Source organism: Phyllostomus hastatus, unplaced genomic scaffold (assembly GCF_019186645.2).
Source record: "Phyllostomus hastatus isolate PE091 unplaced genomic scaffold, TTU_PhHast_1.1 phas_scaffold_21, whole genome shotgun sequence".
Taxonomy (NCBI): domain Eukaryota; kingdom Metazoa; phylum Chordata; class Mammalia; order Chiroptera; family Phyllostomidae; genus Phyllostomus; species Phyllostomus hastatus.
In genome coordinates, this window is record NW_025334017.1 from 24,588,532 (window position 1) to 24,658,327 (window position 69,796).

A 69,796-nucleotide genomic window follows, 5' to 3' on the forward strand; every position below is an offset into this window, starting at 1 on the left:
AAAATGGTAGTCACTTTGGAAGACAGTTTGGTAGTTTCTTATAGAATTAAATATACTGTTACCATAGGATCCAGCAATAGTACTCCTTGGTATTTACCCCCAAAAGTTGAGAATTTATGTCCACACAAAACCTACACACAGATGTTTACAGTAGTTTCATTCATAATTTCCAAAACCTGGGCTAACCAAGATGTCCTTTGGTCGGGGGGAGCGGGGTTGCATAAACAGTGGTACACCCAGACAAGGGAATAGTTTTCAGAGCTGAAAGGAAATGAGCTATCAAGCCATGCGAAGAAACGGAAGAATATTACTAAGCGAAAGAGGCCAGCCTGAAAAGGCTACATCTGTATGATTCCAACTTTATGACATTCTGGAAAAGACAAAACTAGGGAGACAGTAGAAAGCTCTGTTTGTTAGGTGTTAGGAGGGCAGGAGAGATGACTAAGCTGAGCACATGAGCTTGTGGGTGTCATAGTTGGTACTGAAAACTAGGTTAACTTTTAAAGCAGTTCAACTTTCTATTATGATTTTGAATCAATAAAACTGTAGGACCTGCCCAGGCTGGAATTCTATTGCCACCTATGCATGGAGTTCATGACCAGATTCCTGGAATTAACACAAGCTTTTTTTTAGTAGGGTTATCCAGGAAGTTACTTAGTTTCCAGCTCTGATCACTTAGGCAATTGACTTTACAAAACAAATCGGCCCTGTTTAAAAATCTTGGCTCCTGAGATATAGAAGCAACCCAAGTGCCCATCAATCGAAGAGTGGATCAAAACAGTTGTGGAATATCATATATAGAATGGAATATTACTGCCATAAAAGGAATGAAATCTTATCATTTGTAACAGCATGGATGGACCTAGAAGGTATTATGTTAAGTGAAGTCAGCCAGAGAAAGTCAGGTATCATATGACTTCACTTATGTGTGCAATCTAAAGAACAAAATACACACAAAACCCAGAAACAAAGAGAACAGACTGATGGCTTGCCAGAGGAAAGAAGGGTTGGCGGACAGAGTGAAAAAAGTGAAGGGATTAAGATGTACAAATTAGTAGTTACAAAACAGTCATGGGGATACGGCGTAGGGAATACAGTGAATAATACTGTAATAACCATGTACAGTGCCAGGTGTGCACTGGAAATACTGGGGGGAGATGACTTGGTAAAGTATATGATCGTCTACCCACTAAGCCATATACGCCTTCAGTTAATATAATACTGAATGTCAACTGTAATTGAAAAATTAAAATTTTAAAAAAGTCTTAGCTTCTGAAATCCAAAATGAAGTACTTTTTTAAAAGGCGTGCTTTATTTGGGGCATCGCCAAGAGCTTCCACAAGTGCTGCTAGGCTGAACCCCTCTGGACGGCACAGCGAGTTGGGACGCAGCCGGGTGGTTCAGGTGCCGCAACGGACGGCCAGGAGCCAGGGGCACCCCGACACCGCTCACCCCGGCCCAGCCCTGGCCCGCCCAGAGCCCGGCCGGCCGGCGGGGTGCGGGCGGAGCTCGGGCGGAGGGCCAGGCCCGACAGCGCCGCCGCCGCCGCCGCCGCCGCCGCCACGAGCCCGGACCTGCCCGCCGGCCCGGTGGCGCAGTCTCGCGGGATCGCTCAGCTCTCGCTCCCCGTGCGGCTCCGGGGCGGCTGGCGTCCGGGACCAGCCCGGAGCGGGCTCCGGTCGCGGGTGTCCGGCGGGCTGGACGGGGACGGGGACGGGGAGGAAGAGCTGCCTTCGACCCTCGCCCGAGGTGAGGCTCCGTGGACGCGCACCGGGGCGGGCGGAGGTGGGGGCGGCCGCGGGCGGCGAGTCCCGGGCGGCCGGGGTGGTCGGGGCGCGCCCCCAGCGGCGCGGGGAGGAGCGGGGGCGCGCGCGGAGCGGCAGGTGCGGGGAGGACAGCGCCGAGGCGGGCGGCGGGACGGTACGCGCGGGCGAAGTTTTCGAGGAAGTCGGGGCCAGCTCCTGGAAGGCGACGCCGAGTCGGCGCGGGCCCGGGGACGCCGCGCCTGGCTGCAGGCCGGGGGCAGGTGCCCGGGCGCGGGCCCTGGGAGCTGGGGCTCGGGCGTGTGTTTCGGCGGGGGGCGGGGTGGGGGGGGGGGATGCGGTCAGTCGTGCCCCGGGGCCCGCAGTCTCCCTCCCAGAGACTTGCCGTCGCCCTCCGGGACCAGAGCTGCCCATTTCCCCTCTCCCTGGGACCACTGCTCCCCAGCTCATGAAAGCTAGTTTCGCTCCTCCGCAGGTAGGAGTCCTGGGAGTCGCCCTTTAAAAAAAAAAAAACGAAAAAGCATTAGACCCTTGGACCACTGCCACAAAAACTGCCTCTTAGTCTTTAAAGAATTCACTTAAGAACCCATTAGGTCTTCAAGATTTTCCCCGGGACCCAGTGTTCTTATACATGCTAAGGTGTCCAGCAGAGTCTTAAGAGTTTATTGTTCTGTAAACCCTTTTTAACTTGTTCCTCACGCCCTGCATTACTTTTTTCTCCATCTCACTCATCCAGTGCTCCCTTTTAGCCTGTGTTCCGTGCTGCACAGACCTTCTGTCATTTATTCCCTACAGATGAGATTTCCTCTGCAAATGATAACAGTCTGGGCCCAGGCAGGTGGAAGAGTATCTCTCTAGGATGGAATTTGCCGTCGTTTTTCCAGTGTTGGTGACCTATGGTGCAAGTCTTAGCTCTGCACTTGAACTTCCTCGTATGAATTTGTGACAAATGTTGCTGAAAACTGCCTCTTGGTTGTTTTTACAGTAATTGACCCGGAGCTCATTTTCAGGAAAAGAACTTCTTTTAAAATGGTGAAATAATGAGATGAGAAGTTTGAACATTTTACCTTCGGGTGGAAATCTGACAATGCAAAGAGCAATTTAATCCAAGCCATGTGGTAAAAGCAGGAACTTGAAGAAAATGGAAATGTTTCCATTTCTGTGGACATGTGCTTTTCTACCCCTCATCAGAGGGCACAGCCTTTTCACCTGTGAGCCAGTCGTCGTCCCCAGATGTATGAAAATGACCTACAACATGACGTTTTTCCCCAATCTGATGGGTCATTATGACCAGAACACTGCCGCTGTGGAAATGGAGGTGAGTAGTTCTTTTATGCCTGTATCGAAAACTATTTTATGCTCCGTTCTGGAATCAATGATAAGTGTGACTTTCTTTAAAGACAGTAAGGGATTCTTTCAGTTGTGTAGAAGTCATATTTCGAATAAATCTTTTTGAAAATTAAATCCCACTAAGAATTTGTTTTGTATACACTTGTGGCCCTGTTTAGCGGATTTGCTTAATGCAGTGTTTGTTTTATATTTGGTTGTTAATGATTTTGAAATATCTTGTACCTGGCAAATATTTTGTTTTCCTGAATCAATTGTGGCAGTTCCTCTAATAATGCAAATTCCGAATTTTTCCTAATTCATTGGACATACAATCTGTATTGTCTAGACGACATACTGTCTTTTGCTGTGTGTAAAGTGCACTTTTTTTGCCCAAATTTTTGAGGGAAAAATAAGCATGCGCATTATACATGGGCAGTACCTGAAATACCTTGTGTCTGTTTTTGTGATTATTTGGTACATAAAATTTCTTATACCATAATATGTTCAAAAATAAATGCTAAAATTCCTTTATAATACAAAAAATAAGTATCTAAATATAAATAAATAAATTGAATTAAAAAATTAAAATGAAAGATTTTTTTCCTGAAAGGTTGGGCCAAAAACATGGCTGTACATTATAAGTGGGAGCACATTATATACAGCAAAATCCAGTATATTTTCCTTGTTTTTAATTTTTAAGTATATTTTATTGATTATGCTATTATAGTTGTCCCATGTTTTTTCTCTCCTTTATCCCCACTCTGCACCTTCCCTCCCTCCAGCATTCCCCTCCCCTTAGTTCATGTCCATGGATCATATATACAAGTTCTTTGGCTTCTACATCTCCTATTCGTAACCTCAACCTGTCTATTTTGTACCTACCATTTATGTTTCTATTCCCTGTACCTTTTCCCCCATTCTCCCTACCGTCCCTGCTGATAACTGTCCATGTGATCTCCACTTCTGTGGTTCTGTTCCTGTTCTAGTTGTTTGCTTAGTTTGTTTTGTTTTTGTTTTTTAGGTTCAGTTGTTGATAGTTGTGAATTTGTTGTCATTTTACTGTTCAGAGTTTTGGCCTTCTTTTTCTTAGTTAAGTCCCTTTAACAATTCATGTAATAAGGGCTTGGTGATGATGAATTCCTTTAACTTTACATTGTCTGGGAAGCACTTTATCTGCCCTTCCATTCTAAATGATAGCTTTGCTAGATAAAGTAATCTTGGATGTAGGTCTTTGCCTTTCATGACTTTGAATACTTCTTTCCAGCTCCTTCTTGCCTGCAAGGTTTCTTTTGAGAAATCAGCTGATAGTCTTATGGAAACTCCTTTGTAGTTAACTGTCTCCTTTTCTGTTGCTGCTTTTAAGATTCTCTCCTTATCTTTAATCTTGGGGTAATCTAATTACATTGTGCCTTGGTTTGTGCTTCCTTGGGTCTAACTTCTTTGGGACTTTCTGAGCTTCCTGGACTTCCTGGAAGTCTTTTTTCTTTGCCAGATTGGGGAAGTTCTCCTTCATTATGTTTTCAAATATGTTTTCAATTTCTTGCCCTCCCTCTTCTCCCTTTGGCACCCCTATGATTTGGTTGTTGGATTGTTTAATGTCCCAGAGTTTCCTAAGCCTCTCCTCATTTTTATGAAATCTTCTTTCTTCATTCTGTTCTGGTTGAATGTTTATTTCTTCCTTCTGTTCTAAATCATTGATCTGAGTCCCGGTTTCCTTCCCTTCACTGTTGGTTCCCTGTGTATTTTCTTTACTTCACTTGTATAGCCTTCACTTTTTCCTCTATTTTGCATCCGTACTCAATCATTTCTGTGAGCATCCTGATTACCAGAGTTTTGAACTGGACATCTGATAGGTTGTCTATCTTCTTATTGCTTAGTTCTTTTTCTGGAGCTTTGAACTGTTCTTTCATTTGGGCCATATTTCTTTGGGCGTACCTGTTACATTGTAAGGGGCGGAGCTTTAAGTATTCACCAGGTCCGGGCAACCCACTTTGCTGCATTGTACTGCTGTATGTGGGGGAGGGGTCGGAGAGGAAACAAAAATATGGTATATTTCCATAAGTGGTTGTAATGTTCACTTGGCACAGTTTTCTGAAGTAAATCAATTATTGGAAGATTTGGGGGTTGTAGGTAGTGTTTTGCTAAAAAGTGACCTTTTGGTGGGGCATGTAAATATTCTTTATAAGATACTTTTTAAAAGAAACCACATATGGACTGGGGAACAGAGTGACACCAAAGATTGCCTTAGGTACCTTAGTTATCTGCCTCTGGTGCAGAGACACGCAGATTGCTAGGGTGGTGTGGGAAGGAAGAGTTCCCTGTGGAGACAGGAACCTGTCCTCCTGTACAGATCTGTTAGGCTGCTAAGTCTCATGAAGGAAAGAAGACAGTGTTCTTGTAGTTTTCCTCCAGCAAAACTGTCCAAGAATGGTAAAGGTTTTTCTCCCCTCAGATTGTTGCTAAGAAATGAAACCTCTATAATTTTAATATAGACACTACTTAAAAAACTAATTAGACTTGATTTTGCAGCTTCAAAAGTCTTCCATTGTTGTTTGGTTGAATAGTTGTTGGACTACCTCACTGTAGACTCATGTATAAAATAGGAGGGCTTTTAATTACTAAGCTGTTGTACTTTAAAGGGGCATTACAAATTATATTGTTATCTTTCCGTGGTCTTTCAAACCAGTGCAAGAGGTCATTTTGAACATTGAACAGATGATGCAGTGAGACTTTTATTGATTACTCAGAACAATTTTGATTTTTTAATCTGATTAAAATAAAATATGTAGTGGGGATACCAACAAGGAATAATTATATCATTCATTGATAGTTTCTCTAATGATAATATATGTTTTATAAGTCATGTTTTGTAGTGTTCTTAATTTTTTAAAAAATCTGGTTCCTTTTCTGTATACTAGTTACATACATTTTTAAGTTTGAATGCCAACATCAACCTTATAAATATAGATCATTTAGGGCTCCTAGGGGAGAGATGCATCCTGTTAATAAATGCCTATAATTATAAGATGGTAAGAACTAGTTTTTGTTCTACACATGTCTTTTTAAAACGAATTGTTTCTGTGTAAAATATTACTCATTTTTATTTACCTAGCTTCTTTTCCAGGTAGTTTTGTGTCTGGACATTATCAAGAAGGCATTTTTGTTCTTACCTCCTTTATGTAAGGATATCTTCATTATATATTCTTCCTTGTACACTAAGCTTCCTTATAGCTTTTACTATTAAGTTTTATTGAATAAGTCATACTTCAGAAGGTCTAAGGATATAAAAAAAGAAAGCCGTACAGCATTCACTTAAGTCTACAAAGAAGAAAGGGAGATGGGAAGGCATAATGTCAGCCTGAGAGGGACTTTAAATCCCTGTGTCTGATTCTTTTTGGTCCATGGAATTGTGCTTTTCTTTTTGCCCCATCCTTATTTATCCTTAGCCAGTGGCATTCTCTTTTAGTTCTTGTATTGAATGTCCAGAATTCTTTTTTGTTAAAGATTTTATTTATTTATTTTTTGACAGAGGGATAGGGAGGGAGAAAGACAAGGAGAGAAACATCGATACGAGAGAGAAACATCAATTTGTCGCCTCTCGCAGGCACACCATCCAGGGACGGAATCAGCACCTAGGTAGGGATGTGCCCTCTCCAGAAATCATCCCACAGCCTTTCACTCTGCAGAACAATGCCCAGGCGAACCACACCAGTCAGGGCTGAATGTCCAACATTCTCTAATTTGAGAGTTCTAAGTGACCATAAGTGTCATGTAGAGCTTCTTAACCTCTTTTGTGCCATTAACCCTTCTCAGAATAAGAGTATGTTTTAAAGTTTAGATGAAATGAGTAGGAGTACAAAGGAAACCAATTACGTTGAAATATACTTCTATTCATAGCCCAGGCTAAGAACACCTGAACCCTTTGTTTTATAGGTGAAGAAACTGAAGCCCAAAGAAGCTCCCATTCAAAGGTCCGAGCACTGCTTGACACTCTTTGTGAACATGGACCACAGTGGCTTCTTTACCTAGGGCTTATTCACCCTCTGTCCCTTGACCTTGGGGAATAAAAAGAAAACATTTCCTAGGATTCAGAATATGATGTGTTCCTTTAGTCTTTGCTGCTTCTTTGCAAATTTAGACAAAAGTTAAACTGAGAGGGTATTTTTTTTACCTTTATGTGGCTCTACCATTTTCCCTCTCATCTGTGCTACGCATACAAAGTCTCCTTAGAACTTTTCAATCAAAAATAAAATCATGCCCTGGCTGGTGTGGGTCAATGGATTGAGCACTTGCCTATGAACCAAAGGGTTGCTGGCTTGATTCCCGGTCGGGACACATGCCTGGATTGCAGGCCAGGCCCCTGGTGGTGGGCATGTGAGGGGCAACCACACTTTGATGTTTCTCTACCTCCCTTTCTAACTCCCTTCTCCTCTGACTAAAAATAAATAAATAAAATCTTTAAAAAAAATAAATAAATAAAATAAAATCGTTAGCCTTCAGTTGCTCCTCTCTGTGGGACCAAAGTGATTTTACTAGAATGCAGATCCACGCAGTCCACTTCGGGATTAAATTCTTCGCTGTTTTCCTAAAGCTGAAACAGTAAAGACCCGACTCTAACATAGCATCCACATGATTCTTCACGCAGGAAGAGTCTCCTCCCACCCAGTGCACACATGTGACTCTCCTCCCTCCCAGTGCACACACTCTGCTTCAGCCAAAGCGGCCGGTTTGCTGAGCTCAAATCTGTGTTATTCTCTCTCACTTCTGTGCCTTTGCACATAGTTTGATCTCCACAGCCTCCCTACCTACCCATATTCACCTGCTCAGCTTCTTCCGGGCTCAGTGAAAGCAGTAACTCTGTGCTTAGTGAGGCCTTCTTTCACCTTTCTCCCACGCTTATTTAATCAGCTCACTCTTTACACTCTGTAGTGCTTAGTACAGGATTGGGCACAGGTAGGTTTACAGTTCATATGGCAAATAATACAATAATAAGTAATAATACAAGAAAAAACTGTTTTACATACTCACAACTGTAAACCTACATTTGTTCAACCCAGTATATACAACTGTTCTTATTCTTAGCACACTGTGTTGCAATTATTTACATGGCTCTCTCACTAGATTGCGAACTACAGGTGGGTTTTTTCACTTCTATCCCTGATGCCCAGCACAGTGCCTCTGAGCACAGTAGATGCTCAGTGGAGGCTGAGCATCTACTGAGCATCTAAAGAAAAAGGTGCTGTTTCCTGTCCTAATGAACCAGCAAAAAGAACAGCTCAGACCCTCACCTCCCACCTTCGTCTTCTGCGGTGTCTGAGTAAGACGCATTCTAGCATGTTTAGGTGGTACATATCGCCCACTTTCTGCCTGAGCCGAGTTCTAATAAAATATAGTAGTTGGCATCCTCTGTTCTTTTCAATATTAGCTTGTCACTTGTATGTTAGAATTTATTTAAACAATTTCATTTTTAACCATTTACATTTATTTTTATGGAGTGAGAGAATTCATCTTTTGATTGGACCATTGTATTATAAACTATATGTCAGATTTTTTCAAACATTGTATTTTAGTACGTAAGTTTATAGTCCAGACAACTACTAAATTATTAACTACATATACTTTGATTTTCCCTTTTTTAAAAAGTGTTTTATAGCTTCTCTAAAGAATAGAGTGGGTTTTACATCCCCGACCCTACAGCCTTTGGCTTCTGCTGGTCCCTGTTGAATGTCCAGTGCTCACTCTGAATCAGTGTTGGGATGAGGGGCTGAAGAAATATCTGATGTCGTGCTTTCTCAGCTTCCAGGAATTTTGTATTATTCAAGAGATCTCTCTCCTCTTTTATGCCTCAGCTTTCATCTTGTGCGATGGGTGGCTCTCCCGGTTTACAGACCTCACAGCTCTTACGGTCATTGCCGATCGATGATCGTATGAGGAGGTTTAGAACAGCAGTTCTCACAGTTTAGTTCTGTAGACCAGCCACTTGAGAACTTGTTAGAAATGCAAGCTTGTGGGCTCCATCCCAACCTAGAGAATGATGACCTATGAAGATAGAGCCCAAGGAACTGTAGTTTAACAAGTTGTGCAAGTGTTTCTTATGAATGTTGATTTTTGAGACCCACTTGTTTTGAGCAGGGAATGCAAACTTCTTCCATAAAGACCCAAATAATAAATATTTTGGCTTTGCAAACCATACAGTCTCTGTCACAGTTATTCAGCTCTGCAATGGCAGCAAAAAGCAGCCATAGACAATATATAAACAAATAAGTATAGGTGTGTTTCAATAAAACTTTATTTACAAAAATAGGCAGTAGGCCATTTGAGAAGGGGTTGTTTTTGTTCTTTGTTTTTTGGCTCATGGGCTGTAGTTTGCTGAACCCGGGTTTAAAGTACTTGCAAGTATTCTTAAGTATTACACATGTATAACATATATAAATAAACATTGTGCATTCTTATTAATGTTACATGAGTTATATTATTTACACAGAATTTTTTTTAAGATTTTATTTCTTTTTCTTTTTTTTTTTAGAGAGAGAGAAGGAGGTAAGAAAGAGAGTGAAAGAAACATCAGTGTGTGGTTGCCTCCTACCCCCACCCCCACCGGGGACCCAGCTAGCAACCCAGGCATGTGCCCTGGACTGGGAATCGAACCAGTGACCCTTTGGCTCTCAGGCCTGAGCTCAATCCACTGAGCTATTACCAGCCAGGGCAGAAAATTTTTAAGTCAAATTTATCACAAACCAAAAGACTTTGGGGGATATCCTGGTTTTTCAGTTTTGTTTCAAAGATTGCTTGAAATCAAGGACTGTAGGTTTTTTCCTTATTTTATTAATCAAAGCTAAATTAATTTGTATTACAAAGAGTTAATTTACAGTTCTGAACAGCAGCTTGGCTTCTCAGAAGGACGTTGTGCGGTCTAATTTTCCCAGATGCAAGAACAAAGGGATGTGGGGTTTCCATTGTGTGCCTTTTTGTTTCATTTCTGGAGTGGTGTTTCTCCGATTGTTGGGTAGATGTCCCCTGAGAGGCTGATTTCATCCAAAAAGAGCTGAGGCTGATCTAGGGAAAATGGAAAGAGGAATATTTGTTTTTCTTTTTGAATTGCCTTCAATGAGCTCTAGGCAAAAGCAAAGTCACGTATTATGTTTGGAACAGCATGTGGCCATTCCGCTTTTGAAAAGTCTGAAGGGAAGTGAGCCAAAGGGAAAAAAAACCCAACCCCTTTCCTTTCCACCTGTTAATATGCACTACTAAAATGTTTCTATTCAATTAAAAAGAAAGGGATGGAGAAACACTGCATAAACAAACTTAAGAAAAATCTGTTTCTATTGGGCAATGGTTTTTAAACATTTTCATTTTTCTGCTTGTAGAAGAGTCTAGTGGACCCCTTCCTTTCCTCCTTCTCTACTCTTATACTCCCCGCCCCAACACACACACACACACACACACACATGCGCGCGTGCAAGAACATGGTTAGTGTGACGGGCCTCTTTATTTTCAGGGAGGGTGTCCTGAAAATAACTAACTATTCTGAAAGTAAGCTATTGAGTCATTCAAAATGAAATAGATGTTGAGCCCTGACCCATGTGGCTAGGTGGGTTGGGCATTGTCCTGCAGGCTGAAAGGTCGTTGGTTCGATTCCCAGTCAGGGAATCACTTCCAAACACTTTCTATTTTCATTACAATCACTAGAAATTATCTTTCTTTTTGATGCCATTTTACAGTAAGAAATGAAGCTTTTGAGAGTTACTTTGAGAGTACTTTGAGAGATACTTTGAGAGTTACATAGTAACTTTTGAGAGTTACTGTGTATGCCACCATGAGTAGAACATGTAAATCCTGCAGTGAGAATATGATGCTTTGCCGTTTCTTGGCCTTCACTGGTCACCAGTGCAGTTGTCTGTTTCCGTGTTTCAGTGGGGTTCTGATTCATGCTTCAGAAAGGTGACAAGTGTTTGTATATCTTGTGCCTTTAGTCCTAAAGGAGGCAAGGCACAGCCAAGACACTGCTGCAGAAACATTTCGCTTAGGGTTGGCTTTATATATTTTTAAAACATCAAAATAACTTGCTTCTTTTGATCACTGTCTATTAGAATTCTAACCTAGACTTTTTCTCAGGGTCTTACGTTGCTGCACACCGCAGGCCCATGTTGTGGTTCCTGCATTATCACGTCATTGAAGCAGGGGGGCTGGCTGGTGTGCTGCAAGGGAAGGGTGGTCGTGTGGCAGAAGTGGGCAGTCTGAGACTGTGAGGCATGTGCTTGCACTTCTTCCCCGTGCCTTCGGTCCTGCTCAGGCCACTGAGGATGGAATGTTGTTTGAGGACACCTGATGTCATAAGTAGGAGAGTTTGATAATGCCCCATTCATGAGAGTAGCTTGGGTTGATTACTCTAGGTGTCCCCTAATTGTGCCCAGTGGGTACCAGGTAGTGTTAGCAAAACCAAGGTGAATGGTCCCTTTTATTTGTGTAGGGTTAATCCCACTGGCCTCCTCAGCTCTATGCCATAAATATAATGGGCCAGTATAACGGCCTGTTAAACAGTGATATCAGCAGAGCCTCTGATGATGAAATTGAGGCACAGAGCTGAAGAGCTGACAAAATATTTACTGCTTTCAGCCCCAGATAGGCTTGAAAACCGGTTCAAGAATTCCACTTACTGAGGTCACTTATGACCCATTCTGTATGTGATTGCTGCACCTGTCAGCAATTCTGAGTGTAAGATCAAGGCCATAGGAAATATCACAATGAGCCAAGTTAGTAAGCCTTTTCATCTCAAAGTTTGGTTTCTGAGAATGATACTGAGGACATTTTGTGGAACAGCATAAAAGATTCCAATCAAGATTTTTACTTCAAAAGATTAGGGAAATATGCTCATTTGGTTTATGTTTTTAACCTGTTAGGATGAGTTCAGTAATAGGCTGACTAGCCATTATTTAAAGTGCTATTTGTTCTAAAATTATTTGTTCCAGAATTACCTGCTTCAGGAGTACACACAACATCTGGAACATTCTAAACATGACTTCTGACTGTTTGTCCTTTTATGAACATTTGTTTTTCAAACTGAAGAGTTTTGTGTTATGTAGGAGATTCCCAAGCCTCTCTTGGTGTGTTTTCCCCCTTCATCCCTGTTGGCATTTGTGACTGCCTTGTGCTGGGGGGAGGGTGATTTTCAGGGAGTTTGGGTGACAGCATAGTGCCAGGGTTGGAGAGGACAGGCTGTGGGTTCACATCCAGTTTGCCACTGACGACACATGTGAGTCTATGCAAGTTGCCTCACCTGTTAGAGTCGCAGTGTCCTTGTTTACGAGGTGAGGATAAGAACACCTCTCTTACCTGACTTTTGTACGAAGAATCGGTATATGAAAAAGCACAGCACCTAGCTCATGGTAGGTGTTGAATAAATCAAACCTCTGATTTATTATCAGGAGCTATAGTATTGGTAAAAGTAGCGGTGGGTCTGGGCACTTAAATTTTAATTCAGACTATATTTGGGGAACTGCCTTTCCTCACTGTAATTTGAGGGTTTGGGCGAGGTCATTGGCTACAAACTGGGATCTCAGGAGGTGCTACGAGGTCACTGGGGGGCAGTGAGGGTGTCTCAGAGGGAGGGCTTCCTCTTCAGCCCCAGCAGCTGTGCTTTTATTTACTCAGCATATCAGGCTCTTTGTGACCTCTTTATTTAAAGAACAGTTCCCTTGGCAAAACACACACACACACTCACACACACACACACAGTCTTTGAAAATAATAGACTTTAAAGTCCCTTCAGATCCCATCCAAGTCTGTAATTCTTCATGTCTGTTGCTTTGTAACAGAACTTGAAAGTTAATGGATTGACCTGAAGACATTTTGTTTGTCCTGTACAGTATTTTAAATGTTTACATTAAAGTGACAAGATTTCTGTTTGACAACATATCTTGTGAGCTTCTAGTCTTAAAAAAAACAAAGCCAAAAACCCAGTTGCTTATGATGAAGACTGGATGAAATGGCTCATTACCCACAGATTTTTTCCTGGTAGCTTTTGGGGGGATTTCAGGGTATGACAAAACAAAATATAAATGTTGTGATTTGGAAAAAATAAAAATAAAATGACAAAATAAAAAATTTTGGAGATTTCACATAAGAATCCAGATTTTGTGTTCTTTGAAAATTGATATATTTGACAGTTCTGGAACCACATTCCCAAATAGCATCTGATGGAGCTGAGTAGCGGCTGCCACCCAGCTGCTCCCTGTCGTCCTGTACCCCCGTGAATTCACCGGCCTGGCCTCTGAGATTATTCAGTTTTCAACATCTGATTGATCCTCTGCACACTGCATGAATCTCAACATTGTTGAATTAACCAGTGTGGGCACTTTGGAAGAATTAAACAAAGGATGTCACTTGCCATGTTTGCCCTGTAAGAAAATTATTTTAATACAGCAAAACTACGTGTGTTACCTTTATTTTGCCTGCCCTTTAACTGGACAATAACAGTTCTTAAGTGCTGACCACGAGTTTATCATAGCTATTGAGAACTGGCTTCTGACTCAGAATATTAAACACAGTGTGTTTTAATTATTTCTAATATAGGATCTAATTACCAGACACACAAAAATTTTAGAAACTAGGCTTATTTGGGACAGTCAACAAAGAAAATGCTACCAGTTTCCCACGCCTCCCCTTCTCTACCTCGGTCCCAGGTGGGGACACTCACACGGTCCGGCACTCTCCCCCTCGGGAGAGAGGACACTGAGAAAGTGCTCTGCCGTTGGCTCTGCAGCAGGCCCCTGTTAGGTGGCAAAGGTCAGGTCTCAGCATTGCTCAGATAAGGGAGAGATGTGATAGTGCAGCCGCGGTGGCAGGTCCGTCTGCTCCGTCACTGTGACCCATCAGGGCAGGGCAAACTCTCCCCTGGTCCAGTGTCCCCAAAAGGCGTTTTCCTCTCATTGTTGGATGTGGATGCTGGTAGGTGCCCTTTAAATCAGACCCGTTAGTCACATCTCACATTTACTTACGTTTTGTCTGCTTGACCTTACATTCACTGAGAAACGTGCATTGACTGAAATCCCCTATGCTGATCATGGAACCGCCCATTTCTCCTTATAGTTTTGTTCCTTTTACTTAATAGGTTTTGTACTATTTTATTAGTGGTGTAGGGTGCTCAGCAGTGCATTTTAAAGTACATTTGTTGAAGTTTAGTCAGAATCTGAATGTTTTATGGAAGGAGATATGTAGTTGGTTATACAGTTAAAAGTGGAAGTGCTTATTCCTTTTTCATCTTTCAAAAATTTTGTAAAGTTTATAGTTCACTAAAAGACATTTTCCTGTTTGTGTGTGTGCAGCTATAGATTTTATTTTATTTATTTATAAACTTTCTCATTTCAATGGCATTTGGAAAGGAAGGAGATGTTAATAGGTGAGTTCAGTGCATTCCCCTTGAATCAGAATTTTCATCTCTTTCTCTACATGTTCTCTTTAGGTAATGTAATAAAATATTTCAGTGGCCATTTTTCTAATGGTGACTTCCAAATCCTTAACCTAAGTCTTTCACCTGCATAGCTGTCCTTATTAACTGCCCACTAGTGGCTGTGCACACTCAGATGGCCTGTGGGCACTTCGCACTGTCCATCAGCAGGCGAAGGGGTAAACAGATTATGGTAGAGCCGCACAATGGAATGCTACTCAGCAACTAAAAAGGATGAACTCTTGGTACAAGGAACAACATGGTGAATCTCAAAATAATGATGCTAAGTGAAAGAAGCCAGACAAAAAGAGCGTATACTATATGGTTCTATTTATGTAAAATCCTAGAAAATATCACTCTATAGTGATCTCAGGGCTAGTGGTTGCCAGACGTGGGGGATTCCTGGCGTGGGGGGAGGTGTGAGAGGAGAGGTCAAAGGGAGGGATTGTAAAGGGGCGAGAAACAACTTTTGTGGTGACGGATTTATTTATTACCTTGGTTGTGATAATGCTTCAAAACCCATCAGAGTGTGCACTTTATAAATGTTCAGTTTCTCATATACCATTTATACTTGAGTAAAGCTGAAAAAGCTCTCAATGTTAAAGGCTTTTAACAGAAAAACAGCAGTCCCTACCCACCTGTCTCCACTCTCACTGAAGTCTTTCCCCAAAAAGAAGCCACTTGGAACTCCTTCAGGTGTTCTCTGATATGTAGGCTATACAGCAACAAATATTAATGTCTTGAATAGCAGTTTTGTTCAACATCATTTCATTGTAATGTCAATGAGATGTTGTAGTACCCTATTCTTGTTTATATCAATTAGCCTATGGTAGAAATTGATTTTACATCATTTTACTTATAGTCTATCAACAATGTTAGCTGAGCACTTACTGTATTCTAACTAATATGCTTACTCTGTCATTTATTCATCAGTTCGGAACTTTAGGTAGTATCTGTTTATTCTTTTATATTGTGGTAGTTGATAATTGATTTTTCTTACACCACCACTTTTACTTCTCCTCCCAACCTCCTAATACAATTTTTGGTTAAATGAATAGTCAGTGCCAACATTATTAGGAATATTAAATACTGTATTCTACAGAGATAAGTAGCATAGTCTACTTAATTTCTTTAATACCTTATGCCCCATAGTTATTGCAGTAATGCATGTTTCCCCATTTGCTTTGTTTTCTATGTAGCTATTACTAATTTTTTTCAGAAAAAAATCTCCCAACAGACTTATTAGACATCTAGCAGCAATCTTCTCAAATGCTCAGAATACATAATCTGGCATTCTAATTCTTCACTTCCATCCTCTGGAGACCTTTCTCCTTAAGCTGTCTGTCCCATCAATGCACTCTGACTGCTTTCCTAACTAATACGTAGATACCATGCTGAAGCTTCCTCCTGCCATTCTCCCGTGTTGGATTAACTAATTCCTGAGTCCTGTGTCATTTTTCTTTCTGTTTTATTCATATAGTTTTTCACTTTGTTTCAGACATACTACATCCTACAGTGGCCTCCTTTAAAGTTAAAAGTGATTCTTTAAAGTTAAAATTTACTCTTTACAGGGCCAAAATGGTCATTATTTTGCCCTTACCTGGATGTTTAGTTGGGTGTAGAATTCTGGGTTGAAAGCAGTATTCCTTCAGAATATTAGTTATTTCCTCATGTCTTCTAGCATCTGATATTATCAAATATTCAGAATTTAATTCTTTTGCATGTAATCTGTTTATTTCTCTCTCTGGAAACATTTATTATTTCTTTAACATCATTCTCTAAAACTTTTTATGGATAAGCTTTATTGTTGCTCATTCATTGTTCTGGATAGTCATTCAGTTTTTCAATAAATTTCTGTATAAATGCCCTAGTCAGTATGATTCACCTGATTGAAGCATCATCCTGTAAACCAAAGGTTGCGTATTCTATTCCCCCTTAGAGCACATGCCTAAGTTGTAGGTTCAGTCCCTGTTTGGGATACATACGAAAGGCAACCAGTTGATGTTTCTCTTTGACATTGATGTTTCTCTCCGACTCTCTCTTCCTCTCATCACCTTTTTCAAAAATAAGCATGTCCTCAGATGAGGATTAAAAATGATAAATAAATAAATAAATAAATATGTGTATACACACACAGTGTTCTAGACACTGGGATGTAACTGAGAAAAAAAGGAAAAATTCGTCCCTCATGGAATTTATATTCCAGTGGTGAAGGCAGAAATTAAGAAATAAACTAGCATTTAATGAAATGTCAGATGGTGATAAATACAAAATGGTGTAATGGAACAGAGGATGACAGGATAATTTTTTATACAGAGTGGCCAGGGAATGACTCTGAGGTGACAGTTCAGCAGAGACCCGAACAAATGAGGACACAAGCTGTGTGACTATCTGGTGGAAGAGTGTTCTAGGTAAACAGAACAGTAAATGCAAAGACTCTGAGACAGAAATATACCTGGAATGATGAGAAGCAAAAGCCCATTTGGTGGCAGTGGAGCGAATAAGAGAAAGAATGGTAGGAAGTGAAATTGGAGACACAGCCAGGGGTCAGGGAGTGTAAGGCCTTGCAGGACTTGGTAAGGACTTGGGAATTTATTCTCTTGGAGTCTTTTGAACAATGTAAGTCTTCTAAAACTTAACATTTTCAACAATCACTTTGGTGGGAGTGTGGATTGGTATGAAAATTGACTAAGATTAGCAAGAGTAGGAAGTAGTAAGACTTGTTAGAAGGTTTCAGTAGTCTATGTAAAAGATGTGGTGGCTCAGACTGGATAGAAAGAGAGGGAAATAGTCAGACCTGAAACAGCTCTTGAAGAAAGAACAAACAGGATTTGCTGGTGGATTGGATATAGGTTAAGAGAGAGAGAAAACAATGAATCTTTAGATTCTCGGCCTGAGCAGTTTGGTGAACAGTGGGCGGTACCACCGTGCTGAGATGGGGAAGACTGAGGGAGTGTTTGGGGGATAGCGTGCAGTGGGACTGAGTTGTGATTTGGACGTGGTTTTGAGATGCATGATGACAGTGAATGGAACTGTCCAGGAGGCAGGTGGTCATTAACATGCAGGGTTGGCAGGAGAGTTGGGTGCCAGAGGTAAATTTGGGAATCTTTCATGTATAGTTGGTATTTAATACCGTGGTTCTGGATGAGTTTCCCCTGAGAAGTGAGAAGAGGTCTGAGGATTGAGCTCTGGGGCACTTCATTATTTAGAACTGGGACATGGAAGAGGGTCAGAAAGGGAAAGCCAGCCTGGCTGGGTAGCTCAGTTGGTTAGAGCATTCTCCCCATATGCCAAAGATGCAGGTTCCCTCCCTGATCAGGGTACATACAAGAATCGACCAGTAAATGCATCAATGAGTGGAGCACCAAATCTATGTCTCTGTGTTTCTCTGTCTCTCTCTTTCCCTCCCCCTCTCCCCACTCTTTGTCTTCTTTGTCTTTCTCTCTCAAATCAGTTTTGAAAGAAAGAAAAGGACCAGCCAGTGAGACAGGTAGAAACCCAGGGGAACTGGCATTCTAGAGGCCAAGTTAAAAAAGCACTCACATCTCAGAAGGAGGGCAGTCCACTATGTCAAATGGTGTTCAGATTTGAGTAGGATGACGACTCAGAATTGACCATTGGGTTTGACAATGAGGAGGTTATTTTGACTCTGAAAGTAGTTTTCATTGGACTGTGGGGGATGAACCTGATTGGAGAGTAGGCTCAAGAGGGAATGGGAACAGTTGAATTGGAGAAAGTGAGCATACACAACTATTTTAAGGAGTTTTTTATGAAGGGGAATAAGAAAATGGAACAACAGCTGGATGGGGATTGGAATGTAGAGTCAAGAAGAGGTATTGTTTTGTGGATTTTCTTTTTTAGCGGTGGGAGGTAATAGAGCAAGTTCGTCTGAGGGAGGAATCACTGTAGTGTAGATGGGGGGTAATTATTGCCAGAGTAGCAGACAATTGCAGAAACAAAGTCCTTACTAGTCAAGTGGCAGAATCCAGTGTCCAGGTGGCCTTGGCTGATTCGGAGTTCAGACTGTTCACCCGCTGCGGAGAATGTGGATTAAGTTGCAGGTATGTTGGTACATTTAGAGGATGAGGAAATTATTCTGGTTGTTTCTGTTTTCTCAGTGAACTAGGAACAAAGTCATCAACTACTGCGGTATGGAATTGAGGGTCTGAAAAGAGAGGAGAAGGTGAGAGAGATCTCTTTAAAAGAGAGTTCACTGAAGCTTTAGCCCAGAAAGGTTTTAGTAGCAGAATTGCAAAGTGTGGTGGCGGCTTTCCATTTTGAAGACTAGCATCCTCCTGTTCTGAGAATGTTCTTATTCTGTGTTTGATTATCACCCCCCCCCACTTCCATTTTCCCTGTTATTTCTTTCTGCAGCTCGTTTAGTTAGATGCCGCACACTCGGACCCATCCCCTGATTAAGAGGGTTTTCTCTCTGATTGTCCATCTCCTCCCTCAGCTTTGTCTTCTGATCCTTCTATAGAGTTCTTTATTTCAGTGGTCTTATCATTTTAATTTTCCATAGCATCCTGTACTTTTTTAATGAATGTAATAGCTTTTCATTTAAAATATTAACATTTTTGTTTATTTTGTAATTTATTTTGTTTTTTTCTGTCCCCTGCATAATCTCTTTCCTCCAAATTTCCTTTTACCCGCTTGCTTGTTTTGGTCTCTGTCTCTCACAAGGCTTCTTCAAATGCCTGATGATGCCTGGCTGCCCACTTGTATTTGTGTGCATTGAAAAGCTCCATGTGCCCTAATGGGGCTTGTTACTGGGGGGCTTCATGGTAAGATGAACTCAGATGTTTTCATTGTCAATATGTAGAGGTTTTTTCCTCCAAGATGTAAGTTTTTTAAAAAATTGGGGAGGGTGGTGTATGCCTATCTACCAACCTGTCGGGAACAGGGCAGGACAAGGGTGAGGGCTTCCCGTTTCCCTGGACAGACAGTCACTCAGGTCAGTGTCTTTTCACTCTGTGCTGGGTCTTTGCCTGGGTTGGCGTCGGGTCGCTCGAGTGCAAGAACATCTGCAGCTCTGTGTCTCCTGGGAACAACCCTGGTGGAATGTGGTGGGCGTCCGGCTGCCTGGGGTGCGGGGAGTAACGTGGAGGAGAACTGACTGTCAGCATTCCTTCGGTTTCAGCCTTGCCTGCTACTTTGTGCCTGGAAGAGCTGAGACTCTCATATTCTCTAGGGAAAATCAGTTTATTCTCGTATGAATCCCTCCACTCGTACTTTGTAATCCACTCCCATGTCCATTGAAGTCACCTCTCACTTCTCTAATAGCTTTCTGTCATTCAGAGTTTGGGGACTTTCTCTTTAGATGTCTTTGTTGTTTGGAAAACTCAAATTTAGTGATGTAGTCTTTCCTGTTCACTTACTAATGGGAGTTGTCATTTTAGTGAGGAAACAAGGGAAAGAAGATACACGCGTGTGGTCAACATATGTTTATCCGGGACCCTTTGCTCTAAAGTATCCTCTACACCCCTATGCTCTAAAGTAGAAACATTGCAATAAGTTTTATTGAATGCTTACACATATTACACATATTAATCTCATAAGATTCACACAATCTTATGAGACAGTTACTGTTATTGTTGCCATTTTACAGATGAAGAAACTAAAACGCATGAGTTAAGTAACTTGCCAGAGATACACAGCCAGTAAGTGTGGGCCCAGGATTCACACTCAGCTGTCAGGATGTAAAGTCACTTCCTGCTTAAAGCTCTCCAATAATATCCCGTTTCTTTACTTTAAAATCCATGCAACTTAACACGTCATCTCTGTTCTCCATGATCAGGTCCAGCATACTCCAGTCTCATCTCTCTCCCCAGTAGCTCCTTGATGCCACCTCTTTGACCTTGTATTCTAGGCACACTGAACTTCTTACCCTGAATGCACCATGGTGTTGGGGTCATCACAGCTTTTTCATGCTGCTCCCTCCACCCCCTAAACTGCTTTATTCTCTGGAGTACTCAGTACAGTGTTGGGGTATTGGATATTTCAGCATCTACTTGTAAATTGAACATTTGTATGATTTATTTCACTTAGCAATCAACTCATGCTTTTGATCTGTTTTGATTTAGCGTGTCTTCTTGAAAAATTATTAATTGAATAAAATACTATTGCATATGTGTGAAGGTTCCTAAGTCTACCAGATGAAACAAAATGATCTCAAAATTTGATTGTGTTGAGAGTGACAGTTAAAGATTGTCTTGGAGTATAAGTGAAAATGTATATACTTTAAAAGTAAATGAATTAACTTTTCCATTTGTTATTAAAATGTTTTCTAACCATATCCTGCTATTTTTCTTAATAGCACTTTCTTCCTCTTGCAAATCTGGAATGTTCACCAAACGTTGAAACTTTCCTTTGCAAAGCTTTTGTACCAACCTGCACAGAGCAAATTCATGTGGCTCCACCTTGCCGTAAATTTTGTGAGAAGGTATATTCTGATTGCAAAAAATTAATAGACACTTTTGGGATCCAGTGGCCTGAGGAACTTAAATGTGACAGGTAAGTTATGTTTTCAATTGAAAGCTACTCATGATAATGGTATTTTAATATTGCTGTTAGCTTTCTGGAATGTTAGTGACAGGCTTTCATTATTTGATTCAGCACATGTTTATTACACCTTAATACCCACCAGGCACTGTGGTGATAAGTGTTGCAGGCATAGTGATGAGCAAAAACAGACTTAGTTCTTATTCTTAGGGGGCACGTACAGTGGGCTGGAAGGAAAGAAGAGTAATCAAATAATTATACAAAGAAATGCAAATTTACAACTGTGGCAGAGACAGCAAAGGAGAGGTGGATAGTTCTTTGAGAACATGTAATGGTGCCTTTGACCTTACCTGGGGGGAAATGAACCTTACCGATTCACTGACCTTTTTGCACATTAGCTTTGATTAAGTACTTTTGTCTCTTTTTCTCTGGATATTGGTAGCTTGTAATTTGAAATATTCTACTGATACAATGAGAACTCACATAATAAATCTGGGAAGGAAGCTGTCTCTTTGTTTCTTTGTCTGTAAACTGAAGAAACTTTGTAGGATTCATACATTTCTAGCACACTCATAATCATGTTCATGAGCAATTGAGTAATGCAGGTGATCCTTGAACAGTGCAGGGGTCAGGGGCGCTGACCTCCTATGCAGTCGAAAACCCGCGCATAGCTTTCAACTTCCCAAAAACTTAACTACTGATAGCCTACTGTTGACCAGAAGCCTCCCCAATAATATAAACAATCAGTTAACAGATATTTTGTGTGTTATATGTATTATATGTTGTATTCTTACATTAAAGCAAGCTAAAGATGTTATTAAGAGAAAAATCTTCTGACATAGAGACTTTACACCAACCAGGAACCATGAAGAAAAATACTAATTGTAGCATTATTCTTAATTTTTTAATGGGAAAAAGTCTGAAAGTCTGTTGTAAAAATGATGAGTAACTGATGATGTACTTACGTGCAGGCATGCTGCCGTACAATTGAAAAACTGAATGCAGTTGACTCACATCTGTCAATATGGGTAAACCTAAAAATTGTAGTGTTAAGTAAAACAGGAAGTTAGAGTATGGTATATACAGCATGATGTCATTTGTATAAAGTTCAAAACCTGTGAAGCAACTATATAACAGTCTAGTTAGAAAATAACATTGTAAGAACACTAAAAGAAAATGCATGAGGACAATAAAAACTGAACTTGTGGCAATAAATGTTTCTGGGGAGAGAAAGGAGAATAAAACCAGAAACAGGCCCTGATTTTTTCTGTAATGTTATATTGCCTTATTTTAAAAGATATATAGCAAAACTGACATAATATTAATTTTTGAAAAAGCTGGTGGAGACTATGTTCTTTTTACAGGCATCCATTTTATTATTTTCTAGTCTTATCTAAGCACATTTATTTATTTTTTTTAAAGAATTTATTTATTTATTTTTAGAGAGGGGAAGGGAGGGAGAAAGGGAGAGAAACATCAGTGTGTGGTTGCCACCCACACACCCACTGCCAGGGACCTGGCCCGAAACCGAGTCATGTGCCCTGACTGGGCATCAAACCGGAGACCCTTTGGTTCTTGGGCTGGTACTCTCTCCACTGAGCCACACTAGCCAGGACATTATCTAAAAGCACATTTAAAATTCTTTCTCATTAAAATCCCTACAAATTTTTAAACCATATAGATCTTTCAGAATAATACTGGAACACAGACATTCAACTCAGTGCTCAAGTTCTGCACAAACAAATACTCGTGGGTATCACTCAGGAACACCTGCAAACGGAGGCAAACAGCCAAACCAAAACGAGATGGTGGTGTAAGGCGAGTCCTCAGGCTACCTCTCAGGGGTCTTCTTGCCCTTCTTTAATAACTTAGAGATCACTTGAACTTTACCTTACTAACCCAGGGAAGGATTTTATTTCAGGTATCACCTTAGTTATGTGGTTTATTTACTTTGCTCAATGGACATTAGGTAATAAATATTAATTTTCCTAAGACTTGTATTTCATATGCTTATAAATAGACAAGCCAGTACTTCTTTTTCTCTGGAAGACAAAATGAGATAAATTTTCTTTAAATATTTAGTCTTGAGAGCAAACATTATTTTAAAATAATTGATTGATTTCTAAGTAAGGGAATATTTATGTTCACTTGCCTTGCATGTAATATATATGAGGTCTATCCAGAAAGTACCCAGCCATGCAATATAAAAAATAGAGACATTTATTGAAGAAGATACAAGAAACAAGAGACATTGTACATGGGACAATGTTGCCTCAGTCTTTTTCAATGTAGGCACCTTGGGACCTCACATAGTTCTCCCAGTCACCATCAGCTGCCCCGTTGTATTTTCCTGAATCTCATGTATGGTCTGAAATCTCTTCCCTTTCAAAGGTGATTTTAGTTTTGGGAAAAGCCAGAAGTCACAGGGCACCAACTCTGGGCTGTAGAGGGGCTGAGTCACCTGGGAGATTTGATGTTTGCCAGACAACTCTGCACAAGACGTGATGTATGAGCGGGTGTGTTATCATGATGAAGCTGCCAATCACCAGTTGCCCCTAGCTGTGGCCTTCTGAATCATCAGAATAGTTTCTATGGAGGAATATTCAAGCTTAATGCAAAATTTGACGCAGATTTGTTGCTCTACTGTCTTAGTCATTTTGAGTGTGAGGGCCACACAGCACACATGCTCACTCAGCAGCATCTGCCACCCCCACTGACTAGTAGTACAGTAAAGTGGTCATTGTTCGCACATGCTCATTCCAGTCCACTCTCCTTGGCTGCCAAGTTACATCAATGCCATGCAAACCATTCTCATTATTAACAACAGCTGAACTTTTTCTGGACAGACCTTGTATGTTGGTGTGTTACGGCCTCATTAACAACCACAAATTTTTAGCCAACTCCAAAACTTTCTACCCAACTCTAACCTGTAATCTGTGTAGATAGGTTTGTGTGTCTGCCTATCAGTTATGAATACATAGGGAAATATTTTGTAGTCAGAAAGCATAGCATTAAAAATAGTGACTCAATAAAAATGTTGACCTTATATATTTAATTTTTATAACCTTTTACAGATTACAGTACTGTGATGAGACTTTTCCTGTAACTCTTCAGCCACACACAGACTTTCTTGACCCTCAGAAGAAAATAGAACAAGTCCAAAGAGACATTGGAATTTGGTGTCCAAGGCATCTTAAGACTTCTGGGGGACAAGGCTACAAGTTTCTGGGAATTGACCAGTGCGCACCTCCATGCCCCAACATGTATTTTAAAAGCGATGAGTTAGAGTTTGCAAAAAGTTTCATCGGAATAGTTTCAATATTTTGTCTTTGTGCAACTCTGTTTACATTCCTTACATTCTTAATTGACGTTAGAAGATTCAGATACCCAGAGAGACCAATTATATACTACTCTGTCTGTTACAGCATTGTATCTCTTATGTATTTTATTGGATTCTTGCTAGGCAATAGCACAGCCTGCAATAAGGCAGACGAGAAGCTGGAAGTTGGAGAAACAGTTGTCCTGGGCTCTCAAAATAAGGCTTGCACCATTTTATTTATGTTTTTGTATTTTTTCACCATGGCGGGCACTGTGTGGTGGGTGATCCTTACCATTACGTGGTTCTTAGCTGCCGGGAGAAAGTGGAGTTGCGAAGCCATTGAACAGAAAGCAGTGTGGTTTCATGCTGTTGCGTGGGGAATACCAGGTTTTCTGACTGTTATGCTCCTTGCTATGAACAAAGTTGAGGGAGACAACATTAGTGGAGTTTGCTTTGTGGGCCTTTATGACCTGAACGCTTCTCGCTACTTTGTACTCTTGCCACTGTGCCTCTGCGTGTTTGTTGGGCTGTCTCTTCTTTTGGCTGGCATTATTTCCCTAAATCATGTTCGACAAGTTATACAACACGATGGCCGTAACCAAGAGAAACTAAAGAAATTTATGATTCGAATTGGAGTTTTCAGCGGCCTGTACCTCGTGCCATTGGTGACACTTCTTGGATGTTACGTTTATGAGCAGGTGAACAGGACCGCCTGGGAGATGGGCTGGGTCTCGGACCACTGCCGTCAATACCACATCCCATGTCCTTATCAGGTAAAACGCTATCGTTTTCATTGTTTTGTGATTTAACTTTAACTTAGATGTTTCCTAGACATATGCTCGAATTAGTTTTGAATAAATTAAGATTTCATATGAGAGTGCATCAGTTGCAACTGGGATAAGCGTGGTAAGGTTTTTAGTTTGTTACAATAGTAAAGTACCTCCTTTAGCTATTCTTTTAAAAATGACTTGGGGTTATGAGGACAGATTAATAGTAATGAAGAAAAGAGTCAGAACAGGTCTTAGCATAGGGAGAAAAAGAAAAGTATTGTAACTTCTGAATTGGGAGTTGTTTTAAATTCTTCAGTTAATAGGGGAAGACGTTATTTAGGTATTTTTAATTTTATCACATTATCTTACACTTTTTTACAGAGCAATCGCTTATAAAAACAGACCTGATTTTTGCCTAAACCATCCTGTCATTTCTTAACTGAAAAAAGTACAGTTGAAACAAAATGTGTTTCATATGATCCTGATTTTTATGATCAGTATAAAGGTTGTGATTTTAAGATTAAAACAACAAATTTCTGAAAATAGAAAAGTTTTAAAAGCATTTTAGAGCTTTTAATAGAATTTTTTAATTGACAATATATTTTTGAATATTTAGACATAATATATAAATTACATTGATTGTAGGTACTATCATCATACTGTATCAAATCAAGCCATGTGTGGGCTGAATTATTTTACATAGTAATTTATATTCTAGAAAGTTACTACATTTTAACACAGTGGGGCCTATTTTATGTACTGATGGGTGGGAATAATAGTTTTACTTGCCTTACTACCCATAGTCTATTACCAATAGGCTGCTTTTTCTATATATTTAAATAAGAGAGCTAAAGTATGTCTTAAAGTAGTTCTAAAATATTAAATGTTTCCTATTTTCAGTGTTTTTGGCAAAGTGGGAGGAAAATACAACTATTATATACTACAAAAAAACTTAAGATCTATGATTTTTCAAGATTACATTTTTAGTAAAGAAAAAAACTATAAAGTATTAGAAGATAAAATGAGAAAATTCTAAACTTAAAGTGGAGTAGGACTTTATAAGTGTGGTATAAATTCAGGAACTATAAAAGAAAAGATTGTTAAATTTGACTAAAAAAATCTTCGCATGGCAAAAACCCCATGATAACCAAAGTCAGAGAACCAGCTGGGGAAGTTTATTGATGCATCACATCATAGTTGAAGGGCGTTCTTCCTTAAGTTAAACACAGTTCCTGTAGATCAATAAGAAAAAACCCCACAATCTGATATAAAAATGAGCAAAAATATGAAGAGGGTTCATGGAAAAGGACCCTCTTAAATGTGCAAAATGTTATAAAAGAAATGCAAATTAAAATTAGAATACAATTATATGTCTACTTATGACATGGCAAACATCTGAAGGTTTTGTATTCACTGCAAAGGTGAAACTGTGGCAAAATACACATTTGTTGTTACTTCGTGAGCTCAGTCTTCTGTGGAAAGCAGTTTGACAGTATCTGTCATTTAAAATGTACACACTCCTAGATTTGGCTCTCATGAGAACTTACTGACAAGTCTCACAAATGTGAGTGATTGCATACAAACAGAGACAGTCGCTGGGATGTTATTTGCGATGGCAACAGATTGGAAATAACCTAAATATCCACTAATAAGGGTACTTGAATAAATTATGCTTCACCTAAAAAATAAAAAATAATAATAGGTAAAAAGTAATATATGAAAGTTTATACTTGAAGAAAGTATTATTAATTTTTATGAAATTGCCACATTTTCACTTTCATGATATTTATTTTGCTCTAGTCAGGTTTTCATAACATAAACACCAGTATTGTGTAAAGATTCTAAAAGAGTGTGTTGTTATAATGAGTTTAAATGTGGTTTTTTTGTGGTAAAGTAAAGGAAATAGATGAATATTTAGAGGCATGTCTTTAGCAATTATACTTCTGGGGAAAAAAGGTCAGGAAATCAAGCCAAAAGTAGGAAGGACATCCTTCCTAAGTGTATTTAAGTGTTTTTCCATTTCTAGTTATATGTTACGACACATGTGAGATTGTTTGTTCAGAACTTAGGTAAATAATGTATCACACTTAAGGCACTGCTCATTATATAATACATGGCATCAAATATTTTGTAATAAAACAGACTGAATATATTTTTTGTCCACATTGTGCATTGACTATATAGACTTCATTTAGAATGTATCACTAAAATTTTTATTATTCACTATTTTTTACAGGTAAAAACAAAAACTCGACCAGAATTAGCCTTATTTATGATAAAATACCTGATGACATTAATTGTTGGTATCTCTGCCGTCTTCTGGGTTGGAAGCAAAAAGACGTGCACAGAATGGGCTGGGTTTTTTAAGCGAAACCGCAAGAAAGAGTAAGAACCTGTTGAATTATCTCACATTGTTTTAAAAATAAATAGCTCTAATACCAAGGAACTATTTAAAAATCGTTACTGTCCTGGAGCTTTATTATAGCAACTGTTGTTCAAGTTTTGAAATCTTCACGGAGAGAGATGCTTTACTTTGGCATTCATTACAATAGTCTTAGACATATACTATTCTATTGAAATATGAATGAAAGATGTATAAAATGTGTATTTTCTTTCCATGGCTTATAATATATCCAGTGTTATTACTGCTTTCATTGGAGTCATTATTTTGGGTGTAGCACTTTAAATAATTTTACCCTTTTTGTCCATGATAAAGGATTAAGTAGGATCAAATATATGTAAGGAAATCTATGAAGTATGATTCAAATGTGATGTGTCATAATCATTACAAATTTAAATTTTATTACACACAATATTGAGTTATAATTTCACTTATTTACCTTGCCTAAGATGGTAAAAGTTCAAACCTAAGGAATATTCTGTAACAACGTAGTAGATTTACAGTTATGAGCACATAGCTCACTTTCATTCTTTCATCCATTGCATACTGTGTACTGTCACCAGTGTACAATGGAGCTTTTTAAACTCTTTCTAATTGCTTTGATGAAAGAATTTTGTATGGTAAAAGCTTCGGAATTGTAGACTTTTTCACAAATAAGTTTTTGAAATCTGAAGAATTGCACTTAACTGGACTTTAATTTTTTCCACTATTATACGTCCATTCCATCTTTATATACCCACCCTAACTTCAGTGTAACTCGCTCTCTCTAATGTTAGAAAGAAAACAATTGGATTTAAGCAAAGACCACTAGTCACACTCTGTGTCCTCTCTCTTCCGGTTTACCTTTATTTCCATGTGCTTACACGTGGTACTCGTTCCGTCAGTCCTCCGCCGCAGGCAGGGAGCGTTTCCTTGCCCTCGCCCTCTGATTTTGCCCGTGTGATTCCTGACCAGTCTACTACTTACGCTGACACAGGCAACCAGCGGTTGTCATAAAGACTTCACTTTATGACAGCGTGCTTATATCTCATAGTATTTATGATCCCGGATTTTGTAAATATTATAATATCTTAAAATTTTTAACTTTATTGAATTAGGATTGTTAGCATAGCTATGTGATAGGCTTTATGACTTCTGCCACAACACTTAACATTTACAAGTAAATCCTTTCCTTGGATTTTCTTACAGTCCAATCAGTGAAAGTCGAAGAGTACTACAGGAGTCATGTGAGTTTTTCTTGAAGCACAACTCTAAAGTTAAACACAAAAAGAAGCACTACAAACCAAGTTCACATAAGCTGAAGGTCATTTCCAAATCCATGGGAACCAGCACAGGAACGTCACCAAATCATGGCACTTCTACGGTAGCAATCACCAGCCACGATTACGTAGGACAAGAAACTCTGACCGAAATTCAGACCTCTCCAGAAACATCGGTGAGGGACGTGAGAGAAGACAGAGCGAGCACTCCCAAACCGAGGGGACAGGACTGCACGGGACCTGCCTCCCCAGCAGCGTCCAGCTCCAAGCTCTGCGGGGAGCAGGCCGACAGGAAGGGCCGGCCGGGCACCGTGAATGACAAGAGTGAAAGTGTGAGGAGTGAAGGAAGGTGAGCGTTGGTGTTGTTGTCTTAAATCATGACTATTCTGAATACTGCAGTGTAATTTTTTTAAAGATTTTACTTATTTGATTTTTATACAGAAGGGAATGGAAATAGAAAAAGAGGGAGAGAAACATCCATGTGTGGTTGCCTCTCGTGCACCTCCTACTGGGGACCTGGCCTGCAACCCAGGTGTGTGCCCTGACTGGAATGGAACCAGTGACCCTTTGGTTTGCAGGCCAGCACTCAATCCACTGAGCCACACCAGTCAGAGCTGCATTATAATTGTTTATTAAAGCGTAACATGTTTGGAAAGAAGGCATTCTACAAGATGACATGTTTATACACCTAACCCAAGGAAGTTTGGGTTCAAGAAGTTGAAGTTCAGCCTGTAAATATACTATTTTGTAGTTTAAGTCTTAGCATTGAGAAGAGCCCTCATGTATGTTGTTCAAATAGAACAGTAATGTTCATTTATATGGTAATTGTTACGAGTTGCATGTATATTTAGATAGATGTTTAAGATGCATCAGACATACAGGCTAAGTTTTACTAAGGTTGACCTGCATTTTAGTTGTAATTCCAGTTTGGTCCTGGGAGGAGGTGAATGTAACTTCCACCTACTCTGCTGTCATCTTCAGGCTAAGTTTTAATTAGTACTGTCTCATAGCCCTGGCTCATGTGGCTCAGTGTGTTGAGTGCTGACTTGTGAACCAAAAGGTCACTGGTTTGATTCCTGGTCAGGGCATATGCCTAGTATGGAGGTAGCCAGTTGATGTTTCTCTCACACATCAATGTTTCTTTCCCTCTCTTCCCCTGTCTCTAGAAGATAAATAACATCTTTAAAAAAATTAGTACTGCATTAAAATAGTGTCTAAAAGGTACTTGTCAGTTTAGACAAAGATGATTTTAAGATGTTTTTATTTTCTGAGCAGGCAAGGATATCGACATTATCTTTATATAGTCACAGGTGACACAGACACAGGTAAACATGAAATTGGCCAGAATGCTGACAATTGCTTGAAGGTGTCAAGGTTGTCTTATATCATCCTCCCAAAGGAGGCCAAGTGCACCTTCGCTGTGTTCCTCCAGCAGCTTTTGCACACCTGGATTGTAATTAGATACGTGTTTTTGTACGCTCCTTAAAGGCAGAGTTGAGGTTTTACTTATCTTTGTATCCCCAACTGCTTACATAGTGTCTGATCCATAGCAGGAAACCAGTAAAATGTTTGCCAACCCCCGGGCAGGAATGCTCTTATTAATTGTATTCCCCATGAGATACCACACTCGGCCTGTGCATGGGTGGTGCCTGACAGTTTCCAAAGTTAGCAAAAATCATTTGAAAATGAAGTATTTGCATTTTGAGTTGTTAGAGCAGACCTAGAGTTTTAGTTAATTATCCTATGTTAAAAGTGGACACTGGTTGGAAGTAAAACTCATGGAAAGTGAGTAGCAGTTTTAAGGACATCTGGCCTCCCATTCGTGCTTGGTATGTGTGTATGTCAACTTTCGTTCTTTTACCAGGGTGACTCCAAAAAGCGATGCTCCCGACACTGGCCTGGTGCAGAGCAGCAGCTTGCAGGCCCCCAGTTCTTCAGAGCCAAGCAGCCTGAAAGGCTCCACATCACTGCTTGTTCACTCGGCTTCAGGAGTTAGAAAAGAGCAGGGCGCTGGCAGTCACTCAGATACTTGAAAACTAGGTTATCTCATTTCTTAGAAGGAGGTTTGCGTTACACTGGAAGTGAGCAGTACACTGTCTTACAGGAATCACTGTAATTTTCTTCTTTTGTACTTAAAGCTACATCGCCTGCTGTTACACTGGAAACAATAGATGCTGAGAATAATATAACCCATTTCACACAATATGCCTGAAAACCAGAAATGTGCAGGTTAATAATATTTTTTAAATTGCCTGGGAGGAAGGGGGGAGAAGAGTCTTCCTTCTTTTATTTATGAAGATTCTATTCTTTTTAAAAGTATTTTAAGGTATACTATGTTATTTCCCATTTATGATATAAAATCAAGATTTTTTTGCTGAAGTATTAAAAACTTATCTTTGTATCTTTTTTATATATTTGAAAATAAGTTTATATGTATTTGAACTTTTATTAGAAATTCTGGAAAATTTCAAATATTTTAATATGTTATTCTGATATTTTATTTTCACACTATTTTGGTAGCTTTTACACTGAATTTCTAAGAAAATTGAAAAATAGTATTCTTTTGTGGGATAAAAAAATAGTTGGCTATTACAATAATTCAACTAAAAAAGTCCACTTACTTTACCTTATCATCTTCAATGTGTGAATTTTATAAAGTCTTATTATTTTAGGATTTTTACAGCTCTATTGTGCAACTGAAATAAGGTGCTTTTTGATCGAGTATCTAATGTCCACTGTATTATGTTGCTTGCTGATCCTTCTGCATTTTAGAAATAAAATGCCCCAAAGGATTAGTAGATGAAATGTTATTCTTTTGTAAATTAAGCCAAGGGCAATCAATTTTCTTGTTTTTTAATGTTTCATGACCACCCAATATTGTATTATTATGACCATTTACAATTGCCTATACTTTTGTTTTAACTTCTGTTTTTTTTTAACATTTAGAACACTCCAAATGCTTTGTATCTGTGCAATATCTTTCTCAGATATTATGTAGAAATCATTTCAGCAGCTAAATAGGATTTTTCTGAACATTAAAAAGTGTGTTAGCAATATTAGTGCCAATTAAATGGAAAAAATGTAGTCCTGATAAAATAAAATGTCTTTCATATAATATACTTTTAAAATACTAAAGAATTTTCTCAGTTTTGTTCCCAAGTAAGCATTATTCCTTGAACAGGTTTTCTGATGCTCTTGGTTTTTTCTCTCTTTAGCATTCTGTTAAAGCATAAAAATAAAATTATCATACACTGTATGGAAAAATGTAAATATTAACTTTTCCACATTTGTTAAGTTTATATACAATTTGTTTTATGTGATCTTTTCAGTAATAAAATTTTCTTTACATAAGAGATTGTGGAATATTCTGTGTTATGTATTGTGTTCCTGGCCCAGGAAGTGGCGTAATTTTTCAGATCAATGGCTCCATGACAAATAAGCCAGAAGCTTCTTTTTATTTTATTTTATTTTTTAATATTTTTTATTTTTCAATTACAGTTCACATACAATATCATTAGTTTCAGGTATACAACATAGTGATTAGACATTTATATATCTTATGATCACTTCAATAAATCTAGTACCCATTTGACACCTCATAGAGTTATTAATTGTTGTTGACTACATTCCCTCTGCTATATTTTACATCCCCATGACTGCTTTGCAGCTATCAGTTTGTACTTCTTAATCCCTTCGCTTTTTTCTCCCAACCCCCCTCTTGTGTGTCAGCCATCCATTTGTTCACTATATCTATGAGTTGGCTTCTTTTTACTGTTTATTTTGCTTTTTAGATTACACACACAAGTGAAATCATTTGTCTTTCTCTGCCCAAGGTGAGTGCTGCAAGTGAAATTTTGTGTTGGCCCTTTAAGAGGGTACTCCTGTCTCCAGCAGATTGCCGTCTATCTCCCAGGCAGACAGAACTCCCACTGGTTTTCACAGCCATGTATTATGCGGGTGCCTCTTCCTGGCTCTGGTGCTTCGAGCTGGGGAGCACCAGAGGTCGAGACCCCATGATTCTCAGGGGGAACCTTTGCAGCTGAGATACCCTCCAGAATTTCAGCCATCACCCATGAGACTGGGGCTGGCCATTTTCATGTCTCTGCCTTTCCTACCAGTCTTGATGTGGCTTCTTCTGTAAATCTTTGGTTATAAGACTTCGGATCAGCTAGTCTTCAATTGGTTATTTAGGTTGATTGTTCTATGTTTTAGTTGTGATTCCAGGTAGTCCTGGGAGGAGGTGAGTGTAACATCCACCTACTCTGCTACTCTTTTGGATCCTCCTCTTATTTATTTTAATGAAAATGCTTACAGTACATAACCATTAAAAACGATGTTAACATTTGATGTAAGGTAAACATTTTAACAAGTTAATAAAGAATTCTATTTTAGTTTTTGAAAGTTAGCAGTAGGTGTTGAATTCTATCAATTATGTATCTTTTTGCTTATCAGTATTAGCCAAGGTTGGCTTACTGGTGTAACAAACAATCCTCAAAATCCTTAGTAGCCTAAATAACTATCAAGTGACAGTGAAGTGCAAGTGTTCTTGAAGTAACCTTTCAAGTAATTATTTGAAGGACCCACCATTTCCATCTTGTAACTCTTCCATCTGTTAGGGCTTCAGATTCCTCTGCAGAATTCTCTGGACCCAGCCTGCAGGTGGAAGAAGAGACAGTAATTTCATGGGTCAGAGGGGGAAATGGCACATATAATTTCTAGGTACGTTCCCTTTGCCTGAATCCAAACACAGATCCATACCGAATTGCAAGAAAGGCTAAGAAATGTAATCGAGGTGTGTGCCTTGGAGGGAGATGAAATGGGCTTAGTGAGCAATTGGCCAGCAATGTTTCCATCTACAAATGGGATATAGTCAATACATTTTCAAATCTAATGCCATTCTTTAACTCATTGAATAATTCAAAATGATCATGGTGTATCATTTAATATATTGCTTGATTTGATTTCTTATATATTTAGAATAAAAATTTGCATCTATGTCCACCTATATTCTAAAGCACAGGTGGCAAACACAAGGCCTGTGGGCCGGATCTGGCCCTCCACCTTGTTTTACCTGGTCTAGCACCTTGTTCCTACCCAGCGGCAATGCTGATCTCCTTGCCCCTAGTTAAGGAGGAGTTACATCTATACAGTCCTAAAATTACATTCAGCCCTTTGAAGGCAACCTCGAGGCTGATGTGGCCCCCGGTGAAAATGAGTTTGACACCCCTGTGAAATGATTTCTCAATCATGGGCATAATATTTACCATCAGTAAGCTTGAATTTTAGAAGTGTTCATTTTTAATAGCACACTTCAAAAATACCATTGAATTGAAAAGAAAGCAGCAGTTTCTCTTTTTCATGGGGTCATAATCTCTGATGCAAAAAAAAATCTGCTATTTCAGAGGCAGTGGCTGACATTAATTTCTATAAGAATTTCACAGCATTTTTAACCAAGAAATTTGACCTAAATTACATATTTACATTTATAATAACAAGGCTGGCATCAGCATTATGCAGCTAAAATGAACAGCAGTAAAGATGGGACAAAACAGCATTTCAGTTTGGAAGTTGGCCACAAACCCTCTATAGAATTTTATGGAATGCCTTCTTTCAAAAAGACTCAGTACATCCATTGGGACCCATTACTGCCATGCTATTCATGGTACCAAAGAACTGTTCCCTAGGCCTTCCTCGAAAAACTAGACAAAAAACACCTTGCAATTGCCACCCATCATCAAAATCACAATTCTAGTTCTTCCTTACTCTCATCGTCTCCGAAATGTACCACTGGGGGGGTGTTCCCAGCTACCACTGGTGGGTGTTTCCAGCTACCGCTGCTGGAAAGTTGTAACATTGCCAAGGCAGACACTGCTACTCTCAGGAAATGAAGTATATAATTTTTAATAACCACAAGAAGCCCTGCTGTTTCTCTTCTGCATGGAAAGCATAATCGTTAATACCTCACTGCCCATAGCACAAATCAAAGACTTAAAATTACAGATGCTGAAGGTTTTAACAGAAGCCACTGTGATCCGTCATGTGCAAAAGAATCAAATGTCATTAACTCACAATGGCGCTGTGTCACCAAAGAAAAAAGAGAGGAAAAGCTTAAAAGGCTAATCCAAAAATTACCCAAAGACATTGGGACCCAGCACTCAACAGTAATGCAAAGCCCGTCATGGCCATTCCTAGAGGACCAGAAGAAACAAAATGGAGTGGGAAGAGAAGAAGTGCGAGAAAATTAAAGGAAGGAAGGACTGGACACGGTAAATCCTAATTAGAAATGAAAATAAATGAGCCCTGACTGGTGTGGTTCAGTGAGCAGGGCGTTGTCCCACAAGCCGAGCCAAAAGGCCACCATTCCATTCCGGGTCAGGGCACAGGACGGGGTTGCGGGGCCAGGTCCCCAGCTGGGGGCGTGTGTGAGAGGCAACTGATTGATGGTTTGCTCCCTCTCTTTTCCCTCCCTTTCCCTCTCCCTAAAAAAATAAATAAATAAGATCTTTTTTAAAAAATAGAAATGAAAATAAATGAGAAAACGACTACTGAAATGAACAAATTTGAGCAGGCATATCTGTGGTTTTTATTTTCCATCTTTAAAAGGAAAAAGGGAGAATCAGGAAAAACTTCTAAAGATGGGTTTTCAAATTTTCCACCACAAAAGGAGGGGATGAGAGAGGGTGAGCATACTTACGCTTTAATAGAAACATGTTAGAGAAAGGTTTTCAAATAAATCATTTTCCGAATACATGCCATCATTCACCTTCATTAACATTAAACACATTTATTTTCTACTGGGTTTTGACACACCTAAAAGCAAGGACTCTAGTAAACCCTGTGTTTAATACCTGTTCATAAGTATACAATTATATTTAAAATATAGTGAGAAGAGAGGAACAAAATCTAGAGATTAGATAAAAAGATTTTCCTAAACTCAGAACAAAATAAAATATATTAATATCTTCCCCCTCTTATTTTCCAGACTGCTAACTCAAATAAAACTGTCTGGTTTGTGGATTAATTTCCTCCAAGGGTTACTCTGGCATCTAATTCATTTCACTATCAAGAAAGATACAGATTTGACTATGTAGTCTCCAGACTTTACCTGGAAAAATTCTCCAGCCTAGCAGCATGAGCTCCTAGTGGTTCTAGTCCTTCCGAATGGCCAGTCCAGGGGCCCCCTGAAAACTTCAATTAAAATAACCTTCCAGAGCCCGTAAACAGAGTTGACCACCCGCAAAACCCTGGCTGGCCCTTTCGGCCTCTGAACTGCCACTCTATGCGTGTGACTCCGAACGAGGAAGAATGGCACGCTGTGTTTCCAGAGCTGACCCGGTTGGCAGGCTGTGGGCAAATAAAAAGTGCAGTAAAACAAAACAGGAGGACTGTGTTTCCTCAACTGATAGACATCACTGCCCCGTTGTCGCTAAGTCCTCAGATTCCAGGCAGGGCTTTCCAGGTCTGCCCGAAAAACACGGAGAGGTCCAAATGGTTTATTTATGAAAGCAAAGGCCAGGAAAGGGGCTTACAGCCCATCCAAAACCAGGAGGAGGCTGCTCTGGCACCTCGGACTCGGGGCAGAGTCAAGCTACTCGGGACACCTGAAGAGACCAAGAACAATATAAAAACCTGTTCTTGCCACTCAAAAAAATGTGCAGAGTGGTGGAGGAGACTGAACTCACATGTGCAAGAGGCAAGAACATCGAAATAATTAGCAGTTAAAAGGAATGAAATCTAAATGCACAGACATGGCATTGTTAAGCACAAAAGAACAAGTTGTAAAACTATACTTACAGAATAACACGGTGTATGGGAACAAGCCCCACCCCACAGAAGCACGCCACGTATTTCCAGTAGTCGCAAAGATAAGTATGCAAATGCACGGGAGAAGGCTGGGGCAAATGTGGCCGCAAGAGTTTTCTCTGGGGTGGGAATCAGCGTTGGAGCTGCTTATCAAAGCAGACTTGTGTCTGATGGAACACCTACATTTTTGTAAGGAGGTTCTATTAGTATGTCACGCGGTATAATTAAGAACTCCTTTTTTATAAGATCTGCTCAGGACGTATCTAGCTTGTGGTGACTCAGTGGGTCCAGCCACATCCCCCTGAGAGGGTCTCAGCTGAACGCAGTTGTTCCTGCACTGATAGGAGCCGCACCCCTGCAGGGAGGGTCAGCCCCCACCCCCCACTGAGATCCGGAAGGACCACCAGCTCATCCAGTTCAAACTCCCTTCGGTCCCTCTGTCCTGTGCTTCTTGGTCCCCAAACCATTTTCTACTTATTGGTAGTCACCACATATGTTTTAAGAACCTCCGTGGCTTCTTTTTCTTCAGTCCCTTCCCCAGACTCTACTCCCATCCCCACGAATAAAGCCCACACCTGCTGATTTGATCCCAGCACTGAGAGATGGGGCCGGGGAGGCAGAGGAGCAGCCCCAGGGTGGGATGTGGGGAAGGAAGAGAGGCTTCTGGCAGGCCAAGGTCATCCAAGAACACAAGGGATGGCAGATTATTTCTATTCACCAAGCCCAGCACCTCCTTCAACACACACACTGACATCACCACCTCAAGTGGCCCCAGCAGAGGGTAATTCATCAACACAATTTGCTTCCATATTCATCAACTTCGGGTTGAGAAACTGGTGAAATGTGAATGCAAGAATCTGAGGTCTGAAGTCCAGGGAGAGTCTAAGTTATGTGTGGTTTTCCGCAGAAGGCAGATCCCTGTTCTCGAGAGGGTCCCCCAGAGTGTCCACCCACACTCCCTAGAGTGAGGCAGCTGGCCCAGGCTCCTGACTCTGGACTGAGGGGTAGGGGCCCATGGATCTGAGAAGGAGGTTGGCTGTTCATAGTGGGCTCTGTCCTCACAGCCAACACTAGGTATTCTCAGGGACCACCCTGTTTTGCTCAAGAGCTTCCAACTGGTTAAATTGTTCCAAACTTAGGCTGAATGTGAAGTGAATGCATTTCTTGTCTGTACCTACCTGCTGCCTAAACTGCTGAGATGAGGTCTTAATTTTAGAAATTGACCTAGACCTTTCCCTCCAGACCAGGTAAGTCGACTTTTTTCTCTTGATGTGTTTGCCAAGAGAAAAATATAGCGGTTTTAACCACCTGACACTTTAACCAAATTTTCATTATTTTTAACCAAGAGGACCAAATGTTCCAATGAGAATACTGTATACATCAGCCAAAGACAAGGCCCTCCCATGGCCAGGGAGACCACCAGGCAGAGCCCCCTAGAGCAATGCCTCTATCACAACTGGATCTGCCTTTCGCCTCTAGAACACAGCCAAGAACAGGTAAGGTATGTTTTGGCAAGATAACAAACACACTGTAGATATAGAACTCAGTGACTCCCAATGGTTATTTTATTTGTATATTTTGGGTCAATGTTGTAGTTTCTGCAGAACTGGGGGCTGGTGTTCAGATTGGATTGTGTTCCTCGAACGAGATGAAGCACACGCTACAGTCCCTCCTCGTCATTTTCCAGGGACTAGGGGGGGAGGTGATCGAGCCAGCCATTGTCCGTGCTTTAGGCTGCAGGCAGGTCCCTCGGGGCACGGAACTGGAGGTGTGCCGAGGAGTTAAAATGATGTGTCTCATACAAAGAACGAGGGCCCGTGACAACAACATAACAACATAACATCTGTATGTTATGTAACTGGTCATGCTGTGTTCTCAGCCCTGTGTTATAATCTCAGTTGATTGGGTAACAGTAAAAATTGAAAAAAACCCACATACTTCGGCAAGTGGTGCTGGAACAACTGGACATTCGCACGAAAAAATGAATCTAGACACAGACATTACACCCTTCACCAAAGTTAACTCAAAATGGATCATAGACCTGAATGTACAATACAAAACCACACAATTCCTGGAAGATAACAGAAGAAAACCCAGATGATTTGGGGTTTGGCGATGTCTTTTTAGATACAACACCAGAGACATGATCCATACAAGAAGTAACTGATAAGCTAGACTTCATTAAAATTAAAAATTTCTGCTCTGTGAGAGAAAATGTCAAAAGAACGCGAAGACCAGCCACAATCTTGGAGAAAACATTTCCAAAAGATATATCCGATAAAGGATTGTTATCCAAAATAGATGAAGAACCGTAAAACCTAACCATAAGAAAGCAAACAACCTGGTTGAAAAATGAGCTAAAGACCTTAACAGCCACCTCGCTGAGGAAGATACACAGACGGCAAATCAGCCATGGAGTTGTGCTAAGAGCAATGGTGTTAGGGGATGTGAGGGACTGCAGGTCTTGGTTCCTGCCCACCCCCCATACACCAGGTACCTGGAAAGAGGAAAGAAGTTGGGGTGGGGGTGGAGTTTCTGAGACCTGAATTGGTTCCTAATTGTCAAACTTCAAAGATTTCAAGATTTTAGAGAAACAGAATCCCAAAAAGGGCACCCTTGGGTAGGAAGATGTTCTAAGTGGCTAAGCCATGGAACCAGGCAGGAAGGGGCCAGAAGCAGCCACCTCACCCCAATTTACCCTTGGATCACGGAAAGAATCTAGAAATATCTCAGACATCTTTATTGCTGTTCTCACTTCTAAAAGTTGAAGAGTTTTAAAAGCTCTGTGCCAGAAATGGCGACAAAGACCAAATGTATACTTCTTATAAATCACAACATCACATAGGTATACAGTAATCCTATTTCATTTATATTCAAATGCTGTTATGTGTGTGTGCGTTTACTGGCTAGTAACATGTGTACAAAACTAAGGACAATAATTAGTTTGAAAGACTGAGATTGCAATAAGGTATAATGGCAGGAAAACCTTCCTTCCACTTTCTGCTTCATGAATTTCTATATTGTTTAATTTCAAAATGAGCATATGCTATTTCCCACCCACCTCCAAATTGCGGGGGTGGGGAGCTACTCAAAGTGGTAAGAAAGAACAGTCTGTTTTGCAAACTTCTATTACTTGCTGAATTTGACATTTCAAGTAAATAGGAGCATATTTCAATTCAAGATATACACCGGTATGAAGACAAGCTCTCGTTATCTTTAATATTATTCTAGAATTTTCAAAATTATTCCCCACCCAATAAATATTTCCTTTTTCTTCCAAATTTTGTAAAAGACACAGTATGCTTGTTCCTACATACCTAAGAATGTCCAATAAGACTTGTACAATTTCATTCCATATAATATTAATTCATTCCACATACGATGTTAATGTGTAAAACATAGTTGATACTATCACCTACTGTAACTTGGTTTGGAACTTCACTTTGATGAGTGACCTGTGTCTCTGGAGAGAGATCTTAGGAATATTTGACATGTTTCAGTCCTATACTGAATTCTAAGTTAAGTACTTCAAGATGGTTCTGGTCAGCCATGCCTGACTGCGGAATGCAGACATGAGCAAATCACTAAGAAAAACAATTAAAACCCTTACTTTGGATGTGGAGCTTGGCAGCCAGCATATCTGCTGAACATATTAAAAATGACTCATAACCACATGAGTTAAATATACTGAGGAATTAAATGTTTAGTTCTGGGTGCACTGAGGTCTAGGGTTACTATAATTCCAACAAAAAGTTGGAATTGAATTAGACATACTGGACGTGACTCCCAACATCAAGGCCAAGAGTTTGCTAATGATGCGCCCCGTGGGGCTCAGACAGGAGGGGAACCTCCCTGTCTCTTCTGCCTTCTGTTTTCCAAGATTCTCTCTGGTAGAAGGGGGAAAATATTTTCGCAGCAGCCCATGGTGCAACTTGGATTCTTGCTTCTGAGGCAAAGTCCAAGAATTAAAGAACAAAAGCAGTCTGGTCATAAGTTATAAAGGGTGGGAGACCTGTCCTCGCTCAGCTTGAGAGGGAGTCCCCGGGGATCCCCCAGGAAAGTCCTACGTGAACTGGGCCCCCTCCACCAGTGGATGCATGGCGGGGGGCACTCGCTGGCACACTGGCACCTTCTCTCAGCACATTCCTGGCTTTGGGGGTCATCCCGAAGCTCCAACTCCCCGGCATCAAACCCCACTCTCTAGAAAGGAGCTGATAGACTCACTCGCCCTAAACTGTCAATGCTAATAACAGTGCAATCTCAGATAAACAGATAAACGCACTCGGGAATTTTCTCAGTGATACCAAGAAACAAACTACTGACACTTGCAATAATAAATGGATCTCAAAAACATGGTGCTCAGCAAAGGAGACCAGGCGCAAACCAGCATGTGAAGAGTCCATATTCTAAAGGTGAGTAGGAGAGGAGGCTAGAAACTGCTGGAAGGTCAAAGCGTTGTAGAGGCACGTCTAGCACCTCTCTGCAGAATATGTGGGTCTCATCTGGGCTCATCCAAAGTTCTGAGGAAAAAGAAACAGTTATTTTTCACATGCTGTTACACATATCTGTGTCCTTGCCCTGAACCAGAGCCCTTGGTGATCGACTCGGCGTTCATTCCCCCTTCCTTTGCAGTCCGGGACCCCAGTTCACTAAAGAAGCATTTCCACTCCAGGTGGAGTTTCTTCTAGATTTGCTTAAGTCTATTGTGGTCATCTCCTTCCCCTGGCTAAGGATTATATTAGGTTTAGGTCTGTGACCCCCCTCTGGCCAATGAGGTGTGTAAGGACAGAGGGCTTCTGGGAAAGATTCTCTTCCTCCTAACAAAAACCTACTAATACAAGATATGGTCCTCTTCCTGCCCCAGCTGGCGGGGCTCAGTTGGTTGGGTGCCGTCCTGCAGACCGAGGGGTTGCTTCCCAGTCAGGGCACATGCCTGGGCTGTGGGTTCAGTCCCCAGGCAGGGGTGTGTGTGAGAGACAACTGACGAATGTTTCTCTCTCACATCAATGTTTCTCTTCCTCCCTTTTTCCTTCCCTCCCCCTCTCTCTAGAATCAATAAAAGAAGAAAAATTTTTTCTTTCAAAGAGATGGCCCTCTTCTTTTCTAGACATTGTTGCATCCAGCAGGGACACCTGGACTGGCTGTCTCCCTAGGAGAGGATGATGACCTGGGGACCAAGCCAAAACCCTAAGAGTGGCAGAACATAAAGACAGAAAAACTTTGAATCCTTGACAATGTGGTTGGGTCACCGCCTCCCTCTGAACTTCATGTTAAGAGAAAAAAAAAATGTCCTCATTGTTTAAGCCACACTGAGTTGACTTTTCTGTTCCTTGCTACTGAAAGCATCTTAGCAGATAAAACAATCAACTCCTTGCGGGTGATACACAGCCTCCAACACAGAGTGTTTGTCACGTCAAAGACACTCGGTAAATGTTTGGTGAAATATTATTAACAATGCATGTCTCAGACCCTCTGACGACCTCGAGCAGATTTGCATCATTCCGTCCAAGTAAGCCTGACTTGGAGCTCGTTTACACTGCTAACTGAGAAGCAACGTTTTTACGTTGGGCAAGGTAGGATTTACGGGCACATCTGCGGGTCGCTGGCGGTGGAGACTCCGCAGGGAATGACCGACACAGTGACCATCTGGCTGGGGACGTGTGATCAAGGTCCACAGGGCCTTCAGCCTTCAGAACGGAATCCTTGAAAATTCTGCTGTCGACCTGGAGGGATGATGGTGCAGCAGGGCAGTGAGTGAAAAGCTGATAGCTCTTTCCACTCTGAGGTCTGGGGATGACAAATGAAACAGATAATAAGCCTCTAGAATAAAAGGTTTAAACTTTAAACCTTGTCCAACCTGCAGCCCATGGGCTGCATGCTGTGCCCAGGATGGCTGTGAATGCAGCCCAACACAAAATCGTAAATTTACTTGAAACATTATGAGATTTTTTTTTGTGATTACATATCACAATGTATTTAACGTGTGGCTCAAGACAACTCTTCTTCCAGTGTGGCCCAGAGACGCCAAAAGGTTGGACACCCCTGGTTTAAAGCTTTTATGTATGACCTGAGTTCCTATACTCTTTTATACTTAAAGAGATGCCACTCCGTAAGGATTTTTTTTTTTTTGCATATTACCAAAGCCAAAGTGATCTTTGCCATGGGGGGAATGGTAATTCCAGGAAGACTCTGTTCAAACAGTGACTCAGTGCCATGGCTTCAGGGGGGCCTTATTCAAGACTGCACTGCTCCACCCAACCACACCTGACTCTTTAAAAAACAGACTTCATTTTTTAAAAGTAGTTTAAGTTTATAGCAAAAATGAATGGAAAATACAGAGATTCCCCACATGCCTGCTGGCCCACACATGCATAGCCTGCCCATCAGCACCTTCTCTTACTGAAGTAGTACACTCATTACGACTGACGAACCCACACTGACAGGTCTCATCGCCCAAAGTCTACACATTAGGGTTCACTCTCGGTGTTGTGCATTCTGTGAGCTGACAAATGCATAATGACATGTGTCCATCATTATGGATCATGCAGACTAGTTTCACCACCCTGGAAATTCTCTGTGTTTTGCATATTCGCCCCTCCCCCCCCCCACTTCTGGCATTCACTGATCTTTTCCCTGTCTCCACAGTTTTGCCTCTTCCAGAATGTCGTATAGTTGAAATCACACTAGAGTGTGCAGCCTTTTCAGATTGGCTTCTTTTGGTTAATAATACACATTTAATTTTCCTCCAGGTCTTTTCATTTCCTCTCAGAGCTGAATGACATTCTATTGTCTGGATACCACAGTTTATTTCTACCCACCCACTGAAGGATATCTTAGTTGCTTCCACGTTTTGGCAATTATAAATGACGGCTGCTGTCAACACCCACGTGCAGGTATTTGTGTGGACGTAAGTTTTCAACTCATTTCAACTCTTGCGACTACCAAGGAGCATAATTGCTAGACCATATGGTAAAAGTATGTGTAGTTTGGTAAGGAACTGTATTCCAAAGTGGCTGTACCATTCGTACTTTCACCATTAATAAATGAGAGTTTCTGTTGCTCCGCGTCTTCGTCAGCATGCGGAGCTGTCAGTGTTCTGGATTTGGGCCATTCCGACAGGTGTGCCGTGGCATCTCACAGTTGTTTCACCATCGGTTTCCTAGTGACATGCGATATAAAGCATCTTTACATATTTTTCTTAGATTTTTGGTGTTTTTGTTACCTTTGTTGCCATATCTTTATTTATTTGTTTTAATTGAATATGCTTGACATACAACATTATATTATATTAGTTTGGGGTATACAACATAATGATTTGATATTTTTTTGTATATATTTTGAAATGCCCACCATAAGTCTAGTTAACATTCATCACCACACCTAGTTCCAAAATCTTTTTTCTTGTGATGGAAACTTAAGATTTAGTCTCTTAGCAACTTTCAAATATGCAATATGCTTTTATATGATTATATGCCATCTGAACATCTTTGGCAAGGTATCTGTTCAGTCTCTTTGGCTCCTTTTTGAATTGTATTGTTTTCCTATCGCGGAGCCAGACTTTTAACTTCATGTTGGTGACAGGTTTCTAAAAGAGATTGATCCTCTTTCCAGCCTGACTGCATCCAGCTGTTCCAGGTGCTCTGAAACTCACAGGAAGGCAAGGCTACAATTTCAGTCCAGTGCAATGCACATTATTTAACATTTATTATGTGCTCAACACATTGGTTTGAGTGTTGTGGAAGATATAAAGAAACATCAGATACAATCCCTGCGCTGTTGGCCATCTTTGGGGAAATAAAAAATATGGCAATGAAACAAAATTCGACAATACCAAAGGACATAAAAAGTTAACTGCCAAATGTGTGGTATCCCTTCTAAGCACTTCCCATGAAATTATTTTTAATCTAATTAAAACAAATTTTCTATATACATACATTGTAAAGTTATTTGAGAGGTGATGACTGATGAGGCAGACATTTTACTGAGAACTATTAATCTATAAACTTATAAACTGCATGTACATTTCATCTTTACTGCTGCCCTGAAATACAGCAGGCGCAATAGACGAAGGAATGGAACAATCATCTTATATGGTACCTCTTTCAAATGGATAAAGTCGTGGAGAACTCTGTCAGTGGAGAAAAATTATCGCAAGAACTCATACTTTCCTCTTTGATGTAGAAGTAAATACCACACCGGTGAAATAAAAGCCAGTGCAGAAACAACTAACCAGGGAGTTCAAGTGCAATAATGATCAATACACGAGAGGTAAGGTAGCAATCATTAACAGCAATTTGGAAACACATGCTTAATACTTGAGTTTCTGCCAGTGGACCAGTCCTTTGGGCCCCTGGAAACTGTAACAGGTCTGGGAAAGAATATCAGCATCGTGAGAGAGCCTAAGTTTTGTCTGAGGAATTATCAAGAGAAAAAGTGCCTGTGGAAAAGTGGCTGGCCAGAAAATCCAGCTTGTCAGCGACATTTCCCAGACTTACCCAAGACCCCTCAGTAAGTGAGAACCCACAAGTGATCACCCCAGGAAGGAAAAAAAAAGCACATTCCATTGAGATTAGCATCCCTGGGAAGAGAGGAAGAAAACAGTACAGACAAGAGACTGATTCAGCAGAGAAATATGTGTAAGATTTCCAGCTTTTCATAAAGCACTTGTGAAAATGGATCTTCTCAGGAAAACTCCATTGTAACCACCATGGGGCCACTCCACTGGAGACAGGACTGGGTTCTCTGGGTAGCCTTTGTGCCAGAAAACTGCTGGTACAAAAGGAGAGTGGTATTATGGGTTAATATCTACAAATGGAGCTTTGTTCCATCCTCTGAACTTTAGGTTTACTTCCTCTGGTGCTTATTGCCAAGTTTATCTCCTGGAGGTCTCTGATATCCAGAAGATGCCAGAACTGAAATAATCAGTGGTAGGTTACATGAACAAGCTGAGGACTTTCCAGGAGTGGGGAGATCACTATGAGGATTTTTATTTTTATTTTATTTTGTGGAAAACACTCTGAGTTGTCTACGGCATTCAACCAGCTATGCCTGGCACTCATCCTCCCTTGCTAACAGAACTCAAATATCATTCAGTGTGGTCCAAGTAGCCACGTCCTTCTGGGGACACACAGTCTCCTTCTAGCCCCAGGTGGCTAATGTCTCTTGCCAAGTGATTTGTCTTAGGTGACAGGCATGTGTGACAATCCTGACCAGTCAGACAGGAGGGAAGTGTGCAGGGAGAACTCTGGAAAGACTTTTCTCAGTCTTGAAAGGGGACACGTGACAGGGAGATTTCAGTTTTGCCTCTGGAAGAATGGTAATTTATTCTTTAATTTAATCCATAATTTATTCATTCATTTAATAAACACATTGCTCATCAGCATGTGTCCTGAAATCCCAAGTCTACCTGTTCTTCAACTGGAATGAAATGACTTTAAAATAGGACAAGTTTCAGCACTGGCTGGTGTGGCTCAGTTGATTGGAGCACCACACAGTACACAGAATGGTTACAGGTTCAATTCCTGGTCAGGGCACATACCTAGGTTTTGGGTTCAGTCTTCCATTGGGGAGCCTACAAGAAGCAACCAATCAATGTTTCTCTCTTGCATCGGTGCTTCTCTCTCTCTCTCTCTCTCTTTTTCTCTCTCTCTCTCTCTCTCCCCCTCTCTCTCCCTCTCCCTCTCTTCCCCTTCTCCTCTTTCTAAAAGCAATGAAAAAGTGTCCTTGGGCAAGGATAAAATTTATACATGTAAGTTTCAAAGTCACATTCTAATAAAGTCTTGGATTGGCCAAAAATTTCTATTTTTTTCCTATAAAATAAAACACACATTTTTCATTTTCACCAATAATTTTGTTGATTTGGATATTTTGAGTATGTTGGCTATTTCCCAGGTGGTATAGTGTTGATTGTTCTCTATCAATGTCTCCATTTGATCGTTATCAACTTCAACTGGTCTACCTGACCGTGGAGCATCATCCAGCAAGAAATCTCCAGCATGAAACTTCACAAACCACTTGAAACATTCGATCAGTCACAGCACCTTCTCCATACAGGACACAAATCTTTTTTTGTGTTTCAGTTGTGTTTTCACCTTTCTTGAAACAATAAAGTATAATATACCAAAAACGTTGTGTTTCTTCCCATCTTCAATATTTAAGTGGCTACACAAAACTTCACAAATTTCAGTAAGTTTTTTAAAAATGCACACTGATATGACAGCTGTCACAACAGAATCTAACAAAATTGTCTTGAATGAAGTTAAAGACAACTTAATGCTACCAACGTCATCTTACCAAAAAAACTGAACTAACTTTTTGGCCAATCCAATAAGTTAAAAATAGAGGGGAAATAGCAGACACTAGGTCTCTAGCTGAACAGTTCTAAAGGTCTAGCTTTGTGGAGACATTGGGAGGAGGAAATGTATGCTGTGGTCAAAAGCTAAAGGTGAAGAGAGAGGAAGAAGAACAGCACCAGGGTTTTAAGGACATCGACCAACTCCAACGCCCAGGAGGTCACCAAAGACTCACAGGAGGATGTAGTGCCTGAGTCCTAAACTGAGGAGCAGAACTAACAATCTAAGAATCTGGAAGACCATCATGAACTTGAAACAGGGTGAGACTTCTGATTCATCCTAGGGATATTGGCTGTTGTCTGTGGTTTTAACTTCCTCACTGCACAAGCACGTGTTTGCTCATCCATGTGCGTGTGGTAAGAGAGAAACAGTCCGACCCAGCGGGGTGGATCCTGCTTCCAGCACAGACCAAGGTTCTCCTGGATTTCCTCCTATTTCTCTAGCCTCTTCCTTGGGGCTCTGTTCTTCTGCCCACCCCATAAATTATCTGTTCTCCAAGTGTGGTCCAGGGACTCTTGGGGGGTGACCAAGACACTTTCAGGAAAGGTGTAACATTAAAACTATTTTTATAATATAATGATGCTATTTGCCTTTTTCACTCTCATTCTCTCATAAGTACACAGTGGAGTCTTCCAGAGGCTACATGATGTGTGATATGACAACAGATTGAAGATAGAAGCAAGTGTGAGATTCTATCTATAAAAATAATGCCCTGGCTCCTATGGCTCAGGGGACTGAGTGCTGGCCTGCAAACCTGAGAGTTGCCGGTTCAATTCCCAGTCAGGGCACATGCCTGGGTTGTGCGAGCCAGGTCCCCAGTTGGGGACATGTGAGAGACAACCACACATTGATGTCTCTCCCCCTCTTTCTCCTTCCCTTCCCCTCTCTCTAAAAATAAATAAATAAAATCTTTTTAAAAACAGTTGCAAATATGCAAAATAATGCCACTCTCCTTAACTATTTTGTTTTACAAAACATAGCTGTTTTCATTAAAAATACATTTTTCTTAATTTTTATTTTTGACACTACTACAGATGTCCTAAAATATGTTATTTATTCTAAAATATAATGCGGCTAGTTGTTGCTATTTTAAAATGAATTATTTAAAAATAGGTTTTAGCCCTGGCTGGTGTGGCTCAGTGGATTGAGCACTGGCCTGTGAACCAAAAGGTTGCCTATTCGATTCCCAGTAAGGGCACATGCCTGGGTTGCAGGCCAGGACCCTGGTTGGGGGCATGTGAAAAGCAACTGTTTCTAGCAAAACAATGTTTCTCTCTTTCTGTCTCCTTCCCTTCCATTCTCTCTAAAAAGAAATAAATAAAATCTTTTAAGAAATAAAAATGTGTTTTAAATTTCTCAGTCTCAATTTCTAAGGTGTGGCGCCTGGACCAGCAGCATCAGAGCTTGTGAGAAATTCGGATTCTCGGAGCCCTCCCCATACCTATGGACTCAGCAGCTTGCGGGGGTGGGGTGGCGGGGAGGGGGCAGGTGCAGCATCAGTGTTTGAGGAGCCTCCAGGTGACGCTCCTGCTCACGGAAGCTGGAGAGCAACCCCCACCCTTTCTCCAGGGTGAGCGGAAACACTTGAGCATCCTAGGTCCTCCGAATGCAGGTCTGTCTCCAAGGGCCGTGGCTTCAGTTTTGGGGTGCAGAACTGTCTTAGTCCGCCTGGGCTGCCGTAACTAAATACCGCCAGCTGGGTGGCTTAAACAACAGGAATTCATTTTCCCACAGCACTTAAAGACAGATGTCTGAGGCCGAGGTGTCAGCAGGTTTGGTTGTTTCTGAGGTCTCTCCCCTTGGGTTGCAGATAATCACTTCTGGTTGTGTCCTCACAAGGTCTTTCCCCTGTGCATCCTGAAAACTGTTCCTTCTGCTGGACTTTATGTCCCAGTGGGTGGCACCCCAACCCATGAGTTGTCACCTACGCTAGAAATCCAGGCAGGGAGGGAGAATCATTGTGGTCTCACTCTCTCATACCTCCTAGGACAAATCAATCACTATATCCTCTGATTGTTTCTTCTAGGTTTTTCTCCTCTTTACCCCCTCCTCACCAACCTAGCTGCAGAAATGCAAGTTCAAATTCTTGTCATCTCTCCGCTATACCAGTGGGCCCCACCTTTTTTATTCTGAGAAGAGTGCAGTTGTGCCTAAGTGCAGCAGGACAGCCCCAGGTCTATAGGGCTACAGCACAGATAAAGGAGGCTTCAGATCCGGGGTAGTTTCCTGGCCCCGAGTGGGACCTAGAGATGGTTACTGGATTGACCAGGCCCCAGTGCTATTGCTGAGAGCTGCTGGCCTGCATGGCTGCAATGGCCTTCTGAAGTATCTCCTGGGTAGGAGACAACCTGGCTTGCTCAAGTCCAGTGTCTACATGTGGCCAGAAGGCTCTGCCCAACAACCCGACCAAGCCAGTCCTGGATACAAACCATGTGAAGCTTCTCATCGACCACAGAATAAAACCCTACCATCTTCACAAGGAACAGAGAGCTCACCATTCTCCAACCCCTGCAGGCCTCTCCAGCCTCTTTGCTGGACACTTCTTGCCTGGCACCATAAACTCTGGCACCCCAACTCCACAGTTCCCTGAAAATTTCCCTTACTTCTGTGCCAGTCCTCATGCTGCCACCCTGACTGAAAGCCTTTCCTTTTATTACTCACAGAGTCATACTCTTTACAACAGCCAGATATCAACTCCTCCAGGAAGCCTTCCAAGAAAATGCCTCTTCCACTTCCCTCTGCATGCATATCTTTACAAAACTGTCTTTTTCTCTAGACTCAGAGATTTTTGAGGACAGAGACCATGCCTCTTCAAAACTTACATTCCCAGTGTCTAGCACAGTATTCTAATTCATAGTAGGTGCCCCATATTGTTAGATGAGTAAATAAATGACTTCCAGGAATAATAGTATTACCTCAAGTGACAGAGTCAACAAGAGATATGTGTTTTCCTCTGTTTTTTTCTCCTTTTCTTCTTCTTAAAGCCTTTTAACATTTGTTGCAGCACTGATTGCTGTTAATAAACTCCTTTAGCTTTTTTTTTTATCTTGGAAGCTTCCTCCTTTGATTTTAAATAATAGCCTTGCTGGGTAAAGTAGCCTTGGTTGTAGGTCCTTGCTTTCCATCATCTTGAATATTTCATGCCATTTTCTTCTGGCCTGAAACATTTCTGTTGAGGAATCAGATGCCAGTCTAATTGGTGCTTCCCTTGTAGGTAACTGCCTGCTTTTCTCTTGCAGCTTTTAGGATTCTCTCCTTAAGCCTCTTTAAGCCTTGTCATTTCCATTATAATGTGTCTCACTGTAGGCCTCTTTGGGTCCAACTTGTTTAGGTCTCTCTGAGCTTCCTGGACTTGTGTGTCTTTTTCCTTCGCCAGATTAGGGAAGTTTTTGGTCATCATTTGTTCAAATAGATTCTCAATCCCTTGCTCTCTCTCTTCTTCTGATGTTTGTATGATGTGGATGTTGTTATGCTTCATGTTGTCCAAAATGTTTCTTAAGCTATCCTCATTTTTTTGAATTCTATTTTCTTTTTGCTGCTCTGCCTGGGTGTTTTTTCACCTTATTTTCCAAATCATTGATTTGATCCTCTGTTTCATCTAACCTACTGTTTATTCCTTCCAGTGTATTATTTCAGAGATTGCATTCTTTGTTACTAACTGGTCCTTTTTAATGGTTTCGGTGTCTTTTTTCACATTGTTGAGTGTCCTTATAATCTTTCTGTAAACTCTTTAATAAATTGCCTGCATCCATTTCATCTAGTTCTTCTACAGAACTCTTGTTCTTTCACTTGGGGTCTGTTTCTTTGTCTTCCCATTTTGGCTGCTGCTTTATATTTTCTGCCTTAGTTGCTAAACTAATCAGTTGTTAAACTGATCAGTTGTTAAACTAATGAAGCTGTAATCAGCAGCCCATCTTAAACTCCACAGGGTGGAGTAGAGTAATTCCTGTGGGTGGAGCTATTGCTTCCCTTCAGGCTGATGCCACCTGGAGGGGATTGCTCTGCCTGAGGAAGATGGCTCTGGCAGTACGGGGAATGGCTCAGCATAGGGATCCCAGTAGCTGTGCCGTCAGTTCTCTCCCGAGAGCCACCAACCCCTGACTCTCCTCAAGCATCTCTAGTCTACTCTGCCCCCACTCTGCTGGAACCCAGGGTAAGTGGTTGCAAATGAAATTTTGTACATTAGCTCTTTAAGAGGCTCTCTGAGTCTCCAGCTGTCTCTCCCTGGCAGACAGAAATCCTGCTGCTTTTCACTGCTGGAGGTTATCTGGGTTCTTTTCCTGCTCTGGTGCTGTAGGCTGGCGAGCCCACCTTGGGGTTTAGATCCCACTCTTCTCAGGGGGAACACCCTGGATGCTGAAATATCCTTCCAGAGCTCTGGCTGCTGCTTATGGGAGCCCAGCCAGCACTCTCATTCCTTCTCTGCACTCCCTACCAGTCTCATTGTGATGAAATGGTTTCTTCGGTCTGTTCTTGGTTATAAGGCTTCTCACTGGTTAGTGTTCAGTTGGCTATTCAAGATGCTCTCTCTACAATTTAGTTGTAATTCCAGACTGGTCCTGGGAGGTTAGTGTAGTTTGGACTCCTCCACCATCTTGGGTCGAAGGTTTGCCTTTAATCTCCAGCAGTGTTCTTAGCCATACAGGACAGTTCCTGTCTGTCAATGCATTTGTTTCCTATACTGGTTATGATATCATTAAGATTACCTTAGGATTTAGAAGCCATATCACTGCAACCTTGATAATGGTGAAATATGGAGCAATATAATTCCCTATGATTATAATCATAGCAGAGATGCAGGACTTTGCATTTGTCTCTGTGCATGAATATGGGCTAGGGTTGCAAGGTGACTGGGAGATACCCTCAGAAGGTAATATTCCAGCCATAATCTTGACATGTCCTCATACACTTAATAAAGGGCTACCAAGAAGCAGAAGTTTCTGGAGGCATATTAAGCAGGTGCTGAGGATGTGACCTGGTTCTTAGAAGGAATCTACCTAAATGACAGGGGAGGAAGGACTAGGACATGGATGCAAATTTCCTGTCATACCCAAAGGAGCAATCACCTTAAGGAATGGGTAAAGGTGGTCAAAAGGTACAAACTTCCTGTTATGAAATGAATAAATCACAGGGCTGTAATGTACAGCATAGTGACTATAGTTAATGACACTGTATTATACATTTGAAAGTTGCTAAGAGAGTAAATCTTAAATGTTCTCATTACTGCCTTGACTGGTGTGGCTCAGTTGTTTGGGTGCCATGCTGCAAAGCAAAAGGTTGCTGGTTCAATTCCCGGCCAGGGTACATGCAAGAGGCAACTGATCAATGTTTCCCTCACACATTGATGCTTCTCTCCCTGTCTTTCTCCCTGCCTTCCCTTCTTTCTATACATAAATAAAATATATACTTTTTAATTCTCATTACAAGAAAAAAAGTGTTGTAACATCTGTATGATGACAGATGTTAACTAGACTTAATGTGATCATTTCACAATATATACAAATATTTCAACATCCTATTGTAAACCTGACATTCATGTAAGTTATCTGTCAATTATATCTTGATAAAAAAAATCAAGGCTCAGGTCAAGGACTCCAGTTACCCTATGAAGAAATTTCACAACGAAACCATGAGGGGACCAAACTCCAGAGTGTATCTTATCAGTCCTGGTGTGCGAATCACACAGAACTAACAGCAGCATCTAGCCACCAAATTTAAGATCCAAAAGAAAATTTGCATATGGTTGGGGGCCGGTTGATGTTTACACCTGTTTAAAGGATGGTGGGAATTTTTATTAACTCTCTTTATTTAATCTCAGGTGACTTTCTGCTATATAACAGCTCTTTGGTTTTCATTTAGCAAGTGGCTGATTCAATATTCACCCTGCTCCCTCCAGCACCCCAGACCTGACCATCCCGATCTTTTTCTCAGAAACTTCTGCCAAGCAGATCTTTCCCATGTGGCTTTGGGGCAAGCAGCTGGAGCTATCTCTTCCAGCGTTGGGTCATAAGTTGGATAAGTTGCAAAGCATGCCTTCTGTAGACTCCATAAATAAATTAGGAGTCAATAGTGTCCATAGAAATAGGAGTCATTAATCTAACCAAGAGTTAGAAGGTAAAAGCGGTGAGAGATGTTTCTAATACTGGTAATTCTGTAATACTGGTAATTCTGATTATACTGCCAAAGTATCTGATAATATTGCTAAAACAATATTTTAAATCATGGTAAGGAATATGGAAGGGATATGGCTGGGCTTAATTTCAATTTTATAAACAGTGGTTGGCAAGTCCTACAACTGGTAACTTCTATACCATAATTACAATGAATCAGTTCATTAACTCTTGTTTTTTCTTTGGACAGTTGCCTATTTCTTGAGTTGTATCCAAACTTCTTGATCTTTTTTTTTTCCCCTCCCGTCACCAGCCAAGTCCCATTTTGTTACTATTTAGCATTCTCTATCAGACAGTTTGGGGAGACTTGAAGTTACATTCGGTTTTGCTTTACCATTTAATAAAAACTCTGGTAGGTGAAAGAGGAGATTATATTATTGGCTTGTTCCAATTTCCATTGCAATGACCTGACTTTATATCAACAAAAACAATTATACCTGTAACTTTCAGGACAAGCTATCAGTGGGGGAAATAACCAGAAACTGTGGTTTAGGGAGATGGGAGACCTGGATGTATTTTGTAAACCTAAACGTTTTAAAGATGTAATTCCAAGTATCCTGCTTACTTTGGCTTTCTTTTATCATGAAACAGGCCATTCTTTGTGCCTTGACAGAGACACACAGACTGCAAAAAGTCATCTGAACTGCCCAGAAATGCCTTTAATCTTGACCATTTTCAAACACAGATCTCCGTGGTGAACAATTTTCTGAAGACTTCTTACAATGCACAGTCTGTTCAGGGGATGCTGATTTATTTCAGAACGTCTGTACACAGGGCACAATGAAGGGGGGCAGAGAGTGCACGGCTTCGGGTAACTTAAGAGAAAGGAAAAAGTTCTGTGGGAAGTGAAAGACTACCCAGTTTGAACGTGTGTAGCATGCTACCACTCAGAATAAATGAAATGTAACTCTTTCAGGTCTCACAGCGGCCACTGCAAAGGAGTCAGCTGCCAGTTGTATAAATAAGCCCAGCCAAAAAGGGATGTGTGTAGAGTAGACACACCATGATCACATCAAGGGACTTCCACTCATCTTTCATGAATGACATGTAGGTTCTATAATTTTCCATCAACTTTTATTCTCCTTGGAACTATAAAAATTCCACTCACTCATGGGATGGTAAGTGTGCTGTATATTTAATGTTTATTAGTGTGGGATGTGGATAGATTAGCCATTTAGTACCAGTCTGAGTGAGCTGGTGATTTAGGTGTTTAGGAATGTGGGTGAAGCCACCATCCTGTGGGACTTCAGAGCTGTGTGTGAACGGGAGCCCCTGGAGGGAGAAATTCAGTTCCCTGGCAGCAGGGCTGAACAGCGCTGTTTGCCCTCAGACCCGTCCCTCCCTCGTGCTGCTGCTCTGCTCGGCTCCTCATCCGGGAGGCTCAGGGACCTCTGCAGGCTGTTTCCCAGGCTCCTGTTTCAGAGGCCCCCAGCTGCCTTTGGGCAATCAGACATCAGATGGTGGGAGGAGGGGAAAATCAGGGTATTGCTTATCTTCCTTCTCTGACAGTGCCTTCCTCTCTTTCGTGGCTCCCACCTCCGTTGGACAAGCCCAGCATGATTCCAGCTTTGACTGGTCACCTTATACCTCTCTGGCTTTAAGGATGGTGGCAGTTTACAGCTATGGACAATTTGGGGTTGCTTCACTGTCCTCTGTTGAGCTTCTAGCCTTTGTAGGCATTTTCCTACATTAAGTTCCTTCTGTTTCAAATTCTCAGAGTGGTTTCTGTCTCCTAATCAGACCCTGAATGATACAACTGATGTGCATATAGGTTAATTGTTACCTGCTGAATCATGGCTTCCTTTAATTTTATGTGGAAGCCCCTCCTTTTATAATAAAAATAATAATAGCTAATGTGCATAGAGAGAGGACTTTATAAGTATCAGGTAAAAGTACTCAGGAAGTCACCAAGCAGAAGGTAATTACAGTTTTCACTTCCAGCTTCTCTTGGCAGCAGCTGTGCTGCCTCCCTCAGAGGCACCAGCTGCCCCAGACTCCTCGGTGGTCTGGATGCTGTGTACTTGGTGCTCCGGTCAGACGTCCATGAACCAACTGTGTCCCCTGAGCCGGGGACGGGACTTGCTCCAAGCTCTAGCTTCTAGGACCTGCCCCAGAGACACCTCTTCTCTTTTGGGTTCCAGCCCTAGGGGTGGTAGCTCCTCCTCTGAGTAATCATCTGGTTTTCCTCAGCATCCTGGCTTCCAGCATCTGGAAACCAATCTCTTCTATTCAATCTTCTTTGGTTAAAACATCTAGCATGGTCTATGTTACTCTGAATACAGGCAGATACATAGGTCCTTCTACCTCAATTCCATTGAGTCTCACACTGATTCTCAAAAATTGGCAATTTCAGCCTATTTATTTCTATATTTATTTCAACTATACTAAGTTTATGAGCTCCTATCATTTACGTCACTTTTCCTGTACCCTTCTTTTTGCTCTTTTTTAGAAAAGAATAAGAACAAATACAAACATGGGCAAATAATAGCATAAGCACTGTTTACAAACATAGCAGCACAGAATCTTTGACTGGCAGGCAGTGACCAGGGGATACTTTGAAGTTCATTAGCAACTGATACATAAAAGATACACTTGGCATGGAAAGGGTGATTGAGAGATAAGTGAATGCTTAAAGATTTAAAAGTCAAGGACCTTCTCTATTTGCTTTCCTGAAAAATAAATAGAACTCTATTGGCAGGCGCCTATCGATAGTGTGGTTAGAATATGTGTGTTTATTGCCCATCTTGATCTTCTTGCTCCTGCCAAACAGATTACTTTTTATGTTATAAGCAGGCAGTGATGAAACAGAAAAGCTTCCAGCCACAGCCCATTGCTCTGTGTGGCAGACAGTATTCTAAGACAGCACCCTAAGATTTCTGCCTGTGGTGCATGATCCTCTCTCTTTGAGGATGAGTGACTCTGTGAATATGATGATGCCACTCCTGAACTGTGTTACTTTACTTGGCAGAAGGGATTCTGCAGGTGTAAGTTCCCTAATCAGTTGACTTTGAATTAATCAAAGGGGAGATTATACTGGGTGAGCCCTTAAAAAGGACTGCAGCCTTCCTGAAGCTAGAGATTCAAATTGTAACCAAGAGGACCTTCAGAACAGGCCAATTTGCATGCACCTGAGAATGGTCTCCAGTAGCTGAGAGCGGTCCCCAGAAAACAGAGAGTAAGAAAGCAGGGACCTCAGTTCCACAAATGCAGGAAACTTGGAAGAGCATCTTTCTCTAGTCAAGCTTCCAGATAAAGATTCCCCTGGTTGACACCTGACATCAGCTTTGTATGACACTGACCTGTGCTGAACTCCTGACCCACAACACTGGGAGATAATAAATTTGTGTTAGCCCTGGCTGGTGTAGCTCAGTGGATTGAGCGCCAGCTGTGAACCAAAGTGTCGCAGGTTCGATTCCCAGTCAGGATACATGTCTGGGTTGCAGGCCATGACCCCCAGCAACCGCACATTGGTGTTTATCTCTCTCTCTATCTCCCTCCCTTCCCTCTCTAAAAATAAATAAATAAAATCTTAAAAAAAAAGAAAAAAGAAAATAGTAAACCAATGTCTCTAGCAATAAAGGCATTTAAAAATAAATAAATAAATTTGTGTTAAGTCACTAAAATTGTGGTAATTCATCACACAGTAATAAAAAAATAATACAATCAATAGGGGAATCAATATGAGTAGATTCCATCTGTAGCAGCAGCAAAATCCATAATAGCCCCAATAAGAAATATAGAAGAACTATATAAAGAAAATTATAAGATATCACAAATGCACAAAAGAAGGTTTTGAAAAATAGAGATATATTATGACCTAAATGGGAAGATTGAATGTTTTGAAGATATACATTTTAAAGGAGTTTATGACAGACAAGAAATGCATCAATAGTTCAACAGAAAAAAAGTAGAATGTCTGAACAGAAAATATGCAGAACATTTGAAAATCTTTGGAAAAGATCACTCTGGAAAGAGCACCCAGGATCCTAATCTAATCTGTAATCTCTAACTGGAACTGACATCTATAATGGCAGAAGGGGCATAAGTCTTAGACCAAGGGAACTCAACTAGACTAAGATGGTGAATTCCAGAGGCAGAAGGATAAGCGGCTTTGCAAACCCCAGAGGCAGAGAAGTAAGAACAGAGACAGTGAAGTCAATCAAACCCATAGTGGGAGTGCTTTAGTGATAATTTCTTGGACCTAGGAGACTGGGTATATGCAAGTCCTCTGTGTGCTAAAAATATGAGGTCTGTCCAGAAATTATGCAGCCACATAATATGGAAAATAGAAATGCTCATTGAAGAAACATTGTACATAGGACAATGACACCTCACTCCCCTTCAAAGTAGGAGTCTCATTGAGGGTCTGAAGTCTCCTCCTTTTCAAAGGTGATTTTAGTTTTAGGAAAAGCGAGAAGTTGCAGGGTGCCAAATCTGGGCTGTAGGGCAGCTGAGTCACCTGGGTGATGTGATGTTTCGCCAAACAACTCTACACAAGATGTGATGCATGAGCGGGTGTGTTGTCGTGATGAAGCTGTCAATCACCAGTTGCTCATAGACACAACCTTCTGAATCATCTGAATAGTTTCCATGGAGAAATGTTCAAACTTAATGCAAAATTTGATGCAGATTCATTACTTTACTCACTCAGTCATTTTGAATGCAATGGCCACATAGTACACATGCTCACTCAACAGCATCTACTGCCCCCAGTAACAAAGACAGTGAAGTTGTCATTGTTCATGCATGTGATTTCTGGTCCACTCTCCTTGGCTGCCAGATTACATCGATGTTTTGCAAACCATTCTCATTATATTAACAATGATTGGACTTTTTCCAGACAGACCTCATAAGTACATGTAGATTGTTATAGATTATCTTTGAAACATATATAAGATAAATATCAATAAGATATAATGATATCTTATTTACTTATCTTGCATAGTAATTTGATTAATTATGTGAATGCATAGTTTAAAAATGCATAAATGTTAATGCAGGATCAGCTGTTTGCTAAAACTGCAATCTGGATCCCAATTTGCAGAGCGAGCCCATTTGAAGTCACTGGGTGATCAGAGCAGTAGCAGGAATTACGAGCGGCTAGAAGTCAGACTCTGTGGCAGTGCCTCCTCTCCTATCCAGCCTGTAGACTGCTCCCACCACAGTGGTTTGGCTGCACAAGGGACCGGCTGGGACCTTGTTTAGCTTTACACAGAGTTGGGTTCATGTGTGAGCGACCTGTGTGGCTGCAGTTAGAAGGGTCCCACACCTGGTATATTACTCTGTTGACAGTTTTGAAATTCTTTTTTTAAAAGAGATTTTATTTATTTATTTTTAGAGAGGGGAAGGAAGGGGAGAATGAGAGGGAGAGAAATATTGACATGTGAGAGATACATCGATCAGTTGCTTCTCATGCAACTGGGGACCTGGCCCACAACCCAGGCATGAGCCCTGACTGGGAATCAGACTGGTGACCTTTCAGTTTGCAGGCTGGCACTCAATCCACTGAGCCACACCAGCCGGGGCAAAATTCTTAATAATTCCTTAACAAAGGACCCTGCATTTTCATTTTGTATTGGGCTGGGCAAATTATGTAGCCAGCTCTGGCTCTAAAACCCATTTGGATATTTGCCTCTTCTAATAAACAGGAATGAAACTGGCCCAAGAGTGAGCATTTCTAGGACTGTTCTACCTGCTACCCTGCCAAACCTTTCCTTCTCTTTCTTTAATAGCCACCTGTTGAGTCCACTGTAACTTGCAGAAACTGGCTGCGTCTCCCGAGAGAACCCTACTGAGTTGAATTTTACCTCAGCAGCATTGCCAATCTGTCAGCAGCCTTCATGCAGTTCCAAGTGTGGCAAGACTTCTGTCCCGCCTGATGCCAGCCAGTGGTGTATTAAGGAGCCCACCTGGCCCTACCTGGTGGGTGGGCTGGGTTCCAGAGGATGCTTCCTTCCAGAACGGACAAAGGACGAATGGAAGGGGGAAAGAAGGGGTTAGAAAAAGACCTCAATCAGAGATCAAGGGTGATTCCTCAAAAGTAAATTTCCACCACTGAATGTTGCTTAACCTCCCTGAGCAGCACTTCCTCACCTGCGGACAGCCGAGCGGAGGAAATACCACCCCACCCTCACCCCCCACTGTCCTGGAGGACGGAGGGTATGTGTGAAAGACTGTGTTGTTCCTGGAGGGTAACAAACGTTAGCACTTACCAGTGAACAGTGTTACTTAATCATTTGGGCCGTGGGCCACTGGGAGAACCTGGTGATACCTATGGTTCTTCCTGCCCCCTCAAAAAGCCATCCCCAAAAAAGAGCTTGCAGGAGGTGCCAGGGTTTGACAACCCTTGAGGGCGGTCCCTGGACACTGGGAAAGCACGAGCCTCTACAATGTTCATTTAGGCGGTATTATCTCCCCTCTCATCTCGTCCTCCAAGCCTCCACTTGTGGCTACCTGAGGACAGCCACCTCACCCCGACTTTGCAGGAGGCTTCTCTACGCGGTCTACACGGCTCCGCGAGGGTCCCAGCCGGCTGAGCAGCAGCCGCAGAGGAGGCGGGCCTGGCTCTCCGCCCACCTTACATCAAGCTTCGGGTAGGGGCTCGGGCCTATTGCAGGATGGAAACTCCGGGTGTCCAGAGGGGCGGGAGGCAGAGGAGGAGGGAGGGAGGCGCACGGGTGAAAGGCGCATTGATGCAGCCTGCGCCGGCCGGGCAAGACTCTGATCACGTCCGTTCTCCCGGCTCCTCCAGCTCCCGCTCCGCACTTCTCGGGGTTGCCGCGCGTCATGCGCCCCCAGGCCTCGGCCAGCGCCTCGGCGCAGCGGCTCCTGGGCCCCCTGCTGCTCCTGCTGCTGCAGCAGCTGTGGGTGCCGTCGAGCGCCTCGGAGACCTCCAAGGTGAAGCAAAAGGCGCTGCTCCGGCAGAGGGAGGTGGTGGATCTGGTGAGTGCAGGGAGCCTGCCGCTCTGCTGCGCTGGTGGAGGGGGCAGAGCCGCAAGCAGCAACCGGCCAGCCTAAGTCCAGGTGTTGGGGGGTCTGTACAGCTGGGGTTTTGTGTGTCTTACTTGCATGCACCTGGGCGTCCTGCTCTGTCCGAGTCTGTATGTAAGGAAGGACCTGGGCTGTGCGTGTAATGGTGTCCTGGGACCAGAATGAGGGAGGTATCATGGAGCATAGGTGCGGTGTAGGACGGGTGGGATGCCCCAAGTACAGGATTTGCCCAATAATTCCTGGCCTCTGAGGCCCCCCACCCTTTCGGCCCCCTGTGAGGATGGAGAGGGTTGGAGCATCAGTGAGAGTAGAATGAGGGGCTTGGGTGGGCTAGAACTTGTGGGAGCTGCCCAGGAAAGACCCTAGACCAGCCGATCGCCTGGGCGGGCTGGGCCAGGGACGTGCAACGTGTCCTTTGTTGGGACTGATGGCCACGTCTGCCCGCAGGAGAGAAAAACAGCCCTTACAACGCCTCCATCCAACGATTTGTAACTTGAAGACTCTGAGTCATGTCGGGTCATCTTCCTAGGGCGTGTGGGCTCCAATTTACTTTGTTGGACGAGCACAGCTGGGGGCAGGGATGGATCAGAGGGTTTATGGCCAGAAGGGGAAATGGAGACCCCAACGCTAACCCATCCGAGGACCCATTTTATTGTTCTGTTCAGAGAGATAGGCGGTCACTCCTTTCAAACGCCCTGGGTTTTCAGCCTGTGGTCACCAGGTGAAAGCATCAGATCTGAGCTGAGCAAGAAGATAGTTTCCAGGGGAGCAAATAAAGAGCTCGAGTGCTTTCTGAGGGGCTAGCCTATGAGCAACTCTGTTTGCTTAAAGCTCTTTCCCTCCGAAGTCAGCAGACCCAGGGAAGGGCAAGAGTGATGCTGTCACAGCTACCATATTCCTTGGCACACAATGTCTTCAGTCCTTAAGTCAATCTTAATCGCTCACAAATATGGTTTACAGGCATTGCCGGACATGAGAGTGGGCATTTTTTTATTAAGAAAAAACCTGTTTCAAATATGTTAAGCTGCCCTTATAAATTGAGCTAATAAACCAAGCTCCCTGGCAGATTCAAGAGCCAGATTCGAAGTCTCTGGAAAAACATTCCTGCCATTTCACACAGCACTTTTTGGTGATGTGCTATGTAATTTTGCTCCACAAAGCAGAATATGTGTTCAGGGCTGCTGCTCTATTTTAAGTGTCTAAATTGTTTAAAATTGTACCAAATGAATGTGGTTCATGTCAAGCTTGCATTTTGTGAATTTGCAGTTATGATACACAAAATAACCCTTTTCCCCATCAAGCTAGCTTTTTTTTTTCTTTCCCTGCAAAAATTTACAGTACCTGTGGTTTCCCACAACTCTAGCCTGACTTGGCAAAGCTTACTGTAACCAGGCTCAGGTGCGTCCTGGAGCTTGGATTTGGTTTTGCTGGGGGGAAAAAGTCCACACAGTCGTTAAAAAAGTTTCATCAGATTCTATAAAGCAACTTCTTTGTACAGATCTTTCAAAGCATTTCTTTCAAGCTTCCAGCTAGCTCTGCCCCCTGGTGGCCAGTGAAAGAAAGAGGAGTTCATTCCACAGACATTTACATATTTTACCCCTATCTGGTAGGTACCAAAACATGTGCTGAGTTAGCATTTTAAAGTGAAAAAAGCAGATGGAATATCTGTGAAACCAAATTTGGTAAAATTATGGGGCCTTTTAGATTAAAAGGTGAATAAAAATTCTTGTCCATGGCACTGTGGACATTTTAGGCGAGGTCATTCTTCGTGGTCAGGACTGTCCTGTGTGTTGTAGCCTGTTTAGCAACATCCCTAGCCCATGCCCCCAAATGCTAAGAGCCATTCTGCCTCCCAAGTTGTGACACCCAAAAATGTCTCCAGACATTGCCAGTGTCCTCTGGGGAAAAAAGTGGCCCCAGCTGAGAAGTCCTGATAAATACACAGGAAAATACAGCTCTGTGTAGCATCTTGTCCCGACGGGAATAATGATGAAGAAATCTGAGAATACCATCAGTGCTACCATTTCTCCTTTTCCACTTGAACTCTATGTCCAAACATTGCATGATCTGCTAGTGTGAGTGAATGAAATTACTAAAATGAAAAATTAAGTCTGACATGAACTAGACTGCTTCAGAGTACTTTATACTTTAGCAGGTCTTCTAATACTTTGGCAGTTTTGCTGCTTCTCTTACTGTCAGAGAATAAATAGCACTGTCCCTTTCCCCCTTACAATCAAGAAAATAGCACTGGTCAGAGTCACAAAAAGCATTTCTCAAAATAAAGATCAAAGTGGTGATGTGAAAAGTGAATTAATTGGCGAACATTAGAGACATAGGGTCCTGCCTAAGCAGTGTTATTATTGGATTTTACAACATGACCGTGTCTATTCCCAGATGGCGAACTTAAAAGATAAGCTTTGAAGTTATTTTACTATATAAGGAACCTTGTTTTTATTCTGATTGGACAGTATATTTATATAGAATGATAGTGTACTTATACAGAGTAGTAGATTGTGACCATCTACACAAATGGAAGAATGTTAAAATAAATTTTTAAGTGGATTAGGTCTGGGATTTGAAGACTCTAATAAGTGGATCAAACCAGGAATTAGACAGACGGAAATCAAAATATCACCTTTTCCACTAATCTAACTACAGTGATATGTGTGGCTTTAGTGTGCTAACTGGAGGGTCTGCTAATACTTTCTTCTCCCTGGTAAGGTCCACCCAAGGGAGTGGACACACTGGCCCAGGGTCGCTTGCCCAAGGCTCATGCTCTTGGGGAATGATAGGCGTACTCTCAGCTGGCATGGGCAGTGTTTTCCCCATTGTGCAGTTGGGGAAGCAGGCAGCTGAGCAGCTTGCTGTGTCTCGCACAGCTAATGGTGGTGGAGTCAGGATTGAGATCCAGAGAGCATGGCTCCAGAATCTATGCTTTTCACTTCTATGTGATGCTGCTGCTGCCGCCCCTCCCCAACTGGAAAAACAGACTCCTAGCACTCGAGATGTTTGCTAGGTCCCTGCCACCCTGTTGAAGATGGGTAGTCACCTGCAATAAGGTCATTGACTCCTTCTCAGGGAGGAGCAGTGGTGTTGGCTGGTCAGCAATGTACCCTAGTGTTGTGTCCTCCACATAAAAAGTGTCAAGTCTGCAATTAAAAGAATAGGGAAGAAAGCACGATATTTTAGCAATGATTTTAAAATCAGTTCTCTGTAATAACTCATCTAGAATATGAGCAAGTGGTTTGAAAGGATTCTTGCCTCCAAGGGCTCAAAATAAGTGCAATTACAATCAGACCAGAGTCTTTGAATGTTAAGCAGTGAGAGTTTCTCTCCCTTTCCTTTTTCCACTGCAGTATAATGGAATGTGCTTACAAGGGCCTGCTGGGGTGCCTGGTCGAGATGGGAGCCCTGGGGCCAATGGCATTCCTGGTACCCCTGGGATCCCAGGTCGGGATGGATTCAAAGGAGAAAAGGGGGAATGCCTGAGGGAAACCTTTGAGGAGTCCTGGACACCTAACTACAAGCAGTGTTCCTGGAATTCACTGAATTATGGCATCGATCTTGGGAAAATCGCGGTAAGTGAAATCTCATTTATTCTGAAGTTGAAGCAAAACTTAAGGGTTTTTCGTAGTTGAGTGTTACTTTTAGGTGAGATTTTATTTGTATTTTATTTTTTACCAAAAGACTTTTAAAAAATTAAGGAGCAGGTAACATGACTTAAAGTTAATGAGAAAAAAATTGATAGCATTTCAGTTCATTTTATAAAGATATTTCTAAGACAAATAAATCACCATATTATTTTAACCCTAATACCTCATATAGTTACTTTTTTAATGCAAATGAAAAGGTAAGCTAATGCAAACGAGTCCACAAGATTGGACAGTGAGCAACTTTCCAATCTTATCCTAAAGGAAATTCAAATTAGCCTAAAAACTCTGCTGTGGCTCCAGACATAAAGGTGGGAAGACATTTCAAAGACGTGGCCATTTGATAGGAATCATCTGGAAGTGACGAGTCCATTGGTATTTGTCCTTTTCCTGGGGAGCTGGCCTAGCGTAAAACTGCTCAGCCTAAGGGAAGTGGGATGACCCAGCAATGTACTACAGCAACCATCTGACACTATTCCGCAACCCTTAGGGGGCGAGTTACTCAAAAGAGCCTGGCTGGCAATGCATTATGATTATGACTCAGTTGATCAGTGATCCCTTCAAAGGTGATAGGCCAGTCTACTGGGACATCATAGAGTGGAAGTTGCTCCTGTTCCTAAGCCTTTCTTCCTTTGCGGACCAACTCTATACATGGTTCCATATCCACAATGTATTGCTTTCTGATGTTAACTGCTACCATCACCAGGCAAATATGAGATATTTTATTTTCATAAAACTCTACGGTTTTAATCTTATGTGTCTTACCCCCAATTTTTATCTCTGCTCTTTGATGTCTGCTCCATTATCCATAAAAGAATTGCGACTGTCTTGGTTTAATTTTTATGTGATAGAATTTCCACAAAAATTCATCCATATTTTTTGTGCCTGTGACCACGTTTAGTTTCATTTGCGGTTTCTTAGAAAGCATTTTGTGGAAGTGCTGCCTACGTCTTTAAATGTCTGACACTGATAGACTCATTGCTTATTTATGGTTCATCCAAAGTTGCTGAGTTCTAGCTAGAAGCTCTCCCTATGGATGCTGAATTATTCACATGTTTTCAAGGTCCTTTTAGCAGTGGTCAGAGTGGGTTTAGGAGTTGGCTGCAAGTAAAAGAGAGTAGGACCATGACCCAGCTGGCAGATAAATTTTGCAGACCAGTTAGAGAAAGAAGAAAAGAAAAAAAAGAAGACCTGGGTCTTATAATCGTGTCACGTGGGTCAAGACTAAGAACCCCACCCATGCTTGAACCCCTGGTACACTGCGCTGTTGATCGATCAAAATGGGTGAAGACTAAGTATACATGGACAGCCCTCGTCTAGAATGCGAATTCCATGCAGGCAGAGCACCTGTTGTGTTTACTGCTGTATCTATGGCTCCCAGCACATAGGGGTCAGGAAACATTTTGGGGATAGAGAAACAAAGGTAAACATAATAAGCGGGTTTGTTCCAAATACTGAAGACCATCTCTTCTGATAAAACTGATAGATACTTCAGTGGGGTGAATAATTCTAAGAATGCCACGATTTGATTTTTTTTAGAGTTCCTAGTATCAGAGTCACTTCTCTCTCTAGCAGAAAATCCTTTTCCCTCTGTAAAAGTGAAGCTTTTTAAATGTGGGTTGGGGTAAAGGAGAGTTAAGATTCACAAAACGGTTCAAAAGTGTCTCTTTAATGAAACGAGAAAACGCCCACGGCGCCGCGTTTCCGTGTCTGTCGCAGGAGTGCACCTTCACGAAGATGCGCTCCAACAGCGCTCTGCGGGTCCTGTTCAGCGGCTCCCTGCGGCTGAAGTGCAGAAGCGCATGCTGTCAGCGCTGGTACTTCACGTTCAACGGAGCTGAATGTTCCGGGCCTCTTCCCATTGAAGCCATAATTTATCTGGACCAAGGAAGCCCTGAACTAAATTCAACAATTAACATCCATCGCACTTCTTCTGGTAAGTAGAATAGTGACATCTCGCGGACTGTGTCTCAGATCTTGAGAGACCCAAGATTAGTTTTGAGTCCACTATCGTGTCAGGTCACTAAGAGAGCAAGATTTTAGCCCATGATGCTCCACCCTGGTTGCATTTAAGAATTTCTTGAAATGGATCTTTTAAAAAATATGCAGATGCCTGGGTCCTGTCTCTGACTAACTGAATCAGGATCTCTGTGTTTTACACAGGTAAAAAAATACAGGTAATACTGTATTTTTTTTTAAAGTTCCCCATGGTTGAAAGTCACTGCATTAGATGAAATGGCAAAACTGCACCAATAACACCATATAGCAGTGGTTTTCAGCCTTGGCTGCACATTGGGCTCAGCTGGGGAACTGTAAAACCTCCCGGTGCCTGCTTACCGCCCCTCCAGGGAGTCAAGCTCGGGGAGGCTTGGGTGCAGGCTCAGCAGTGGGACTTCCAAACTCTTCCCTGGTAACTGTCACGTCTGGCCAAGCTTGGGAACCTCTAGCTTAGATTGATAAGGAGACTGATTTCTCTGCCTTGTCTTTTGAAAGAGTAGATAGGGTTTGCTGAATTCATGAATGAGAACATCTCTACACTGTTCCTGCATTCTCGGTTTTTCCTACCTAGTATGAGAGAAAAGACATTCCATTAAACCAGTGGCCATTTAAGCTCTAAGAAAACAAATTTATTGTTTTATTTTCTATTTTAAGGTTCATTAAAGAAAGCTTAGAAGATACCAAAAAGTAGAGAGGGGGAAAAAACTGTCTTATAATATCATCACCCAGACATGCTACTATTAATGTCTGGCTGCTGGACATTCGGGCATCCTGAGTGGCTGTGGAGGGTCGCACCGAGAGAGCACACACTGGGAGAGTCCCAGAAAATGTGTCATCAGCTTTGTTCTCTGGTTGCTTGAAGGGATTTCTCACTACTCTTGTACTCAAAATTGGCAGAGAGAAAAGAAAACACAGCCCCCTCCTCACCGTTAACCAGAAGAATTTATATTACAGCATGCTTTGGGGATAAAGTCAAATACTTAACCCGCTCAAACCAATTATCTCTAAGAAATCAAGGGCAGCCTTTCTACATTCTTCCTCAAATCCCCACAATATCCTCAGGATACGAAGATGTTTTAAGCACCTCTCTGCACATAGGGAAGGCCCAGGCAGATAACGTGTCTCACCCAGAATGGCAGAATGGTATTCAGGAGGGCAGAACCCAGACCCCACCCTCCTGTCTCCCCAGCCCTCTCCCTGATTAGTTAAAAGACCTCATCACTAGGTCCTTAGATACATGTGCTGGAGAGGAAGATGTGCTTTCCCTCAGAGAAGAAGTCTCTAAAATAAGAAAAATTTAGATATAAAATTAAAATTTGATTAGGAAGTGATATGTGTTAGATAGTAGTTGATATGAACAACTTACTCTTTATTGTATTATCTTTAAGGTCTCAGTGTTAATATCTTGCTAGAATAAGAGCCCTCGGCCCAGGAACTGTGACCTATATACACATATACTTTATAAATAATTCAGCACAGCGTTAACCAGCCATGGTGTGAAACCTCATTTAGTGTGACCAGTTGGTGGAATTTCAGAAGTGATTTGTATTCTTAACAGTTTTTATATTAAGATGGATTGAAAGTGAGCCCTATAGTAAAATCACTGCCCTTGCACACTGATACTCTTTCTTGAGGAAAAGGGAAAGGGATGCACTTACATTAGCACATCGGAGGATAACTTAACACCTTGGATATGCCCAGGGGAGTATGAAAATGCCATCTTGTTACCTGGGTCTAGGAGGGATATAGGTTGAGAACCTCTAATCCAACATATTTTAGCTGCTTAATAAATTGCACTAGTACTGAATCATCGCAAAAATGTTCATTCAAAACATTTTTTCCATTTGTTAAAAACTGTGCAGTGACCATTTGACTCTCCTGTGTGAAGTTCAGGCTAGAACCAAGCTTGTCTGATGTCCTGTAGGGTTAAGTGAACAATTTTCTAGGCCGTGGGCAGCACGGCCTTGGGAAAACATGAACGTTTCTGGGCACTCTCTCCTGGTGTGGCACTGAGGATACTAGGCTAATGGGACTCTGAGCACACTGCTGAGTTCTCCCAACTCTGAGAGGGGCCCGAACCAGAGCCAGGTCCCTGGATTCCAAGGGTCTGGCCTCAGCAGATCGCTTCAGGCCTCCCTCCCTGAGGCACAGCTGGGAGGCAGTGACCTGCCAACAGGGAAACCCGAACAGTCACCTGACATCACCCCTGCAGTCTGTGTATGTCAGGATTCATTTTCTTAAAGAATCTGAAGCTCCAAAACTCTGGTTCTTTCTTCTCCTGACATAGACATCAAAAGCATTGTATCTTTTTGCTTGTTAAAATGACCACTGGGGGGAGGTTTTTTTTTTTAATTTTTATTTGTAATATAAGTGAAGAAGATGAAATGCAAGTTTTGTCTTAGTATGTGAAAGTTCAGAGATGCTGAGAAAACATATATATTTATATAGCAGAAGAGGAAAAGCAGAGCTGTTTATTTGTATTTTTCACTGTGAGGAAATTCTATGTAAAATGGGATTCCCAAATTGAGGGATAGGTATAATGATTATGCTAGAATTTCTTTGAATGTTATAAAAGTTCTTTCATCTACTTGAATACTATTAAGTGAACAAGTTAAGTGTTGGAAGGGGCTTTCTTTAAAAAGGACTTGCATGAGAGCATGTATGCCAATGATACATCTGATAAAGGGCTGACATCCAAAATGTATAAAGAAGTTGTACAACTCAACACCAAAAAATAAACAATCCAATTTAAAAATGGGCAAAGGACCTGAATAAACACTTCTCCAAACAGGACATACAGATGGCCAATAGACATAAGAAAAGATGTTCAACTTCACTGATCATAGAAATGCAAATTAAAACCACAGTGAGATACCATTTCACACCTGTCAGAATGGTTGTCATCAATAACTCAAAAAACAAGTATTGGTGAGGATGTGGAGAAAAGGGAACCCTCGTGCACTGTTGGTGAGAATGCAGACTGGTGCAGCTACTATGGAAAACAGTATGGAGTTTACTCAAAAAATTAGAAATGGAGCTGCTTTATGACCCAGTGATTCAACTTCTGGGACTATATCAGGAAAAAAACCCAAAACAATTATTTGAAAGAATATATGCACCCCTGTGTTCATTGCAGTGTTACTTACAATAGCCAAGATTTTGAAGCAGCCCAAGTGCCCATCAGTAGATGAGGAGGTAACAAAGTTGTGGTACATCTACCATGGGTGGCACAGTTGTGGTACATCTACCACGGGTGGCAAACAGAAGGCCTGGGGGCCAATCCGACCCTTCACCTTGTTTTATCTGGCCTGGCACCTTGTTTCTACCCGGTGGCAGTGCTGAGCTCCTTGCCCCTAGTTAAGGGGCAGTTACATTTACACAGTTCTAAAATTACATTCTGCCCTTTGAAAGCAACCACAAGGTGATGTGGCCCCCAGTGAAAATGAGTTTGATATGCCTGAATGGAATACTACTTGGTGGTAAAAAAAGAAGGAAATCTTACCTTGTGCAACAGCATGGATGGACCTGGAGAGTATTATGCTAGGAATAAGCCAGTCACACAAAGACAAATATATAATTTCACTTATATGTGGAGTCTAATCAGCAAAATAAAACCAACAAATAAAATACAAACAGACTCATCAGTACAGAGAACAGATTGACTGCTGCCAGAGGTGTGGGGTTGGTGAAGGGATTAAACAAAAAAAGAAAAAAAACCCTCCTAGACACAGATAACAATATGGTGATTGCAGGAGGGAAAGAGGGGGCAGGGGAGGTAAGGGTAAAGAGGGGATAAATGTGACAGAAAGAGACATGAATTTGGGTGGTGGATACACAATACAATATACAGATGATGTGGTGTGGAACTGTACATAAAAATTTAAAAAATAAAAAAGACTTGAAAAAGTCTTGGCTTTTAAAAGTATAGTCTTCCTTTGTTTAGTCAAATAAATTGCTTTTTTTGTTTTAGGTCATATCTTTAACTAAACAAATTCTAGTTTTCTAGTTAAAACCTGTAAGAAAAGTGCCTGTTAAACTTACGTCA

At 41.5% G+C, this 69,796-nt stretch overlaps 2 protein-coding genes across 3 annotated transcripts in view; both read left to right on the plus strand.

Moving 5' to 3' along the window:
• Positions 1-1,471: 1,471 nt before the first annotated feature.
• FZD6 (frizzled class receptor 6) lies at positions 1,472-32,139 on the plus strand. Its single transcript, XM_045861401.1, has 7 exons — positions 1,472-1,749; positions 2,749-3,081; positions 20,855-21,051; positions 24,114-25,131; positions 27,365-27,513; positions 28,718-29,137; positions 30,653-32,139. Exons 2-7 carry the CDS (start codon positions 2,905-2,907, stop codon positions 30,819-30,821), a joined length of 2,130 nt encoding a protein of 709 aa, XP_045717357.1. The 5' UTR covers positions 1,472-1,749; positions 2,749-2,904; the 3' UTR covers positions 30,822-32,139.
• Positions 32,140-59,822: 27,683 nt separating this feature from the next.
• Positions 59,823-69,796, plus strand: part of CTHRC1 (collagen triple helix repeat containing 1) — a 10,655-nt gene continuing 681 nt past the window's right edge. Inside the window, exons 1-3 of one of the 2 annotated variants that reach the window (XM_045861355.1) lie at positions 59,823-60,055; positions 63,460-63,681; positions 65,473-65,689. In XM_045861355.1, the coding sequence (XP_045717311.1) occupies positions 59,900-60,055; positions 63,460-63,681; positions 65,473-65,689 (595 nt within the window). In that variant the 5' untranslated portion in view covers positions 59,823-59,899. The remainder of the gene's footprint in view (positions 60,056-63,459; positions 63,682-65,472; positions 65,690-69,796) is intronic. The other variant, XM_045861356.1, reaches the window with a different exon arrangement.

Coding starts and splice junctions, on each gene's coding strand:
- FZD6 (XM_045861401.1), top strand. CDS start 2,905: ATGGAAATGTTTCCATTTCTGTGGACATGTGCTTTTCTACCCCTCATC. Junction 21,052..24,113: donor GAGGAACTTAAATGTGACAG/GTAAGTTATGTT, acceptor AACCTTTTACAG/ATTACAGTACTGTGATGAGA. Junction 29,138..30,652: donor AGTGTGAGGAGTGAAGGAAG/GTGAGCGTTGGT, acceptor TTCTTTTACCAG/GGTGACTCCAAAAAGCGATG.